Source organism: Ictidomys tridecemlineatus, chromosome 14, assembly GCF_052094955.1.
Source record: "Ictidomys tridecemlineatus isolate mIctTri1 chromosome 14, mIctTri1.hap1, whole genome shotgun sequence".
Taxonomy (NCBI): Eukaryota; Metazoa; Chordata; class Mammalia; order Rodentia; family Sciuridae; genus Ictidomys; species Ictidomys tridecemlineatus.
In genome coordinates, this window is record NC_135490.1 from 67,451,053 (window position 1) to 67,523,141 (window position 72,089).

The 72,089-nt window shown below is 44.0% G+C and overlaps 1 protein-coding gene and 1 long non-coding RNA gene across 2 annotated transcripts; one reads left to right on the forward strand and one right to left on the reverse strand.

The window, feature by feature from the left end:
- Positions 1-1,830: 1,830 nt before the first annotated feature.
- On the reverse strand, positions 1,831-31,450 carry LOC101962651 (succinate dehydrogenase assembly factor 1, mitochondrial). Its single transcript, XM_078031286.1, has 2 exons — positions 31,267-31,450; positions 1,831-4,340 (listed from the first exon to the last, which is right to left on the reverse strand). The coding sequence occupies exon 2, from the start codon at positions 3,024-3,026 to the stop codon at positions 2,526-2,528; it is 501 nt and encodes a 166-aa protein (XP_077887412.1). The 5' UTR covers positions 3,027-4,340; positions 31,267-31,450; the 3' UTR covers positions 1,831-2,525.
- Positions 31,451-55,023: 23,573 nt separating this feature from the next.
- LOC144370480 (uncharacterized) lies at positions 55,024-58,543 on the forward strand. The gene is made up of 2 exons (XR_013430458.1): positions 55,024-57,631; positions 58,072-58,543. It is a non-coding gene; the product is annotated as an uncharacterized LOC144370480 (long non-coding RNA).
- Positions 58,544-72,089: the final 13,546 nt, after the last annotated feature.

Here is a 72,089-nt window from a genome sequence, read left to right on the forward strand (position 1 = left end):
GGACAATGATGAAAACTGCAGGTACTGAACCCAAATGTCCTCTGAGTAATCGACTGACTAAGAGCTTTTAATGCACTGCAGATCCATGCTATGCATCCTGCCAACTCTGGAATGGAGGAGTCAAGGTTTCTAGTGCCTACAGTGCTGGGCAACCTCTGTACAAGACAGACAAGAGTTGGGTGATATTTTATGATACAGGAAGAACAGCACAGATCATCAGGATGAGCAGCACAATTCATGTGCTTCAGTATTTATGCACAGAGTTGGTCCATCATCGTTTTACTATTTTTTTAAATGTGTGTGTCATATGTGAAGAAATGACAGATGCGACAATCACAGGGATCTTTGGACAATGACAAGGAGTTGAAGGTGCTCATGGAATGGTTTCATTTTGCATTACTACTAGTCCACATCTGAACCACTCCCAATTCATCTACAATTACATTTTTCACTTTGGGACAGCTTCTCAATGTGTTAGGGATGATGTTCAGATAAAGTTGTACCCTACCTCTTTTTATTGGCATGAACCTTGGTTATAGGTTTATGACTCTATTTATCTCAACTGTCTTGTATCAAAGTTCCTCAGGCACATTCCCACTGTGCAAACATCACCACCACCTACCACGCACTACTTTTTATTGCTACTCTATTTCCTTCCTGTGACATGATGCTTCTCCCAGGAGGTGGTGTTCAACTGTACTTCGAGTTCTGGGGACTTGCACACAGGTCAAGCCTTCATTATCCACTAAAGAAATAATTGAATAATTCACATGGACTTTCTTCAGTGAATTTAACTGACCTCATCATGTTCTACTCAGGAGTAGGGACAATTACTATGAATTTACATACTGAGCCTAGACCTCGTATGAGTCTTAAAAAGAAATATCCACACACAAATTGGAAAATTTAAATTAAAATAATTTCTCTACAAGAAAAAAATGACTGGTTATCAATGAAGCCTCTGAAACCGAGAGACATGAATTATTTTTGCCAGGCACTAAACCAGGTAGAAAGGTCAGAATGCTAGACTGTTTTATGCACTGTAGAGACTGTACATTTGGAAGTCCCATCAGCAGTGTATGAGTGTGCCTTTCCTCCCCACATCCTTGCAAATAGTTATTGATTTTGTTCTTAATAGTTGTCATTCTGACTGGAGTCAGATGAAATCATAGAGTAGTTTTGATTTGCATTTTTCTAATTGGTAGAGATGTTGAACATTTTTCCATATATTTGTTGATTGTGTATAATTTTCTGAGAGGTGTCTTGGTTCATAGCAACCTTTTCTTTCTGTATGTCTATTTCTCCCTTTGGAATGGAAATACTTACTCTCTGCCACTGAATATTGGATATACTGCAGTTGATTTTGATTTCCACAAAGGCTGACAATAAAGAGTTTAATTTGAGTCCCAGAAGAGACTTTGGACTTGAAGTTTGGGGAAATGCTGGAACTGTTCAGATTTGTATCTCCAGTGTGTTCTGGAGATACACTGAATGTATTTTCCATGGTGAGATGTTCATAGCATTTTGGGGATCCTGCTCGGCATGTGAAATTTTAGAATTAGGAGTAATCTCAAAAGCTGAAGTGAGGTAATGCAGGAATGTTCAGAGGTGAAATTATTACATTATGAGACTGGTAACTTAATCTATGAACAAATCCATTGGGTGGATGAATAATTTGAAAGTACTGGGTAGTAAATGGAGAAGTTTGGGCATGTCTGGAAGAAGTAGGTCACTGGGGGCATGTCCATAGAGATTATATTTTGTCACATGGTCCTCTTTTTTTTCTGCTTCATAGCAGCCATGGGTTTAGAGTCTTCCTAAAAAATGCCCTTCTTTTTTTTTTTTCCTTAAGAACAGGGAAGTAAGCACATCCCCAATTTTATTCCTTTTGTGCCACAGTCCTGAGAGAGAAGGGGCACAAGAGTTAGAGTTGCCCCTTTAACAATCAAATACGGATTCTTAAGCTGATCAGCTGGGGCTGAGACCCCACCCCTTCTTTGTGGTTCCAGTTTGACACAGTGTATGGGGATGGGGTCAGTAAGCTTTTCAAAGGGAACTCTAGTCTTCTCATGGTTCATCAGGGTATCTTTCCAAAGTGCTTCTCAGCAAAAAGTCTGCTTTTCTCAGAGTTAAATACAGGAAAGGGCAGTCCCGTTGAGAGCCAGGGGTAGATGTGTTCTCAGAGGTGAAGGAGGAGAAGGGTCTCAGGCTCTTTGTCCATGACAGAGGGAAGGGGGCGTCTGGGCTCCCCATGACTCTGGGTAAGTAGATCTCCGAACAACACTGTTCAGCCTCCCAGGCCACCCCAAGGGGATGAGGGGACTGACCTGTCACCATGTTTTGGGCAAGGTTGGACATCTCTCACCGTCCATCACAGGGCTCTCTACGCCCACGTCGCCAGGAGAGCTGTTACCAAATCTGGAGCTAGTTTCTCAAGACCTCTCATCTTCCGTCAGATGGGTTCTCGAGCCCCTTCAAGGAGCCTGGCGGGCCCCTCTGCAGCACTGAGAGAGCTCTTCTGCCTGTCATCGTCCGTTGGGTGGGATCTCCGGTGCCCAGGTGTCGTTGAGAGGGCTCTTTGGACCATCATCATCTTCAGGCGGGGTTCCCAGGGCCGCCGCGCCACCAGGCTCCTCCTTTGGGCCCTGCGGGCGCACAAAAGCACCCAAGGCCTTGGCGTGGTCTGAGCAGAGCAGCTGCAGTTGGCGCTGTCCGCGGCGGTACTGGTACTGGTACTGGATGCGCAGCACATCAGCGCGCGGTAGGCTGGCGTTCTGCGGGAACTGGGCCCGCACCGGCGCATTGGCACCCGGCTTCCCGCGCTCAGCGCGCAGAAGCTCGTGGTAAAGACTGAGAACTTGCCTCTGCAGCTGGCTGGGCCGGCTCATGAGAGAGGCAGGGAGGCAGCAGCAGCAAAGGCCGGGTGGACAGCAGCCAAACAGCTGCCCAAGCCAAAGGCAAAAATGCCCTTCTTCCATGATGTTCAGACTCACCTCATGACCAGAGCAATGGAGCTGGCTTCCCATAGTTGAGACCTTTGAAACATGAGGTGTTCTGCATCACCTTGGGCCACAGCACAGCAGCCAGCCCAACACAGACTGAGATCTCTGAGAAATGTGGTCCTAGGCAACAGCAAGAATATTGGGTCCCCTAAAGATGATTCAGAAATAAAGACATATGTATTAAGTTTTAGAATAAAAGGGACTTCATCCCAATCAAAATGTCCTTATTTTGCCTGAAGCTAATATCAAAAAGTTAGGCACCATGACTGGTCCTGATTTCTGTTGGACTGTTCCTTCCACACACCATTCTATTGGTTTTCTAAAATTATAATATGCTGCAAATTATTGAGAAAACCTGAGTTGAGCAGTTCAGGAGTAATCGGTGTCAGTTTTGATTGGGTAATTGATAAATCCAGATGACTACCTCATGTCAAACAGAAGCCATACAGATATTATTAGGAGTCATGTGGTATAAACATCTAAATAACCAATAAGAAAGCAGCCCCAGAATAACACTCTGAAGAGATGAGAATCATTTGGTGGAAAAAGAAGCAATGCAGAGTCCTAAGGAGCTCTATACTCAGACTAGCAGTGGACATTGGGCCTTGCTCCCTTTCCTGGGGGCTTTCCTCTGACCAACCAGGCTTGTCCCCAAGCCCTTTCTCCATCATACTTTCCAGCCAGAATTCACAATAGGTGAACTCAATAGTGCGCCTTTGGTCTCCAGAGGAGTAATTGTCCCAGCCGAGCTCCTTTGGTCTTGTCACTAGTGTCCAGTCAGATCTCACCAGCTGACCTGAATGGTCAGTCTTCTTAGGAAGCATGGTTAGGGCCATGCCACCTGGCCCTTTTGGACCATCAAGCATGCCTGACCCACAATGCTTTGGCTCCATGGCAGGATCACCAAGCTGCTCCAGGAGCTGCCATCATATCTGTCCCCAGGTTGTTCCACCAGGATCACCATCCTCCCAGGCCTGGTTCAGCTGCCTCACAGGCCTTCTCCTGCAGGTGCTGCCCTCCTTTTGGGATCCTGCCGCTGGTGTCCTGGGGTACCTCCCTCATAAAGCCAGTGCTGTCCTACACCAACTCGCAGATGTTTGGACCACCCAGAACAGTAAGGGTCCCTTCCTGCTTGCTGCAGACCAGTACTCCCACCTTTACCAGTTGAGCAAGTCCATCAGGCTGTGCAGACCATTATATCCACCCAACCCCCTATCCTTCATTCAGAGGAAACAGAGCTGACAATCAAAGAGCAGCCTGAAGAATTAGTGGTCCACCAGGAGGAGGAGGAGATTTCCCGAAGGAAGAGACAGGCAGGAGGATCTGGAACTGGGTGCCCTGAGAATAGAAGAAGAAACATTAGTAAGGCCTCAGGAGACCCAGGGAGAACTCAGTTCTCTGGAACCCAATCCTGTGCCTGGGGAAGGAAACACTTTTCAAGAGAAGGCCCAGGACATTTCCAAGATCTTCCGTGTGGGGGACATGTCATCTGCATCTCCCACAGACCAGTTGCAGGAGGGCTGACCATGGCTCAGGCTGATGCAGAGGCAGCAGTGCTGCCAGAGCCAGACCCCAGCTGCTCCTCACTTTCAGACAAGGGGGCCAAAGAAAGGCTGGAGAAACACCATCTGCCCAGTTCTCCCAGCTCCCAGGGCTCAAGCAAGGTAATGCATGGACAGAAGCATTTCTGTGGTCCATCAGAGAGCTGTCCTCCAGCCAGAGCTTCTTCTTGGAGGTCCAAGAAGAAGAAGCCAATGTCTATGGCCCTGCCAATGTGGCTGCCCTGCTATCAAGATGGTCTGCCGCCACCTGCTAAGAGGCCTCTCCAGTGCCTAGAGAAAGACACAGGCACCCTGCTGACAGAGGTTCCAGGTGCAAAGAAGAAGAAGTTGTAGGTAAAATGAAGAACTTGGAGGGTAGAAAAGAAGCTATGGAGGACTCTACCACCAGACTGCCTGTTTATTCTTGTGCCCTACCTGCGGCCCATAGTGAGACTACTAACACAATGACACCACACACAGAACCCTCCCACACCCCAAATATCCAGCCAGCAATCACTGGCAATTGCAGCCTGGTGGATACCTAAACCTCTCTGTGCATCCTCGTTTCCCCCTCACTAAGTAATGATCAGTGGGGAATCCCTTGTTCTATTCCCCTGCTTCATCCCACTAACCCTGATCTCCCATGAGGCCCAGTCCCAATGAGGGAGTTACCCTACATTGTTTCATGTCCCTCCTCACCTGAGATGGGGTCTGGCACCTTCTATTTTCCACCTTCCCACACCTCATATCTTGTTCCCTTTCAACTCCAAGCCTACACACTGCAGAATGGAATCCCCATCACTCATGGGCCTTGATCCTCCTCCTCTGCTTCCTCCTCATCCATCTGTTCCATCTCCCATTGGTCCTCTTCTTGCCCCTCCTCCTGATCCTTCTCCATTTCCTCTTCCTCTTCCTCCTCCTCCTTTTACTCCTCTGTTGCTTCTCATCTTCCTCCTCCTCCTGCTCCTCCTCCCCTTCATTCCTTTCCAAGGCCCACACTAGTCCTTTCCAACTGCACCCCAATAGCCTTGGCCAGAACTTAACTGCTACAAGAGTCTCCCCCACCCACACAGCCAAGTCCTCTGCTCACCTGACTCACCATCCACTGTGCTGAGGCCATGGCCATGGACACTACTCCCTCTTCTCTGGCAGTAATATTTCCAGCTGCACCTGCCTCCAATGACAGCTCCTGCCCATGCCCCAGGTCCATGGCCCTAGGCAGCACAGGCAGCCCACTGGCTCCCCAACATCTCAGGTCTCCCTCCTCAATCCCCATTTGAACCAGTCCTTTGTCCCACTAACCACACCTCAGCCCTCATCTGGGAGCCCCCCTGGGTTCCATGGAGAACCTGCCTTCGAAATGCTGCCCTGCTTATAGCAATCCCAGTTAGGGTCCATGCACTGCCTCCCACGTAGTACACAGTGTTTCTGCCACCATCCTCCTAGCCTGCAGCACCAGAGGAACCTTTGGATACTACCCCGCCTCCCTAGGCTGTCTTAGCACAATCCCTCCTGCCTCCTACTAAAATTTTGGAACATAATATGGGCTGCTTCCTGGTTCTGGGAACATCCTCATAATGGCAGATGATTCCAGATCCCCAGCAGTTCTAGAGCCACCTCTCAGTCATGTAGGAGCCCTGGTGGGCAGTGGTAGCATAACACATTCATTTAAGGTAACCCACCCAGGAAGCTCAGCCCAGGCTATTAGCTTAAACTCATACCCTTCAACCCTGAATAGCAGCAATGGGCTGCTTGGTTCTTGTGGATACGATGTCAACCCAGATGCCCTTGTGCACATCACTCAACAGCTGGCCAGGCTTTCCTATAGTGCAGTGTAAGGGTTTAGAGTCTCCATGATAGGCTTGGAGTTTGTCACAGGTGGGCTAGATATGGGACATCATATCCAGACTTCCCATTTGCCACTCCCCTCTCAGGCCTGCAGTGGTCTTGAAACCTGCACTGCTGGGACTGGAGGGAAAGCTGGTTTTGAAGTGCCCATTCCAGACCTGGGGTCCAAGCTGCAGCCCAGTGTTAAACACTGTGGATCTAAAACACTCACTGTGGAGCATAGAGATCTGCATGTATGCCTGACCTGACACCATCACAAAACCCACACTCTGGTTTGATGTTATCCTGTTTGATCTGAGCTGGGCAATTTTCCTGGCCATCAACCTGGCTAAGAAGTTTATTGCTAGCTGAAGGGGCTTCCTATTCCCTCATGTATTTGCCTCCAAGGCCTTCCTTTTGCCCCCAAATGTGCTTAAATTCTTATTGTTTTTTTCTCACTCTGTTTATGCGTCTCCATTGCTTTCTGATTAGATCATGGTAATGTGTGGAGCCTGACATTATGCAAATTTGAGGTAACATATTTTGTGTGTCCAGTACATAGATCCAAAGGTGATCTTCCATTGAGGTTTACAGAATGCTTTTTATTTTTCATTTTGAGATGGGGACTCACTCTTTGAGATTCTGCCTCAGCCCCTGAATGACTGGGATTACAGGAATGCACCACCACACTGGATTGCCTAATAATTTTTAAGTCCCTTTCCCTTATTTCTTAAATTTGAACCACATTTTTTAGAGGAAAGCCTCATCTTCACCATGGTATGGAATGTATTCTCCCATCAAACAGCATGAGCCTGTGCTGTCTGAGAAACTGGGCTATACACTGTGTGTCCTGGGCTCACTAGGTCACTTCTGGTCATCATTACTGGGGGGTGAATATGGGAACATGTATAGATTTGGACTGGAAAATAACATAACTTTCCATCTCTGTTTAAGACAAGTGAGTGGCCAATGAGCCAGGAGGCCCTTGTGACCCTCAAGATCCTACCTCTGTGGTTAGGGCATTTATCATCCTTTGTGCTCTGTCTATCCCATCAGCAGCCAGCATAGCATCAGCATGTGGAAGAGAACCTGTTGCTACCCAGGAGCCCTTGCCTCTCCCCTTGAACCCTCCCATCTAGTGCCCCAGGACAGTGCTCAGACAAGCCATTGACCTTCCCTCTCCACAGCCTTTGTAGCACTACTCAGTGCTTAAAATCACCTACTACATCACTGCTCAAACTCTTTCCTCCTCTGTGGTTTCAGAACTCCAGGTTCATCTATCCAAATGTGATGGATGAATCCGTTCCCTTCAAGGCAGGTGTCCCTTCTAGAACATCTGGCTGGTTTAGAGAGCAAATACAAAGATAAGTCCCATCCTTCTGTAGCCTCTCAGAACAAAGCTGCCCCTTCTGCATATAGAGGATGTGCCCACCCTTTCCATACTTGTCTTTGCAGCTTCCTTTTTCCCCTGGGCTCCATCAATGGAATGTGAGAGAGGAAGGTGATTCTGGTACCAGGGGGTCAGCCCATATGAGAAGACAGAGAGCCTGATAATGACTTGTCTTCAGACACAAGGAAATGGTAACTGCAAAGTGGGAGAGGTCCTGGGTGTGTGGGAGAAAGAATGCTATGAAAACCATGGCTGCCTCTCCCTGAAATCTGAAAAGTTAGAACAGCAGAGCATCTCCACACCAGATATATACAGGTTGGCCCCAGGTAACTCCCCTATTTAAGGGATATTCAGTTCCTTAGGTGACCCAAAGCCTGAAACTCATGGACACAATACCATCAAACCCGGGATTTGCTGATAGTGCCAAAAAATGACTGGCACAGGAGGGTAGATGTGCTTTGATCCTGGGACAGGTGCCAGTGGTCCCCACACACAGAGCACCATCCCCCAACCCAGCAGGGCTGCTGATGTATCAGCTAGATTCGAGGGCCCCGCTGCCCCTTCTAGTCATACCAGCCCCTGATTTCGCCAACACAATTGTATCATCCCCACTTCAGCAATCCTGTGTACCAAGTGCCCACTGGGATACTGCCAGCCAAGTGGACCCACCCTTCTCCTTTTCACTGCAAAAGGAGCCTATATCCCTAGAGATACACAGTTTAGAGGCATAATTGGAGGGTCCTGGAGTCAAGGGGTCTCCTGGCCCTCCAGTTCTGACTACCATGTCCTGTGGGGAACTCCTAGCACACTGCTGTATAAGATCACCTCAGAACCACAATAGTCTGGTTCTTATAGTCTCAGCCCCAGACCCTGCCCTAAGACCCATTGCCCTCTTGCTATCAGATTGGCCTTGGCAACACCATCAGGTCTAGCCATCCCCATGATGACTGGCTTTTCCCGGTTACAGACACATAGGGAGGGAGATAGTCCAGCCCCCAGGCCAGCCACATCTGGTAGATGGCAGCCTGGGTGGAGTGGAAGGGAGGAGGAGAGAGTAAGCAGAGAGGCAGGGAGGGAAGCAGGAAGGAAAACAGACCCTGCATTTGTCTGACCCAAGACCTTGGAACTCAAGTTGCCCACTAGGTGCCAGCAGAGGACAGGGTTCCTGAGACCTCAAGTAATGACAGCAGTCTCTGCCTCCTGAGATCCCATGCCAGGTCCCAGGTGAGCAATCCTATGTACCAGGCAATGGTGTCAGGGAAGAGGACATCAAGGGAAGGAGAGTATGAGACTGGACATACCTGGGTACTGAGAGAGCCAGGATCAGGCTTGCATTTGGGACATGCTGGTGGGCTGAAAGAGCAGAGTCCTCTCATGCAACAGCCACAGGTTACACAATGCAGGTTACACTGGAGAGAGCTGCATCTACCATCAAGGAGGTAGCCCAGGCTGTCCTGCTCTAGGTGGAGTCCAGCACCCAGTAGCTCGCAGACAGAACTGAGACCTCTTGGTGGCCCATATGGGGATCGAACCCGTGACCTTGGCGTTATCAGCACCAAGCTCCACGATGTGCCCATACACTGCTCCCACAAAGATGCATTTATTACTTGGTCTCCAAAGGGGGGTTCTACTGACACCCACCCAGACAGTGGAGTTCACAGAGGTCAGAGAATGCCCCTCACATTACCCTTTTTTCCATCTGCCAACACCTGCCCCTTCCAATGTTGTGCTCACACCACAGGGTGCTGAGCTCTCCTTGGCAATGTATGCCAAGAACTGCCGACTGAAGGGGCAGAACTGAAGCCCAATAGGTTATGCCTCTTGGAGGTGCTGCACTGGGCCCAGGGTCTCCCTGTCTCTGCCACTCACTGACCATGTGCCTCAATTTACCCCTCTTTGGCACAAGTTGAAATTCCACCCTACATGTCTGGTGGTGACGTAAGTCTAGGACAAACAGTTCTGTGGCTGAAGCACATGCAAGTAGGACAAAAAGGCTCCTGTCCTCTCTTGCCTAGGAATGACATCCATCAGGCCATAGGCAGGCCAGCCAGATATGGAGGGCCACTTCTTGGGCTGGAATGGAGAGCCTTGTTCTCAGTTCATGTCATCATACATGAGGTCCTCAATGCCCTGGAAATCTGGGTTGGAATGCAAGTAGACCAGCCCTTCATTGTCAAGCCCTCACAGGTTATCCCAAGGTAGAAGAATCAAATTTGGACTCATTTCTAAAGCTGGTTACCACCTGGAATTTAGGCTTTGGAATAAAATGAAGTCTTGTGGTTACCATCTCCAAACACCTGGTTTTGCCCACTGAAGCTGGTTGTATCTGGAGTGTGCGAAGTGTTGTCTGGTATTAATGTCATCTATGAAGTAGAGGAACCCCATATGACTCTGAAACCAAATAAACTCTCCCCACCCAACATCTTAAACATAGACACTATGCAAATGCTTTCTGTTTTTTGTTTATTTGTTTGTTTTGTACCAGATATTGACTCAATAGGCCCTTCAACACTAAGCCACATCCCCAGTCTGTTTTTTATTTTTTATTTTATGACAGGTCTCTCTACATTGCTTATGGCATCTCAGTTGCTTAGGCTGGCATGTGATTCTCCAGCCTGAGTTTCTCAAGACACTAGTATTGCAGGCATGCTTCCTGCAAATTCTTAACAATGTTAGAAAAGTTGTGAGGTCAGTTGGAACCAGACTGTGGAAGATTAATGAGGCCTTACCAGGATTATCCCAATTAATCCTGGAAAGAAATCTGCCATTATTGAAACTATTGGACAGGTAAAGATAGTGGGGTTGGAGTAAGGCATCCTGAGCTTAGATAGGAAGCAAGATGCAGCCCTCCAAGTCCAGCCAAGGTCAGCAAACAGAGGTGGTACAGCTCACACTACATTCCACTGTAGATCTTTCAGACTTTCTGGGTAGCTGCCCTCTACCACCTCAGCCTCCTGCATGTAGCTGCAAGGTAGGTCATGGGGGTGCAAGTCTGGGAGATGTCTGTTGACAGGGACAAGGCTCCTCAATGTGCAGGTGCTAGGAGGACAAGGGGCACCCACTGAGTAGCCCACTATGGGAAAATTCCCCCACTCAATTCCATGATGTTCTAGTAGTTAGGGTCCAGCTCTCCAATAATGTCTCTGATGACTTTTGTAGCTGGGCAGGGACATAGCCTCTTGCCAAGGAGGTGCACAGATTTTGCAGTCTCCTGGAGGGTTGGACAGTAGCCAAGCAGTGCATGATGAGAGGGGAGTTGTGATTCTTCCCCTGTGCTGGCCCCAGTGGCTCTCCTTCTTGTCCCTCTAGTACTTAGGTCAATGAACATGGGAGACAGTGAGAACAATGTTGGGATTGAAAGGTGTCACCTGGTCATGGAGGTGGGGCTCCATGACCCAGGAGCTGGGGTCATGAGATGGGGCTCTCCAAAAGGGTCAGGTTCCATCTTCTAAGTCCATATTGTGGCTTTTGCCAAAGTTGCCATGAACTCAACCCCTGGAGTTGGGAGTCTGAAATAAAAGGAGCTTTCCTTCTGCTCAGGACCCCAGAATGAACACTGGGAAATGTAGAAACAGCCCACCATGCCCTTTGAGAGCCCTGCAGCTTGTCCAGGAGATGTACTAAAAGTTGCTTGCTGTGGCTATTATGCCAGGTGCATGGGTCAAGGAGAGGTTTTGTGTTGGGGACAGGAACAGAATTCAGGTGCTACTCTTTGGTTTCCTTTCCCCACCAAGCATCAATTTCCATTCCTAACTCTTCCTTCCATGCACAGGCTCATCTCCAGTGCTGGTTAGATCCTTTCCTACCTGCAGCTCTCAGCAGCAAGCGCTCATCTGTGCCTGTGGAGGTGAGAGGGCCCCTAAGCTTTGGGAGCCACAAAGGCCACTGCCTGGCTGAGTGGTAGTGTTCAGGCTTGTAGGCCTGGGTGGGATCCATAGCTTCCTTGGGAGGCAAGCTCTGGCTTCTGCCCTCCAGGATATTGGGCACCAAAGTGATGAGGGTGACTCTAAGGTCTGCAGAGGAGGAGGCCAGCTCCTTACCTGGGTGACCAGGTCCACCACTGGGCAGAAAAGATCACTGTGGCCAGGCTCCTGTACTCTGACCTCTCAGACTAATAGATGCCACCACAGCTATCCAACCCTCTAGGAGACTGCAAAGTCTGCTCACCTCCTCAGCAAGAGGGTATGTTCCTGCCCTGCTGCAAAGGTCATCAGGGACATTATTGGAGAACTGGATTCTAACTATTAGAGGGACATGGGATTGAGTGGGGGAATTTTCCCATAGCAAACAAGGAACCTACCCAGAGTGTGGTTCTGTGCCTGGCCCACAGCTGAATTCAGAGCTGTTTAAGCAGTGCCAACTCTGGTCAGCTCTCTCTACATCCCTACTCTGTGTGTTTTAATCATGGAAATAGCATGTAAACATAAATCACACCCTTATCATTATTTTAAGATGAATAAGCTCTGAGTTTGTATCCCATAATTGATATTCAAAGGAAAAAAAATATTAGGTAGGTTAAATTCAGTGGAATTTATCTGAGCAAGAGGGAAATACAAAAATTAAAAAACAGTGTGTGAAAACATGGCCTGCTCCTTTGGGCCAGGGCCACTTCCACCTAGTCCACCAAGGGTTGGCTCCTGAAATGCTTGCAGAAACTGGGACTAGGAACAGGGCCAATTGCCTGCTAAGGAAGATGGAGAGATTCTTTCCAACAAGGTTCTATGTGTATTGACCCAAATAATGTGTTTCCTCTGAACGATTTTTGTTATTCCGGAATTTCTGCACACCTCTTTCACATGCATATTTCATAAGCATTCATGGAGAAGATCATTGGAGGCCATTTGGCACACATCTTGGAGACTGAGTGAGTTCCTGGCTCTCTTGTCAAGAGACTGAGTAGTGACTCCAACCGACACTGTAACTAGTGTTTCTCAAAGGTCATCTTCCCTGACTGATCTGAGGACAGTTGGAATTTGTACACAGGTGGCAAACAAGATATTATTGTTCCATGTATACAATACATTTTTTAAATGTTCAATTTGCATTGCAGCAATCAGGGTTAAATCATTTGCATAAAATTAAACAAGATTTTTATAATGAATGTAAACCTTTATCTTAATGTTACTTAAAATAATTTAAAAGAGAAAAATGTGAACTTAAACCTTTTTATGCTTCTCTTACATTTACATTGGATTTCTATATTCCCAATTCTTTAAGAGAGCTATATCAAGAAAAATCTTTTTTTCAGAAAAATTGCCTTTTTCCATTTGTTAAGAATATTTATATAAGGGGGGAAGAACATGGCTGCCAGCGAAGAGGCAGCACATACAATGCCTCCGTGGTAAGGGGATCAGAGAGACTCATTAATACACCCACATGCGTCCTGCTGGGAAACTTCAAGCAAATTTCCTCTGAAAGGAGACCTTCCTGGAACTAGTAAGTTTAATAGGAGGTGTCAGATTGTCACAAAATACTAAATCTCGGCAACCCAGAGCGGGGCACAGTCCCGCCGGGGGCCGCCGAATGGCCGCTGCCTACACATTGCAGTGAGCATAGGAGCGGACACTAACCGCCTGGACCCCCGCGGGCGGGCTCTGTGAACCCAAGCCGACCGCTGCCCACACGCTGCAGCATTCGTGGGAACGGTCGTTGCCTGCCTGGGTCCCCGCGAGCTGGCTCTGTGAATCGCAGCCGGCGCAGGCCACACGCTGCATTGTTCTTGGGAACCATTGCTGCCTGCCTGGACCCCCGCGGGTGGGCCCTGTGAACCCAAGCCGACCGCCGCCCACACGCGGCAGCGAGTTTAGGAGCAGGAGCGGCCTGCCTGGGTCCCCGTGAGCTGGCTCTGTGAATCGCAGCCGGCACAGGCCACACGCTGCATAGTTCTTGGGAACCATTGCTGCCTGCCTGGACCCCCGCGGGTGGGCCCTGTGAACCCAAGCCGACCGCCGCCCACACGCTGCAGCGAGTTTAGGAGCAGGAGCTGCCTGCCTGGGTCCCCGCAGCCCGGCTTTGTGAACCGCCCACACGTAACATCGAACTTGGGAGCAGTTGCTGGCTGTCTGCCTGTCCCCCCCCCCCCCCCCGGGCTGGCTTGGTGAACCTCAACCAGCCGCTGCTCACACAGCGCAGTGAACTTGGGAGCCGGCGCTGCCTGCTTGGCTGCTTGGGCTCCCGCAGACCAGCTCTGTGAACCACCGCTGGCTACCGCCAAGCGACCGCTGCCTACACCCTTGCAGTGAGTGGGGGAGCAGGCGCTGCCTGCCCGGCCCGAGGGCCCGACTCTGTGAACCTCCTCTGGCGTTTTGGAGCTGCAGACGACCACCCTCCACCTGCCAACCCAGTGCTGCAAATGACCCCTGACCAGCTCTGCAAAAGGCCCCGCCCACACAGCAAACAGCAGGAATGGAGTCCCGCCCAATCTGGGAGGAAGTACCGCTGCACAGTGATTGACTCCCGCCTACTGAGAGGAGAAACTTGGCCCAGTGGGCATAGCTCCACCCACTGGAAGAGCAGTTAATCGAACTCTAGGACTGCATTTATAAATTTTTTTTTATTGTCTTTTTAAATGTTTTTTAATCCATCTTATTTTATTTTATTCTATTTTTTAAATCTCATTTTCCATTTCTACTATTATTATTTTTCTTTAAATCCCTTTTAATCTTCTATTTTTTTCTATCCTTCTTTTCTCCTGTCTTTACATCTCTTTTTAATTTTCTTATTCCCCCTTCCTTGAATTCTACCTGCTTACTCTTATTCTGTTTAGTGACTTCTACCCATCCCTTCTAATACCTTTCCTCCCAAGCTTCAAATATATTTATAGGAGTAAACAGTAACTCAGCAGTCAAACAGAACAAGAAACAATATGAACAGCATGAAAAAGCAAGGAAGAAAAGGAGTGCAAACAATGCAGGGCAGCCTAAATATTCAGGAGGATATAGAACCACCAGAAAAATGGTCATATAAAGAACTCATGGAACACCTGAGACAGATGGAACGGAACCTTAAAGAGGATACAAGACAGCAAATTCAAGCAGCGAAAGAACACATTGAGAATGTATTACATAAACAGATAAAGGAAGAAGTTAAGCATCTTTATCAGGAGATAGAGACTATAAAAAAGAATCAAACCATAATCTTAGAAATGAAGGAAACTATAAACCAAATTAAAAACTCAAATGAGAGTATCATTAATAGAGTGGAGCAAGTAGAAGCTAGAACATCAGATAATGAAGACAAAATATATCATCTGGAAAAGAGGCTAGCCATCTCAGATAGGCTGGTTAAAAATCATGAGAGAAGCATACAAGAGATATGTGATAATATAAAAAAACCAAATTTAAGAGTCATTGGGATAGAGGAAGGGATAGAGATTCAAACAAGAGGAATGAGTAATCTACTAGATGATATAATCACAGAAAACTTTCCAGAATTAAAAAAGGAAACAGATATTCAAATTGTAGATGCATACAGGACACCGAACATACAAAATCACAGTAGACCAATGCCAAGACACATTGTTATGAAGATATCCAATATACAGAACAAAGAGAAAATATTAAAAGCTACAAGAGAAAAGAGAAAGATTACATTCAGGGGTAAACCAATAAGGTTAACAACGGACTTCTCAACTCAGACGCTGAAAGCGAGAAGATCCTGGAATAACGTATTTCAAACACTGAAAGACAATGGATGCCAACCAAGAATTCTGTACCCAGCAAAATTCAGCTTCAGATATGACAACGAAATAAAAATCTTTCACGATAAACAAAAACTAAAAGAATTTGCAGCCAGAAAACCAGCGTTGCAAAGCATCTTGAGCAAAACACTTCACGAGGAAGAAACGGAAAACAATAACCAAAGCCAACAGTGGGAAGTACCTCAGTAAAGACAGACGGAGGGGGGAAAACTAATCATGGTGAAACAAACGCAATTAAAAAAAAAAAACGAGATAAATAATCAAATATGGCTGGAAGTACAAACCATATATCAATAGTAACTCTAAACATTAATGGTTTAAACACTCCAATAAAGTGACATAGGCTGGTAACATGGATCAAAAAAACAAATCCAACAATATGCTGTCTCCAGGAGACTCACCTGACTGGAAAAGACATACACAGGCTGAAGGTGAAAGGTTGGGAAAAAATATACCACGCACACGCTCCTCGCAAGCAAGCAGGGGTGGCCATCCTCATATCGAATAAAATCGACTTCAAGACTAAGTTAATCCAAAGGGATAAGGAAGGACATTATATACTGTTAAAAGGAACCATTAAACAACAAGACATAACAATTATCAATATTTATGCACCAAATAATGGCGCTTCGAAGTTTATAAAACAAATTCTCCTCAAGTTCAAGAATCAAATAGACCACGACACAATAATTATGGGTGACTTCAACACACCTCTCTCACCATTGGACAGATCCTCCAAGCAAAAGTTGAATAAAGAAACTACAGACCTCAATACCACAATCAATAACCTAGACTTAACTGACATATATAGAATATACCAACCATCATCGAATGGATATACTTTTTCCTCAGCAGCACATGGATCCTTCTCAAAAATAGACCATATATTATGCCATAGGGCAACCCTCAATAAATATAAAGGGGTAGAGATTATACCATGCATTTTATCTGATCATAATGGATTGAAACTGGAAATTAATGATAAAAGAAGGAAGGGAAAATCCAATAACACATGGAAAATGAACAATATGTTACTGAATGATCAAAGGGTTACAGAAGACATAAAGGAGGAAATCAAAAAATTCTTAGAGATAAATGAAAATGCAGACACAACCTATCGGAATCTATGGGACACAATGAAAGCAGTTTTAAGAGGGAAATTCATCGCCTGGAGGTCATTCCTCAAAAAAAGGAAAAACCAACAAATAAATGAGCTCACACTTCATCTCAAAGCCCTAGAAAAGGAAGAGCAAAACAATAGCAAATGCAGCAGAAAGCAAGAAATAATTAAAATCAGAGCGGAAATCAATGAAATTGAAAAAAAAAGAAACTATCGAAAAAATTAACAAAACTAAAAGTTGGTTCTTTGAAAAAATAAACAATATTGACAAACCTTTAGCCATGCTAACGAAGAGGAGAGAGAACTCAAATTACTAACATAAGGGATGAAAAAGGCAATATCACAACAGACGCCACAGAAATACAGAAGACAATTAGAAACTATTTTGAAAACCTATATTCCAATAAAATAGAAGATAGTGAAGACATCAATAAATTTCTTAAGACATATAATTTGCCCAGACTGAGTCAGGAGGACACACACGATTTGAACAGACCAATATCAATGGATGAAATTGAAGAAGTAATCAAAAGACTACCAACCAAGAAAAGCCCAGGACCGGATGGGTATACAGCGGAGTTTTACAAAACCTTTAAAGAAGAATTAATACCAATACTTTTCAAGTTATTCCAGGAAATAGAAAAAGAGGGAGTCCTTCCAAATTCATTCTATGAGGCCAACATCACATTGATTCCGAAACCAGACAAAGACACAGCAAAGAAAGAAAACTACAGACCAATATCTCTGATGAACCTAGATGCAAAAATCCTCAATAAAATTCTGGCGAATCGGATACAAAGACACATCAAAAAAATTGTGCACCATGATCAAGTAGGATTCATCCCTGGGATGCAGGGATGGTTCAATATATGGAAATCAATAAATGTAATTCACCATATCAATAGACTTAAAGATAAGAACCATATGATCATCTCGATAGACGCAGAAAAAGCATTCGACAAAGTACAGCATCCCTTTATGTTCAAAACATTAGAAAAACTAGGGATAACAGGAACTTACCTTGATATTGTAAAAGCTATTTATGCTAAGCCCCAGGCTAGCATCATTCTGAATGGAGAAAAATTGAAGGCATTCCCCTTAAAATCAGGAACAAGACAGGGATGCCCTCTATCACCACTTCTATTCAATATAGTTCTCGAAACACTGGCCAGAGCAATTAGACAAACGAAAGAAATTAAAGGCATAAAAATTGGAAAGGAAGAACTTAAATTATCACTATTTGCAGATGACATGATTCTATACCTAGAAGACCCAAAATGGTCTACAAAAAAACTACTAGAACTAATAAATGAATTCAGCAAAGTGGCAGGATATAAAATCAACACGCACAAATCAAAGGCATTTCTGTATATCAGCAACAAAACCTCTGAAATGGAAATAAGGAAAACCACTCCATTCACAATATCCTCAAAAAAAATAAAATACTTGGGAATCAACCTAACAAAAGAGGTGAAAGATTTATACAATGAAAACTACAGATCCCTAAAAAGAGAAGTAGAAGAAGATCTTAGAAGATGGAAAGATATACCCTGTTCATGGATAGGCAGAACTAACATCATCAAAATGGCGATATTACCAAAAGTCCTCTATAGGTTTAATGCAATGCCAATCAAAATTCCAATAGCATTGCTTGTAGAAATAGATAAAGCAATCATGAAACTCATATGGAAAAATAAAAGACCCAGAATAGCAAAAGCAATTCTAAGCAGGAAGTGTGAATCAGGTGGTATAGCAATACCAGATTTCAAACTATACTACAGAGCAATAGTAACAAAAACAGCATGATACTGGTACCAAAACAGGCGGGTAGGCCAATGGTACAGAATAGAGGATACAGAGACTAATCCACAAAGTTACAACTATCTTATATTCGATAAAGGGGCTAAAAGCATGCAATGGAGGAAGGATAGCATTTTCAACAAATGGTGTTGGGAAAACTGGAAATCCATATGCAACAAAATGAAACTGAATCCCCTCCTCTCACCATGCACAAAAATTAGCTCAAAATGGATCAAGGACCTTGATATCAAATCAGAGACTCTGCGTATGATAGAAGAAAAAGTTGGCTACGATCTACATATTGTGGGATCAGGCTCCAAATTCCTTAACAGGACACCCATAGCACAAGAGTTAATAGCAAGAATCAACAAATGGGACTTACTTAAACTAAAAAGTTTTTTCTCAGCAAGAGAAACAATAAGAGAAGTAAATCGGGAGCCTACATCATGGGAACAAATTTTTACCCCCCACACTTCAGATAGAGCCTTAATATCCAGAGTTTACAAAGAACTCAAAAAATTAGACAATAAGACAACAAATAACCCAATCAACAAATGGGCCAAGGACCTGAACAGACACTTCTCAGAGGAGGACATACAATCAATCAACAGATACATGAAAAAATGCTCACCATCTCTAGCAGTCAGAGAAATGCAAATCAAAACTACCCTAAGATACCATCTCACTCCAGTAAGATTGGCAGCCATTATGAAGTCAAATAATAACAAGTGCTGGCGAGGATGTGGGGAAAAGGGTACTCTTATACATTGCTGGTGGGACTGCAAATTGGTTCGGCCAATTTGGAAAGCAGTATGGAGATTCCTGGGAAAGCTAGGAATGGAACCACCATTTGACCCAGTTATTGCCCTTCTTGGTCTATTCCCTGAAGACCTTAAAAGAGCGTACTACAGGGATACTGCCACATCGATGTTCACAGCAGCACAATTCACAATAGCTAGACTGTGGAACCAACCCAGATGCCCTTCAATGGATGAATGGATTTTTAAAAAATGTGGCATTTATACACTATGGAGTATTACACAGCACTAAAAAATGACAAAATCATGGAATTTGCAGGGAAATGGATGGCATTAGAGCAGATTATGCTCAGTGAAGCTAGCCAATCCCTAAAAAACAAATACCAAATGTCTTCTTTGATATAATGAGAGCAACTAAGAATAGAGTAGGGAGGAAGAGCAGGAAGAAAAGATTGACATTAAACAGAGGCACGAGATGGGAGGGAAAGAGAGAGAAAAGTGGAATTGCATGGAAATGGAAAGAGACCCTCATTGTTATAAAAAACTACATAAAAGAGGTTGTGAGGGGAATTGGAAGAAAAATAAGGAGAGAAATGAATTACAGTAGATGGGATAGAAAGAGAAGATGGGGGGAGGGGGATAGTAGAGGATAGGAAAGGTAGCAGAATACATCAGTCACTAGTATGGCATTATGTAAAAATGTGAATGTGTAACCTATGTGATTCTGCAATCTGTATTTAGGGTAAAAATGGGAGTTCATAACTCACTTGAAACTATTGTTCGAAGTATGATATGTCAAGAGCTTTGTAATGTTGTGAACAACCAATAAAAAAAATAAAAAATAAAAAAATAAAATAAGAATATTTATATAAGAACAACAATATATGCCCTTTCTTGTACTGTGGAATATGTGCTGGAAAAATAGCAACAAAACTTTACTACCTAATGAAGGGTATTTGTAAATATTCTAAACATCTGTAAACACTCTGATAAAGCCTGGAGATGATGCAGACAGAACTTCCCGCCTATGTGTGATTTCCCCAGGAGGCTTGCTAAGAGAAAAAGAAGATGACGCTCCTCTAGGAAAGTGTGATTACCCCCACGGGCTGGTTAACATTAATTTGTTTTAAAATGTGATGTCATATGGAAAACTATTTTGATAGAATTTTAAAACTTAAAGGATATAGTTTTGTCTTCTGTAAAAATGATATGAAATTTTTCTGTGGTGGTCACTTTTTTGTCACTGTGACCAAAATACCTAACAAGAACATCTTAGAGGAGGAAAAGATATTTTCACAATATCAGAGGTTTCTGTCCATGATCAGCTGGCACCATTGTTCTGGGGCTGAGCAAAGGCAGAATTTCATGGCCAAAGCCCATGAAGGAGGAAAGCTATTCTGTCCCATGGCAGCAGGAATACAGAGGGACAGAGAAAGCTCCTGGGGACAAATTATAACCTATACGAGCGGGCTCCCATGACCTCCTTCCTGTTGACTCACATCACCTGCTGGCAGTTACCACCCAGTACCTAGTCCTCTCAAATAACCCTCTCAAAGCCATCAGGGTCTTTTAGGTCAACTGTGAGGTCACAGCACTTGTAATCTAATCACTTCACTGTGAGCATTCCTGCATTGTCTCCCATGAGCCTTGGGGGACAACTCATACCCAAAGCATAACATATTAATTGCCAAACAGGAAATAGTTTTTGCTTAGTATACAAGTAGGTTGATCATCACCAAAACATAGATGCTGTAATTCTGTCCATTCTGTGGCCTGGTGAAACCACTTTCCAGGACTTCTATGGGAGTTCCATCAGATCCATGCAGCACACCAACACGTTGGCTAATATCTACACCCAATTATGTCCCATCTCAAGTTCCACTTCCAAGGCAGTAGCATCAGGCACTACTACTTACAATGCAGCAGTTTTTTCTATACCTACTGGAGTCTTTGAAGCACAGCTGCATTTTAGATGATGCTTTGTTCAAAGCCCCACACTGCTTTTGTCTTAGAGATGGTGCTACATCTTCATACTTCCCTCCACCTTCAATTAATGCTAAAGCTACCAGCACTGGAGCCCTCCCAAGGCGCACAATGCCACAGACAGCAATGAAACAGCCAGATCTGATTTGAGGGTGATACAACATCAGTCAAAGCCAATCAAGCACATGCATGCCTTCTTTCTCCACAAGAAGAGTGTCTAGAGTGGCTTCACATACTCTTACTCTTGGTGTAACTTCAAATCTCTTAAATTCTTCTTCCAATTGACCTACATTTTCATTGAATAGATCCTGTGTAGGAAGGAATCTTACTTCATACACATGACATTAATTGGAGAAAAGATAGCCTCTTCAGGGGCTGGGGTTGTGCCTCAGCAGTAGAGCACTCCCCTAGTACATGCGAGGGCCTGGGTTCGATCCTTAGCATCACATAAAAATAAATTAAATAAAGACATTGTGTCCAATTACAACTAAAAAAAATATTTTTTGAAAAGATAGCCCCTTCAAAAAATGGGCCTGGGAAAACTGGAAATCCATATGTAAAAAAATGTAATTAAACCTTTATCTCTTACCCTGATCAAAACTCAACTCAAGTGCACCAAAGACTGAGGCAATGGAACACAGAGCCTGGATCTAACAGAAGAAAAAGTAGTCCCATGTTGGCTGAGGAACTGACTCCATTAAGAAGACACCTGATGCACAAGAAGTAAAATCAAGAATCAATAAATGGGATGGATTCAAACTGAAACTTTTCCTCAGTAAAGGAAACAATCAGTAACATGAAGATAGAGCCTACATAATGGGAGAAAATCTTTACCACATGCACCTCAGATAGAGCATTAATCTCCAGAATATATAAAAAACTCAACACCAAAAAAACAAAAACAAAAACAAAAACAAAAAACACCCAATGGCACAATCAATAAATGGCTAAGGAACAGAACGCAGCTGCCCTGTTCTGTTTTTATTAGAAAGAGGAGAGTAAAGGGAAGGAAGGGGGTATGGTTGGAATAAGGATAATAGAATGAGTCAGATATTTTTACCCTATGTGCTTATATAATTACATGACCAGCATGATTCTACATCATGTACAACAACACTTCATGGAAGAAGAATAGAATCAATCAACAACTATATGAAAAATGTTTAACATCTCTAGCAATTAGAAAAATGTATACCAAAATTAAAATTTCATCTTCCTCCAGTCAGAATGGCAATTATCAAGAACATAAGCAACTGTAAATGTTTGTGATGATGTGGGAACAAGGTACACTCAAACATTCCTGGTGACACTGCAGATTGGTGCAACCATTATGGAAAGCAGTATGGAGATTCCTCAGAAAACTTGGAATGGAACCAACATTTGACCCAGCTATCCCACTCCTTAATATACACCCAAAGGACTTAAAATCAGCATACTACAGTGATGCAGCTATATCAATGTTTATAGCAGCTCAATTCACATAGCTAAACTATGGAACCAACATTCTTTATCATTAATCTATTGAAGTGCCCTTCAATAGATTAATGGATAAAGAAAATGTGATATATTTTTAAAAAGGCATATAACTCAGCCATAAAAAAGAATGAAATTATGGCTTACGCTGATAAATGGATGGAGCTGGAGAACATCACACTAAGCAAAATAAGCCAATCCCAAAGAATCAAAGGCCAAAGGTTTCTCTGATATGCAGATGATAATCCATATTGGGGGGTACCTTGGATTAGACAGAGGGAAGTGAAGGGAGAGGAGAGGTTATGAGTATAGGAAAGATAATAGAATGAATCAAACATTATTACCCTATGTGCATATATGATTATAAGAGCAGTGTGATTCTACATCATGTTCAACCTGAGGAATGAGAAGTTATATTCCATTTATGTATCATGTGTCAAAATGCATTCTAGTCTCACATATAACTCATTGTAACAAATCAGAAAAAGAAAAACTGACTATATTATTTGATTCTCAGTCACAAAGGGGAAAAAAAGGAAGATAAGTAGCATACAATCCTAATCTTTTAACTCTTCCACATGAGCACTGCATTAAACAGAATAGGTATCGGACTTGGTTGAATGTGGCATATGTGCAAAAAGTGATATATTATATATCTTGACACACCATGTCCTTCAATCCTCAGATTGAGAAATGTGACCCTAGGAGGCTTCACAGCAGCTGAGGGGTTCCAGGACTTGGATGTGTCCCAGCTTATCCCTGAAGCCACAGTATCCTTGCTTGAGGCCAGGCCTGCTTGCCCAGAGGGCTGCAAATCTGGGTGCAGTGGGTGGTCCTGCCTGCATGAGGAGGTTGGGTGACTCTAAAGGCCATGTTTCCTCAGTCTTTCCACACCTAGTGATTCACTGACCATGGCCCTGATGAGTTAGGGATTGGACAGGTGGAGTGGTTGTCAGTCCCTGCAGAGTAAGAGATTAAACCTCTCCAGTGGCATCTCCATCAGGGACACAGTGGGCATCCCCCACTTAGTCACACACCCTGGTGCCAGTAGCACCTGCAGCCTCTGCATCTGGGTAAAGGAGATATGGAGCCTCAGCCTGGCAGCAGGAGGAGCAGCTATGGAGTGGTGATGGATTCCCTGGGAGAGTGTTCTGGGGCTGCTTAAATGAATTATGTAAATTGTCCCATCCTCTTGTCTCCACTTGTGAGCTCACACAGTAGCAGCCTCTGCAGAGCTACCCTCTGTCTGGTTTCTTCCTATGTCATCTGCCAAAAAAGTGAGCTGCGCACTTTAGTGTGGGAGGCCAACCTTATGGGTGACTGAGTTACACTCCCCAGCTGGGTGCTGAGGCGCTCAGTCACAGAAATGGGTGTGTCTTGCTACAGCCCTATGGGTGAAGCTATGCTCACCTGTTCCTTTGTAATATAACCCCTTGCCCTGTTTAGGATAGATTCTTCCATGGAAGTGCCTTGTGTGTGTCCCCTCCTCTTACTGTGCCTTGGGTGTAGCCTACTCAGGTGTCAGTCAACCTGCTGACAGTGGACATCATGAAGATAGACTCAGCCCCTGAAACCTGACCCCTTGCCTCATTTGAATAGCTTCTCCTCAATAAAAGGGGTCATCGCGTGCTCTCGCTCTCTCTCTTTATGCGGACCCTTAAGGTCAAAGGAGCCATCACAGCAACCCAAAGAAAAAGGTATTTGTGTCTCTTGTGTGGTTATTTTGTACAGCCCAGTTAGCCCAGTTTAATTAGAGTGACCCCTGAGCCTTTTAGTCTCCAGAACAGAAACCTGGCAATTGGCGCCCAACGTGGGGCGAAAGGTCTTTAAGCCGCTGGGACAAAAGCGACAAATGCTGGCTCCTAAGAGGACTCCAATTTAAATATTAAGGAAAGTTAGTAAAGTTGAAGTTTTCTCCAGAAGTTAAGAAGCTTAGGATTGCAGAGTATTGTGGGTAAAATTGTAGAAAGTAAGTTAATTAAACAAAAGGAAAATCTGTGACATTAAAATTTTTAATATTGGGGTATAATTGTAGAGACTCTAAATAAATATAGTTATTAAGATGATTGATGGGGTATGTTGTTAAGTTGAGTCCTCTCCATGGAAAGCGTGCTTTTGTGGATTTTTTTAAAAATTGTTTTTATAAATCTTTATAAAAGATTTTTTGAGGGCTAAGATTGTTGCTCAGCGGTAAAATGCTTGCCTAGCATGGGCGGAACCTGAGTTCGATCCTCAGCATTACATAAAAAAAAGCTTAAAAAAAAGATTTTTTGGCCTTTATGTTCTAGAAGTTTGCGCTAGGAGTGTGAGAAAAAGGGAGAGAAAATGTGATGTTTACCTGGAGAGAAATAAATTGCAATTTTTTATTGTTTTTGTCAATACTCAGAAAGTATGTATGGACCTTTTTACTACATGATTGTCCTATGAATCAAAATGGCTGTAACTCAGCCACTGGGGACAAGAGACTTTAGCTGCTGCTGCTTGCTGCTCGCTATGGGGTCCTAGCCCCTGCGGCCAACAGTGCTTTTAACCATTTAATTACTTGACCTAAATGCCAAACACAGACTAACTTAAGATTTGATGGTAATGATAGCGTTTGCTGCTAAAAAAAAAAAAAACCTTTGGAGCACCCACGTGCCACAGAAAAAGGTGCAAGATATACATGAGCTGCAATAGCAGGTCACAGAGACAGAACAAGCTGCTACTGCAGTAAGATCTTGGCCAGGTGGGGGAAAATGCAGACAAAATCAAACAAAATGCAATCAGCTAGGAAAACTTGGGGAACTTTTGCCCCCACAATGGGCAGCGGACTCCATGTTGTTTGCATCACCATGGTAACAACTGGGTGCCTGGCCAGAAGAGCAGGCTTCCTGGTCCCACCTCCCACACTTTCACAGGCTTCTGATTGGTTCTTCCACAGTCACTCAGACAGGACTTTTAGTCCTGGCTTCCAGCCACTAACTTGTGCTACTGTGTTTCAGATTTCTACCAGAGCTATTCAGAGCCTGCATTTTTAAGATTGCCTACCTGTAAATGCTAATGAAAGATATCTTTTTCACACAAAATTTAATTCCACAGGTTTCTATGTTGCAGTCCTAAATTTAAGTTAGTTCTGAGTTAAATAACCTGACTTTTCTCTATAGTTGTGTTACTAAATAATGTTCTATTGATGACAGATATCAAACATGCTTCTTTATATTTTACTTTTAATTTTGGAGGTTATGAGGATGCAATTGCTCGATACAGGAACAAAGCCGGCAATGTTCCTGTGATGACCAAAAAATCCTTATTCTCATTCCTAACTATAAAAAATAAATATGTATACTCAAGGATTTGATTTCAGTTACATCAAGTGACATCACATAGAAGAGTGCACTCCTAGTTAAAAATAAATTAAAATGGATCCAAATATTTTAAGACCACGTGGTTACATAAAGTTCATACAATTATAAGTTATGTTCTTATTCTTAATATATATATTTTTAGATATTTAGATAACCTATATTTGTTAATCTATAAAATAATTAGCACATGCCTAATTGATTAGTTAATATATATTTGCCTAATTGTTTTTCTTCAACAGAAAACCCATAATTTATGTTTTATATTTACATTTATCAGATACTCTGCCTTTTCAGTTACAGATATTTGAGATAAATGTGTTTACTATAAATTTGCTTTTGAGTGAAAATACAATCTTCAAGTAGTTTCTAATTCTCAAAGTTACTGTTCAAACTCATAAGATGATAAATAATTTTAATTATGTCTACAAAATATCTAAGGATTTTAACTATATTTTCATTGATATATCTTATCAAAGTACAATAATTTTTTATAGATTCTAAGGTTTTCAGAAATTGTTCCAAAGTACAACCAAAAAAATTTTTTGTAAAAGAAAAAAATTCTTCAACAAAGAAAAGCACACATGGATCCTAAAAAGAAGAAAGAAATCATCTTTGGGTAAAACAAGGTCTTTATATTCATATTTCAATGATAAAAGTATTTTTCCTAAGTAAAAAAAGATTTTTATATTATTATCTAAACAAATGATGTAAAAAGTTAGAATGATTAAAAAAGAGATTTATATATTCTAAATTGACTATACTTAATTTAAGGGTATTTCAGGCTATTTTCCTAATTTAACTATACTAATGTGAGCTAAAGATTTTGTCCATATTTTGACATGATAACCACCTATTAAAATGTAAGTTTATTTCTTTAAAGTAAGATCCTTATTGCCTAATAATTCTTACTGTTTAAGACAAATATTAGTTTTGGTAAATAAATTTACATTGTTGATTAAACATTAAGTATATTGAACTACTAACTTAAATCCCGATTTTAACAATTGTCCTTAGAGACTAAAATTGATTGATTCTAAGACACTGAGATACTAATTTTTACATATTTTGTTTGTTAGATAATTATAGAGTTTTTTAAAAAACATTTTATTAAGACTGATGTTCTCCAAATTAAAGTTATATATTAATTTTAAACAATAAAGGTTACAAACTTAAAAAAATTCATTGATATTATATAAGTTCTCTAACTAGATCTATTGTCCATAAAAATACAGTAAGTTTTATACATAGCTCCCTACACAGAAAATAACCTTCATCATATTTTTTAAAGGCAATTAAGAGATACCTATTTAAAGGATAATATTCTAAAATATAGAGATTTTGAGACCTTCTTTCAAAAAGATTGAGGATTTTTTCTAAATTGTTAGGATGGATCGACTAGTCTATATTAAAAATTTTAATAATCAATAAAAGGTAAATCTATTCTTAGTCATTTAAATACTTGTACTATTATCCATAACTTAAACTAATAATACTATGACTTATGCCAAGCCTTTACTCAATTTTATTAAATAAAGAAAAAGGGGAATACAGGATCCCAGAGAGACACTAGATTTTACAAAATACTTTAAAAGTTTTTTCTTAAATTGTAATATTGAGAGTCTTAATGTTACTGAACATGATTCAGTAAATTAAATCTGATATCAAAGGAGAGTTTAAACCAGTCATCATTATAATGACTGAGAAATCTGGCACAGGAAAGTAAATTTCCAGCTACAGAATTTATAGCCATGCAGCTTCATGAGCTTGTCAGGTAAATAAAAATTATAAAAAGACTTGTATGGACCCATTTCCCAGGTCCACCTTTAATGTGTCTTGCAGTGTGGACTGGGAAGTCCACCCATGAAAGATTAATTGTCCTGACTGTAATGGTCAGTTATACCTATATATTGATTCTATAGTAAGCAGACTGTCTGGAAGTATCTTTTCAGAAAAAGACAGTGTTGAAATAACGGATTGTTCCGCATCCCTATGGATGGAGGCTATGGACCAGATGTGAGTAACACCAATTAAGGGCCAGTTCTGTATGAGGGATCTCCTCTTTATCTGTCTCTCTCAGCTTTGTCACTATATTACTGTTTGTCTATGGCCTTTCTCCTTCCTTCCAAAACGCATCCCCACCAGCCCAGTGCTGTGAGCTTGGAGAAGAAACCTGAGTTTGCTGATCCTAGGGTAAATGCTGGCATGGAGGCCACAGGGGCATTATCTATCAAGGAGACAGAGAGCCCTCTTGGGGACGATGCCATGCACACTCCACATCACCCTGTTTGGCCCCGGAGAATGGCTGGTTAGCCAATGACGGGTAAGATTCCTCAAGGGAGGGACAACCTAAGACAGGCACAGTCGCAGAGGGGCCATCAGGAGAAAATTTGGGGGCCAACAGAGGTAAGGCAAAGAACCTCACCCCCCCCCACATACTGGTACAAAGGCCTAATTCTTCTCCCCTTCTGAGAGGTCTCCTGCCCCATGGCTGCTTTGCTCCCCACATCCAGCTCAGATCAGAACCCTAGTGACAGAGACCTAGTCAACAGTGATTGCCTGCTCACTACAGCAGGAGACAAATGCAGCTACAGGAATGGGCCATGTCTGGATGCTTTTCTCTTTCTTGGTTCTCATTTTTTTTCTATGCCTTTCCTTTTCCTTTCTTTTCTCATCAGGGTTCTCCTTTGACAATAAATTTAATAGAAGAGGAGAAAATGTTAGAATAGCCTTCAGTTGCAACTAACAGCTACAGGCATATAGAGTTTTCTCACAGTATGGTTACACTAGGCAGAAGATGATTGGCTTATGGATATTATCTTGCTTATGTAGATTGACAGGCATGCCCCACTCAAACCCTATAATAGTTGTGTACATTCCAAAAAGAAACTGAGCTACTGGACATTGACTTGAGGTTTGTCACCAGCCAGTTATCACAAGCTCCCGGGACTGAGGTAGCCAAATAGTGAAGCAACAAATTGACCACACCAGTGACAGAAACTTAGACAGCAGATAAAAACTCAAGCCAGCCAATTTTGCTGGACTTTAGTGACTAAGACTACATTTACCTTTATGGACAATTGTTGGAAAGATTATTAAAATAAATTTTCCAAGGGTATTTGTATTACTGACAGACCTAATTAACTCCTTAAATATGAGAGTGAAGAAAAAATTATAAATATCCTGTAGCCTATAAGAATACAACTTATTGCCTCATTAATTCTTGCCAGCTAATATTTCAGAACTATAATATGCTGAAGTTAATATTCAGGCTTTAAAACAGGTGTATGTCTATTAACCAGACCTAGACAAACTGCTGGTCTCATAATCCCTAAAGTGACTACTTTAAATATTATTCCTTGCTTATTCAATTTTGGCCTTTGTGGCTATGTCTTAAAACTTACATTGTATGGATTTTCTTAATGTTTGACTTAAATTACATTCAACTTCCTTCATGGTCAGATAAGTGCTGATGGAAGGATGAGAACTAAGTAATGATGTTCTAGAAGACAATGTAATGAATAATGTGAGTGAGCCCTTTGCTCTATGGTTTATGGAGAGGCCTAAATGCTATGGCAATGAAAATGTCTGTTACTATGGCCAAAAACAATGCGTCCCAATAAAATTGGGAAAAGATTAAAAATCTTCTGATGAGTGTTTGGCAAGGTAATAATAATCCAGATTATTGTGTTGACTGTTATGAAGATAATATGTTTTCTACTAATTCTTTTTGTGTTTCAATAGCAGATTGTGATGACCTTGGACCAAGAGCCAAGTGACTGAAAGAAAATTTCCCAGTTACATTCTTTTTTTATATTAAGAAAGGGGGAATATGTGGGAGGCCAACCTTATGGGTGACTGAGTTACACTCCCCAGCTGGGTGCTGAGGTGCTCAGTCACAGAAATGGGTGTGTCTTGCTACAGCCCCATGGGTGAAGCTATGCTCACCTGTTCCTTTGTAATATAACCCCTTGCCCTGTTTAGGATAGACTCTTCCATGGAAGTGCCTTGTGTGTGTCCCCTCCTCTTACTGTGCCCTTGGGTGTGGCCTACCCAGGTGTCAGTCAACCTGCTGACAGTGGACATCATGAAGATAGACTCAGCCCCTGAAACCTGACCCCTTGCCTCATTTGAATAGCTTCTCCTCAATAAAAGGGGTCATCACGTGCTCTCGCTCTCTCTCTTTATGCGGACCCTTAAGGTCAGAGGAGCCATCACAGCAACCCCAAAGAAAAAGGTATTTGTGTCTCTTGTGTGGTTATTTCGTGCAGCCCAGTTAGCCCAGTTTAATTAGAGTGACCCCTGAGCCTTTTAGTTGTGAGAACAGAAACCCAGCACTTTAGAACATTGTCACCTGTTTGTCTTACTCTGCATCCACCACCCAAATCTCACACTTCCCCTCTTCCTCTAAGTTTCCTCTATTCTCCTTCTTCCTATAAACTGGATTCTGGTGAAGGAGGTTCTCATTCCCCCGTCATCTCCCCACAATGGTGGGGCACATACTCATCCCAGACAAAACACTCCTGAACTATCAGTCCTCGCTGTGCCCTGTTATCCAGATGTTGACAGTGAGGAAGAAAAGGTGATGCTGCTGCACATCCTGAACCTGCAGAGAGTGGGTGCACTGCCCTCCCTCCACCTGGTAGATGACAGAAGAACTTTGTCTCCTGCCTCCAGGTTGTGCCTGTGAGAGTTCCACCCCTGAAGTCCATGCCCTGTCCTCCTGCCTTCTGCCATGTGCAGACACAGCAAGAATGCCCTCAGCAGTCCAAAGCTCAGCACCTGGATCTGGGACTCTATGGTATCCAGGGCTCTGAGAAAAGAATTTCTCTTTCTCTTAGATGACCATCCCCAGGTAATTTGTTGCAGAGGAGAAAAAGTCTAGGCAGAAATAAACACTAATTCCAAATAAGATCTCCTGGGCTTGTTGCCCAAGAGGACATCACCAATCATAGCCCAAGTCTAGATGTTTAGGTGACAATGGGAGAATGAGCTCATCTCCTGGCAAAGGTCAACTTTCCATGTAAGGCTAGAAAACGTGGTTACAAACACAGCACACCCCAAGTCATGGCATCAGATCTCTTGACACAAGGTCATTAAGATATGAAAAATATAAAGATCCTTCCACTCAGACTCCATCCCCAGGTTCAAAAGCAGCAGTGTCCTCCAGCTGTTATACAGACCTGCTTCTATAGTGTCCTACCTTCAGTGTGACTGTCTAGTGGGTCATCCAATTCACTGCTGAAAACAAAGATGCTCTTCGGGATCCAACCATACAAAACAGAGACATAAACACAGGGTGGCTACAGAGTGGCTCTGACATTGCTCCTACCTCTGAGTCCATGCTGTGTGGACAGCATCTTCTTGTTCTGACTTCCTGTTGCCAGGCCCTGACTGGGTTCTGGGCAATCGGAGGCCTTCCAACAAGACAGTGCAATCAGAACAAAGCCTCTTCCACTTGGAGTTTCAGGAATGTATGCCTCTAATTTGGAAGCTCTTCAGCGAGATCCACAGGATGTTCTAAAAGAACACAGAGTAAGTGTCAGTACATGGGTCTGGCTGAAGATTTTCTCAGGCAGCAGTGTATGGACACAGGGCTGGAGTGGTTGGAGGTGGTTGAAAAATAGCCAGAGATAGAGGTGCTGCTGGGACATGATCTATGGTGGACAAAGAAAGGTAAAGGCATGGATCAGTAGTGCATGAGAAGCAGAGCCTTGGCTTCTCCAGCTAAAGCCCTGCAACGTGGGATGGTGAATTTACCAATGGGTTAAAACATAATAAATGCACTGTACAATTTGATGGCAGCATCTTACCACTCCTCCTGCGGGGGTGAGGTTTTGGCTCAGAAGTAGAGCACTTGCCTAGCAGTATGAGGCCCTGGCTTCTATCCTCAGCACACAAAAATAAATAAAAATAAAAATATCATATCCAAATAAAAAGTAAATATTTAAAAAAGAAGAAAAAGTCAACATATAAATGACTTAACATTACATCTCAAAGCCCTAGAAAAAGAAGAACAAATCTACACCAAAGCAGTAGAAGATAAAAAATAATTGAAATTAGAGCTGAAATCAATGAAATTGAAACAAAAGAAACAATTGAAAAATTGACAAAACAAAATTGATTCTTTGAAAAAAATGAATAAAATTGACAGACCCTTAGCCATGCTAACAAAGAGAAGGAGAGAATAAACTTAAATTACTAACATACAGGATAAAAAAGCAGATATCACAACAGACACCACAGAAATACAGAAGATACTTACAAATTATTTTGAAAACTTGTAATCCAATAAAATAGAAAATATCAAACGCATTGAAAATTTCTAGAGTCGTATGATTTGCCCAAATTGAATCACGATGATATACACAATTTAAACAGATCAATTTCAAGTGACGAGATAGTAGAGAACATCAGAAGTCTACCATCCAAGAAAAACCTTGGACTGGATGGATACACAGCCGAGTTCTACAAGACCTTTAAGAAGAACTAGCACCAATACTCTCCAATTTATTTCAGAAAATAGAAGACAAGGCAGTACTTCCAAACTCATTCTATGAGGCCAATATTACCCTGATTCCAATACCAGGCAAAGACACATCAAAAAAATAGAAAACTTCAGACCAATATCTCTAATGAACATAGATGCAAAAATTCTCAAATAAAATTCTGGCAAATCAATTACAAAAACATATCCAAAAAAATCATGCACCATAATCTAGTGGGATTCATCCTAGGGATGATAGGTTGGTTCACCACACAGAAATCAATAAATGTAATTCATCACATATGATGGAGCAAAACCACTTGTTTTAAGGTTGGGAAGTAAAAAAGGGAGAGACGAGGGGTCTGGATTCCCACATTCCTTCAAGGGCATCAAACCAAAATGGAGTGGTTTGTGCTTAATTTCCATGCAACCACAGCAAAACAAAATTGTGTCTGTGACTTCCCAAAACAGGCTAGGGTTATCTGGCAAGGTAAGGAAGTCTCCTCTACTTTAACCTTTACAAGAAAAATAATTAGGGCCTGGAGATGTGGCTCAAGTGGTAGCGTGCTTGCCTGGCATGTGTGGGGCACTGGGTTCAATCCTCAGAACCACATAAAAATAAAATAAAGAGATTGTGTCCACCTAAATAAATAAATAAGAAAAATAACTAAAATTAAAAAAATCTAATTTTTGTTACTCATTTTTGCTTTCTTCAGCCTTTTTCTGCCTAAAAAGTCAAACTTCTCTGCTTAATTCATTGGAACACTCTTTCTATTTTATAGAATGAGGTATTGAGAATCACAAATAAAAAACAAAAATATCTTTAAATTTATCATAATTTTTTAAAAAACCAAAGGAAATTGCTGAACTTCAACTCTTTTGACCTGCAAAAATGGTGATTTCTTATGATCCAGGTGAATGTATTGTATGTTTTGTAGTATATACTTAATATTCTGGTTTTGATTAAATTTTTTTTCAAGGTACATATTACATGTAAGAGATTGGAGCAGAGGAAAAATGTTACTAAGACAAAAACTGGTGAAGTTTAGCCTATATATTTTAAAATCTAGAAGAGTCTCAAGCTCACAGGAGTATAACATTCATCCAGGGCTTCCCCCCACCTCCTAATGCTCAGGCCAGGATATCAAAGACTGTAATTTTTACCAAACACGTTAAGCAGGAGTTTTCTGACTACTCTCTAAAAACAACTTTAAGCAGAAAAGTACCCTAATTATGAACATGTCTGTAAGGTAAGGTAGGTAGACATCATAGGAGAGTCATTTTCTCTCTCTGATGCTCCAAGAAGTTCCCAGGATATACGAAGCTGTTATCTACTCCAGGTCTTCCCAGAAACAATCAGGGAAGGGGCGACCTTTTAAAAAAAGTATTACGTTAAAAAAAATCAACTTCAAATTATTGATAAGAATTTCCTTGGCAGTTGAGTCATATTCTTTATTTCCTCCAACTTGAGTTATATTGTTTTTTTCAAAAGTGATCCAGAAACTATATCACTAGCCTAAGAAAGTTCAGATAACTTCTAATTCATCCTAGTACCAAGCTTTCTGTAAAAAGCACCAGCTTGTCTTAAGACTAGTTATTTCAGAACTTAATACATTGTCTTTTTTCCTACTGTCCTTCATCTTCTTGGTGTTTACTTCACAGTGTTAGTCAGATTTCTGTTACTGTAATGAAATACCTGAGATAATAACTTTAAAAAAGGGTTTATTTTGGTTCAAGTTCTAGAGATATTAGTCCATGACCAATTTTTTTCTCATTGTTTTGGGCCTTTGGCAAGACAAATACACATGGTGTAAGCCTGTGGCAGTGTTGCAAGCTGCTCAGCTCAGGGCAGCTGGGAAGCAAATAAAAAGCAGAAGAGACCAGTGTTCTACATTCTCTTTGGAGGTCATGTCTCCAGTGACCTACCACTTCCTACTAAGCCCTACTTCGGAATGACTTCACCATCTTCTAACAGCACCAAGCTAAAGATCAAGCCTTTAATTCAAGGATCTTAAAAGAACATTTGACATGGAAAGCGTAGCACTCACCTTCATTTCACAACCAGCATCAGCACAGCTGTATCCTGGGCATAACAAAATCAACCCACTACACTCTCCAAATGAGCTCCTGCCTGGAACATGGCTTCCTTTCTAGGAAGTCAGTATAGAAGTTGAAAATCAACCTGTTCATCTCACTGAGACATGCTTTCAGTAAGGCCAGATGTCTTTTGGGTAAGAAGACCTTGAGCAGAGGACTTGGATCTGAGGAATCAGACAAAAGATTATTCTTAATAAAAGTTAATCAGGAGATTAACACTGTTGCTTTTCAATGTGTGACCATAGATTAAAAAATGATGATAAAATAAGATAAAAATTGGAACTTTTTTTGTATCTATATGACACACTGGAAGTTTAAGAAAACATTTGAAAGCAGGGGGGAAAGAGGAAGAAAGAAAAATTTCAAGGGCAAAAAACAGTAAATTAAACATAAAACGTAAAGATCCCAAATACAGATAGTAAGCAGGTAATGAAGCTACCATTTGCTCTGTTGATCCTGGTCCAAGAATAATAGAGAGAAATCTTGCAGACCTCTCACTCAAACACACATACTATAGTCAGTCTCGAATCGCAAGCCCACCAAAACTATCTTTCAAAAACAGGATGAAGCAAGGTGTTATAGCACACACCTATCATCCCAGAGACTTGGGAGACTGAGGCAGGAGGATCACAAGTTCAAAGGTAGCCTCAGCAACTTATTGAGGCCCTAAGCAACTTAGTGAGACCATCTCAAAAGCAAAAGTAAAAAGAGGTGGGGTTATAGCTCAGTAGTTAAGTGCCCCTGGGTTCAATCCCCAGTACCCCTAAACAAACAAAAAGCCCAGATGAAATAAAGACATTTTTAAAAAAGACATAACAAAACCCAGGAGGATAACTAAATGACCCACACTATGAGATATATATATATATATATATATATATATATATATATATATATATATATATATATATATAGAGAGAGAGAGAGAGAGAGAGAGAGAGAGAGAGAAAGAATATAGGGGTTGGGGTTGTGGCTCAGTGGTAGAGCACTCACCAAGCATGCAGGAGGCACTGGGTTTGACTCTCAGCACCACAACAAAATAAAATAAAGGTATTTGCCCACCTAGAACTAAGTGTGTGTGTGTGTGTGTGTGTGTGTGTGTGTGTGTGTAAATACAAGTGACAATAAATGTTGGCGAGGAAATGGGGGAAAGGGTACACTCATACATTGCTGATGGGACTGCAAATTGATGCAACTACACTGGACCAATTGAAGATTCCTTAAAAAAATAGGAATGGAAACACATTTGACCCAGTTATCCCACTCCTTAGTATATATCCACAGGATAAAATCAGTCTACCTCAGTGACATAGCCACATCAATGTTCACAGAAGCTCAATTCACAATAGCTAAGCTATGGAACCAACCTAGGTATCCATCAACAGATGAATGGATAAAGAAAATGTGTTATATATACACAATGGAATATTACTCAGCACAAAGAAGAATGACTTTAAAACATTTGCTGGTAAATGAATGGATGTGGAGACTATCATACTAACTGAAATAAGCCAAACCCAAAAAACCAGACGTTGAATATTCTAACATGTGGATGCTAACACACAATGTTGTAGGTGGGGTTGGGCCATGAAAGTTCAGTGGATTAGACAAAGGAGAATGAAAGACAGGGAGAGGGGATAGGAATAGGAAAGACAGTGGAATGAATCTGACATAACTTTCCTTGTACATATGTGAATATACCCCAGTGAATCTCAGCATCATGTACATCCACAAGACTGGGATTAAAATGCAATATATTCTGTGTTTGTACAAATACATCAAATAGGTTCTACTGCCATGTATAGCTAAAAATAACAAATGAATTTTTTTTTAGGAAGAGAGAAGAAAGAAAGAAAGAAAGAAAGAAAGAAAGAAAGAAAGAAAGAAAGAAAGAAAGAAAGAAGGAAGGAAAGAAAACCCAAATTCCTTTTCCTAGCATGTTAATGGAGTTGTGGTTGAATGTGAAGATTTTCTCAATCTGCCATATTTCACTTTTGGTTCAGCTCCTGTGACTATACCTTTACCAGAGATTTCCCCAGCAGACTTTCCCTTTCATCTCAACCCTCAGAACTAAGTCCCACTCCCAAGCTCAAACTGACCCAAACAAGGAGAATCGACTGTCGTGCTGATTTGGGGGTGGAGTGAATGTTTGAGACCCACCACAGCAGTCCCTTCTGAGGTTTGGATGTGGTTGTCCTCCTAGGTCCATGTGTTGGTATCCTCAGGGGGGCAGGATTGAGAAGGGGTGGATCCTGTAAGAGGTGAGGCCAAGAGGGAGGCCTGAGGTCATTAGGAGAGTGACCTCAGAAGCACACTCTGAGCACAGAAAAACCCTGGTTTCTGTCTGATGATGGGATTTTTTTCTTCACCTTCTCACATCAAATCACAGGATGTGGCAGAGCCAAGAGGGCCCTGACAAAAGCCATGCCTTTGAGCTTCCAAAATAAAACTCTTTTTTTTTTAAGAAGTTAGACTGCCTCAGGTATTCCATTATAGCCATGCAAAAGTGACTATGTAGTCACCTTCAAAAACCTTAATTGGGGCTTAGAGAGTCAAACTCCAAACCATTACTCAAATGAGGAAGTAACCTCTTAAAGACAATGGTCATATCTCTTAATGGTTTCCATCTTTAGCAACGGCTGTGGGTGTTTGACTGAGGGATAATCTATTTCATAAATACAAGATATGGAGAACATACTTATGCATAAATGGTGAAGTGATAAAGGCAAAATGAAACTGAGATAAGAATAGCAATAGTGGGGAAAGGAAAGTTAAAGTCTGTGTTTATACTGTCTGATTTGCAATGGGCTAACCAGGAAGAGTGACCCTTTCTTTTTGTGTGAAGAGGCATATTAAATGTCAAGAAGCTAAAAGACAGGATGAAGGTAGCTCTCAAGTTAAGACTAAATCAAATTACTTCAAGGCCTGTTCTCTTAAGGTCATGTTGATATAACAATGGCCAAATTGCACTAGGCTAAAAAGTTTGGGCTGTTCTCTTTACTGTGGTCTTGTATTTATACCTGAGACATTCATTTGGAAATCCCAGTTCTATTCTGCAAGACAGTAAAAGAGCTTCTAAAAAATTGAATCAAGCGATGTTTGAGAATGAAATTAAAATTGGACACAATCATAACGTTGGCTTAATATGTGATATTAGAGAGAATATCAATTCACTAAATAGAATAAGTCATAAACATTGTATTTGAAGAGGAAAGAATTGGAGACAATGAGCCCCCCTGCCATCCCAACCCCCTTCTAGTGTTCAATCCAGGGGCTTTTGCATGCTAGGCAAGCACTGTACTACTGAGCTGCATCCCCAGCTACAGAACGTATTTTTCCCCCTTTCCTTTACAGTGTTTTGTTGAGAGTATTGAAAGTACTTTTACAATTTTATCCCTTTATTTTGTATTTTGGAAACATTTAAAAATCGACACAAAATAATTCTACATATATATTACATATAGTGAGATGTTTCAATACATGTACTTGGTTTATCAATTTTTGTGTTGTGAACATTCATTTAATGTATTCTTTATAAAAATATTATTTTTTAGTTGTAGTTGGACACAATACCTTTATTTCATTTATTTTTATGTGATACTGAGGATGGAACCCAAGACCTTGCACTAGCTAGGTGAGTGCTCTACTGCTAAGCCACAACCCCAGCCCCATGAAATGTACTCTTAAATGCATATGTTGGCATAGATTTGGAGTTTAAGTATCTGAATTTATCTAAAACTGTTATTTGAACTTGGCGTTCATGCAGAATGCCAGAAAGTCACCAGCCACTTGGAATAGCCAAAGATACTGAGCCACAAATTTTTGAAAAATTAAGATATATAAAATCATGGACTTCTTTTAAAGAAAATTGAACAATTGATTGCTTTAAAAATTATTTTTTATTTTTTAGTTGTAGTTGGACACAATACCTTTATTTTATTCATTTATTTTTATGTGGTGCTGAGGATCGAACCCAGGGCCTCACCTGTGCTAGGCAAGTGCTCCACCACTGAGCCAAAACTCCAGCCTTGCTTTAAAATTACACAAAAATAAATAGTGCAAGTACTTTAGTGCTTTTTGTCTGTTTTGTCCTGTATGATACATTGATGAGACAATTGACTTTCCTGTACATGCCACAATTTTAAAAGTGGGGGTGGGGGTCTCTTCACCCTGGAGCCTTCCTTTGACCAACCGCCTTGGCCCAAGTCCTTTCTGCGTCACAGGTTCCATCCACACGTCACAAAGGCTAAACTCCAGTTCAGCCTTTGGTCCAAGGAGGAGCTGGCTTCTCAGCCAAGCTGCTCTGTGCTGACCAGCGTTGGACTAGTGTGGACTTGTGCCTGGTGACGAGCCCCCGTGCCCTCCATGGGCAGTCTTCTCACCAAGTGCGGTCGCAGGCTGCGCCGCAGGGCCCTGGTGGCCCACCAAACTCCCCTGCGCCTCGCCCGCGGGGCTCCCTCTCCTCACAGGGCCCACCCGGCTGCACCTGCCGCTCCCCCCAGCCCTGCCAGCAGGCGCTTCCTCCAGGATCCCCGACCTCCACCTCGGGGGCCTCCTGCTGCTGGCAGGGACAGAGGCCCGCTCCTCTGTCGGGGGATCCTGCTGCCCGCGTCCTGGGGGCCGTTCCCCAAAAAGCCGGTGCTATCGAAGAACAACTCCCGGATGTTCGGCCCCTGGACAGCAGTAAGGGTCCCCCCTCCTGGGCGCTGGCCACTCCTCCTGCCTCCAGTTCCTCAGCTCCTCCACCAAGCTGAGGGGCCCATGACAGCTGCTCGCTGCCCTCTTGGTGCGGCTAAGGAAGCTGAGCTCAGGGCCCAGGAACATCCAGAAAACACCAAGATCCATCAGGAGGAGGAGCAGGAGGAGGAGAAGGAGGAGGAGGAGGAGGAGGAGGAGGAGGAGAAGCTGAAGGAGGAGAAAGAAGAGAAGCTGGAGGAGGAGAAGGACAAGGAGGAAGAGGAGAAGGAGGAGGAGGAGGAGGAGGAGGAGGAGGAGAAGCTGAAGGAGGAGGAGAAGGACGAGGAGGAGGAGGAGGAAAAGCTGAAGGAGGAGGAGAAGGACGAGGAGGAGAAGAAGACAGAGGAGGTCACTCGGGGAGACCTCAGTGCCCTGGAGGCCAGTTCTAGGCCCCCAGAGGGAAATAGTGTTCTCGAGAGGCCCCCCGTGTCGCCCAAGAAGTGGATCTGCCTGTCTGCCTCCCCATCCATCCAGGGAGAGCAGGGCCTGAAGCCCACCTGTGCTCTATCCCAGGGTTGGCCCTCACTAACTGCTGCTTCCAGGAGGCCGCATAAAAGAAAGCTGCTCATGCCAGTGGCCCTGCCATCACTGATTGCCTGGCATCAGGATGGGCTGCCCCCACCTGCAAAGCGGCCACTTTTATGTTCAAAAGGCACCCTGAGGAGGGTTCAGAGTGCCAGAAGTAACCACGTGAAGCCTGAGACACAGGTCGCCCAGGGCGGAAGAGAGGCTCTGGAGGACTGCACCACCACTGTCCATTCATCCTCCCCACCTGCAGGCCCTACCTGGAATGCAGGCCCCCTCCCCCCACCCACTGACCCCTCCCCCATCCCAATGGAATTCCAGCCTGCTGGGCCCCTGAACCTACCCATCCCTCCACCTTCCCCCTCATCTAATATTCTACTGCCTCTTCCCAGGAAACCTCCTTCTCCCTTCAGCCCCAGTCCCCATGTTGGAATTACCCCTAATGTGTTTCACCTTCCCACACCTCCTACCCAGGTCCCTTTCCCCTCCAATCCTACCTCTTCCAGAATGGAATCCCCAACCCCCATGTGCATAGATCCTCCTCCTCCTCCTCCTCCTTCTCCTTTTCCTCTTCCTCCCCCTCCCCCTCCTTCTCCTTGTCCTCCTCCTCCTCCTCTTCCATTTCCTTCTCCTCTTCCTTCATTTTTTTCTCCTGCTCCTCCTCCCCCTCCTCCTCCTCCCCCTCCTCCTTCTCCTCGTCCTACTCCCTCTCTTCCTCCTCATTCCCCTTCTCCTTTTCCTCCTCCTCCTCCTCCTCCTCCTCCTCCTCCTCCTCCTCCTCCTTTTCCCTCTCCCCCTTCTCCATTTCCACTTCCTCCTGTTCCTATTCCTCTTCCTCCTCCTCCCTTTCCTGCTCCTCCTCCTAGTGTTCCCTCTCCTTTGGCTGCTCCTCCTGCTGCTCCTCTTCCTCCTCCTCCTCATTCCTTCCCAAGACCCACTCCTGTCCCTTCCACCCCAAACCCCAATACCCAGGGCCAGCACTCCACTAGGAGTGTCCCTCCCACCCTAATAGCCATGTCATCGGCTCACCTCTCCCAGAATCCCGCTGTGCTGCCTGAGGACATGGCCATGGACACCACTCCCCCTTCCATGGCGGTCATTTTGTCCTCTCGTGCATCCAGTGACAGCAATGTCCATGGCCATAGGCAGCCCAGGCAGCCAGCAAAGGGACCAGTCCTCCCCAGCCCTGCTGCTCCTCTTCCTCCTCCTCCTCATTCCTTCCCAAGACCCACTCCTGTCCCTTCCACCCCAAACCCCAATACCCAGGGCCAGCACTCCACTAGGAGTGTCCCTCCCACCCTAATAGCCATGTCATCGGCTCACCTCTCCCAGAATCCCGCTGTGCTGCCTGAGGACATGGCCATGGACACCACTCCCCCTTCCATGGCGGTCATTTTGTCCTCTCGTGCATCCAGTGACAGCAATGTCCATGGCCATAGGCAGCCCAGGCAGCCAGCAAAGGGACCAGTCCTCCCCAGCCCTGCTGCTCCTCTTCCTCCTCCTCCTCATTTCTTCCCAAGACCCACTCCTGTCCCTTCCACCCCAAACCCCAATACCCAGGGCCAGCACTCCAATAGGAGTGTCCCTCCCACCCTAATAGCCATGTCATCGGCTCACCTCTCCCAGAATCCCGCTGTGCTGCCTGAGGACACGGCCATGGACACCACTCCCCCTTCCATGGCGGTCATTTTGTCCTCTCGTGCATCCAGTGACAGCAATGTCCATGGCCATAGGCAGCACAGGCAGCCATCAAAGGGACCAGTCCTCCCCAGCCCCCCAACCCTTCAGTTCTCCCAACCCAACCCCAATCTCTCCCATTCCATTGTCCCACCACCCACCCCTCAGCCTGCTTCTAGGAACCCTGCTGGACAGCAAAGAGCCTCTCTTCCCAATGCCCCCACCGTTACCACGCTGCCAGTGCACGACCACTCACCGGCCTCCACCCTGGCACAGAGGGCATCAGCACCACCAACCTCCCAGGCTGCCAGTGAAGAGCCCATGGATACGACCCCTCCTTCGAAGGCTTTCAAGTTCTAGTCACCTCCTGCCTGCCAAGTTCTTACACTGACTCAATTTGGTAAGCAGGGCAGACACGTCCACAGCTATTTCTATATTGTAGGCCTGGTGCCACATATTTGCGATTTGTTGGCTTTTCACATAATTGCTGAAGACATAATCACCAATGAAGCAGTGCATATGTGTACGTGCACACACACACTCACACACACACACTCACACACACACATACACAGAAATGCCACAGTCTTTGTCTCTAAGTTTCAGAAGTAGGCAAACTTGAAAATTTTCTGAAACTATAAAGGAGACTAAAGAGATGTGATAAGTGTATGAACTGTGGGAGCCTGGACTTAAATCAAGCATGGAGGATGACAACAGGACAACTAAGAAATTGGGCTATAGACTAGAGGAAAGTGTTGTGTCAATGTTAGTTTCCTGAATGTAGGAATTTTCCAGGGTTATGGGAGAGAATGTGCTGTCCTGGACAAGTCACAGCAGAGTAAAGGCATTAAGTGCACAGGGGTAGGAGACACAAATACTTCTCAAACTGTTCAGAAAGGTTGAATTAGGGAAAGAGGCAAGATAAAGTACATGTGGCAAAATGTGAAAAGTCTGTGACTCCTCCTAGACATTCCAAAGAACTCTCATGGAGAGACAGGAAATAAAGTTTGTCCAGGCAGTTTCAGTGGTCTTCCCTCCCCCACTAGGAAGAAAAGTTTGGCATTCATTTGCAAACACACTTCAATATTTCACATGTATAGATGAATCTTTCAACTATTATAATATAGACCTGTCTCCCTCATTAATGATGTGTTAAAAATCTGTAAAAGCTGTTTGCTCAACAAGATGAGTTCAACAAGATTGATTAGATCAAAAAGAATTCCCATATGGAATTCTCTTAACAGTATTTCTAAAGTTTGAAAATCCTACAGAGTAAAAAATATCTAAAATTACTATAAAGAGTAAATAACAATGGATTGGAACTGATGTAACAATGACTGCAGGTTGTGTTTACATAGAAAAACACAAGTGGGCTTTACAGGAGGAAATGTGAGCAGGCCAGAAACAGGGCAGCAATGAAGTTACGTAAGTTGTCAAGAGTTTGATAGCACCATGACGTTGATCATAAAACTGTTCCATGATGTGTGTCCTCATGAGAACCCTGAGGTGCCCGTTTCCATGACTCTGTACACTATGCTTTGCTTTGCTTCACGTTCTCTATATTGAGGAAGCTGGAGTAGAGCAGCTTTCTATTTCTCAAAAAGATTAAATTTAATCTCAATTAAAGGAAGACCTTTCTAACATATGGGACATGAGTAGTCACATTGGGTCTGGCCTTGTGATCCTCAGGTGGCGTACTTGTCATCAAATATAGCAGTTGACCTTGTGGGGAGGATCAGTCTTCAGGGTCAGTACCAAACAGCAGAGAACTCAGCCCATCACAGGTTGAAAGCAGAGCACTGCAGCACCAAGGGAATGAGGTTCTTGACTCAGATAACCATTGGTGAATTAGGCTAAGGCTTGCTGAATATTTGTTGGTACTTGCCCTCAACTAGCTTTGAACTATGAATAGATATATCTGAGCAGCTGGCTCCGACAGAGGGCAAGATGGAAGCACCCAATAGAGAATACTATGAACCAATGTTCTATTCCCTGGAAGTGTCTTTCTTACTCTGAATTTTCTACTCCTTCCCATTTGCAGGCCCCAAGTCTTTGGCCATAGGACTGAAGTCACCACCAGGACTGGCCCATCAGGAAACTCAAACTTCCCCAAAGAAACAGAGCATTCAAGGAGGAGAGGTGTCCCATATGGAGACCACCCAAGTGGAGGAAGGGGAAAAGAAAATCAGACACACTGGCGTGAGAACTGGTCCACACTGTTTATTTTTTGCATTAGCTTCAACCAAAGGAGGAACGGTAGTTTTATTGTCCCAGTGAGACCCTCGATATCATTCATTGTCTTCTGAAGAGACTACTGGTCACTGCGGAATAGAAGAAAAGATACTCATGCTCCAATTCCATTCCACTGTAAAGTGCACAAAAAGAGTACTACCACATGAAAAATTCATGTGTCAGGAAAAAGAATTCTTGAAAGAATGATCACAATTTTTATTAGATGTTTTGGCCATGAGTCATTTATTCCCTTTATGATTTTTTTTTTATTTCTGGGGAACTAAAGCAGAACTTGCAAATGAGAAAAGTTAACATTCTTCACTTTTAATAAAATATGGGTGTGTTTTATAAACTAATTCATAGATCTTACATCTTATTAGCTTCATCTCTTTAATTCCAGTCTGACAACAAGAATAACTGCTCCATAAACTTAAGATAATACTACTAAACTGAATAAAAAACAGATTAATAATAAGATTTCATCAGTTCATCTGTCAAATCAATACTTAGGAATTAATTGTGGATTGTAAATTTCATTTTAGTTTATTTAGTACTATATATTTGGGTGCTTCCCTATGATTTTGACCTAAATATATAAGGAAATCATATTTTTAGATTGCTATAATAAAATCTGTCAAAGTTATGTTTATTTTTATGGTAATGTCTTTCTCTTCCATTTCAAAGTGTGAGGGAAAAGAAATTTATCTGTTCAAATTCTATTTTATGTTTTGTATTAACAATTACCAAAAGTCTTTCTTGAATATATCATTTCTGGAAGAGGATGATTATGATAAAATGTGAGGATACAACTAGAGTAGTAGTTACAACACTAACTCCATATGCAATGTGAAGGTCAAGAGTAATTACTCATTCATAAGTATTGATTGAGTATATTCTCTGCATGGTACTACTTATAAATTGGTGATGAGCAAAATAAATATGGCCATTACTTTCAAGTAATTTCAGACTAATGGGAGGGTAATGCTTCTAGGAAACAAAAGTCTGAAAGAATTGCAGTGTTTAAGCACTCTATCATAATTCCCTTGGTGACAGGGACAGAGACTGGAGACAATAAAGATCTTTTTTGTCTTAGTTTGGAGGAAGTAACTAATTGTCATATATAAAAGTGTGGTTATGTTAGGATTCATCAGAGGACAATAAGGTAATAAAGGATATAGAAATACTGTGGTTTTCCTAACTAATGGGGTGATTTCCATCAGGAAGGATAGAAACTATGTAAAGTTTGAGGTGTAACCTAAAAACTTAAGCTGCAGTTATAAAGAATGCTCTGGGAGAGCAGTAAATTGAATGTAACTAAAAGAGATCACTTTAAGGAAAAATACTAGACAATACAAGAAAAGAAAATGCTACAAGGGAGAAAGGAATATAAACAGACATACAAATATCTGAAAACTTCCAAAAGATCACAAATCATGCCTGTGGACCTTGGGAACCTAAAACTTAGAAAGAATTCAGAAAGAACTTGTTAACACAATTATGGGATGTTAAGAGCATAAAACGAAAGTAGTTCTCACTGTATATATGTTATAGTCTCTTAAGTTAACTCCTCCTAAGTGGAGTAATCATTCACTGCATTGTCTATGTTGAGTTTGTGTGTATAAATACAATCCAAACAAAGTGACATAACACATTCAATTAGTGTAACCCACCCAGGAAGCTCAGCCCAGGCTGTGGGCTTGAACTCACCAACCCTTCAACCCTGAATAGCAGCAATGGGCTGCTTGGTCTTGTGGATATGATGTCAACCCAGATGCCCTTGTGCACATCACTCAACAGCTGGCTAGGCTTTCCTATAGTGCAGTGCAGGGGTTTAGAGTCTCCAGGACAGGCTTGGACTTTGTCACAGGTGGGCTGGATATGGGGCATCATGTCCAGACTTCCCATTTGCCAGCTTCCCTCTCAGGCATGAAGTGGTCTTGAAACCTGCACTGCTGGGCCTGGAGGGAAAGCTGGTTTTGAAGTGCTCATTCAAGTCCTGGGGTCCACACTGAAGCCCAGGGTTAAACACTGTGCATCTAAAACACTCACTGTGGAGCATAGAGGAGATCTGCATGTATGCCTGACCTGACACCATCACGAAACCCACACTCTGGTTTGGTGGTAACCTGCTTGATCTGAGCTGGGCAATTTTCCTGACCTTCAACCTGGCTAAGATATTCATTGCTAGCTAAAGGGGCTTCCTAAAAACTCACGTGTTTGCCTCCATGGCCTTGCTCTTGCCCCACAAATGTATGTAAATTTTATTGTTTCTAGTTTTTCTGACTCTTTTTATGCATCTATCTTGCTTTCTGATTGGATGTCAAAGAAAGATGTGACATATGTTCATGGTAATGTGTGGAGCTAGACATTATGCAAATTTGGAATAACAACATGTTTTGTGTGTGCAGAAGATTGAGCCAAAGGTGCTCTTCCATTGGGCTTTACAAAACTCTTACTTTTTATTCTAAGACATTTTATTTTATTCTATACTTTTGGGATACTACCCTAGAACTCAACAACTTCTTGCCTCAGCCCCTGAATTACTGGGATTATAGGAATGCACCACCACACCTGGATTGACTAATAATTTTTAAGTCCCTTTCCCTTATTTCTTAAATTTGAACCACATATTTTAAGGAAAGCCTCATCTTCACCTCGGTATGGAATGTAATCTCCCATCGAACAGCATGGTCCAGTGCTGCCTGAGAATCTGGGCTAAGCACTGTGTGTCCTGGGCTCACTAGGTCACTTCTGGTCATCATTACTGGGGGGTGGATATGGGAACATGTATAGATTGGGACCTGGAAGATAATGTAGCTTTCCATCTCTGTTTAAGACAAGCGAGTGGCCAATGAACCAGGAGGCCCTTGTGACTCTCAAGATCCTACCTCTGTGGTTAGGTCACTTATCATCCTTTGTGCTCTGTCTATCCCTCCAGTTGCCAGCATAGCACCAGCCCGTGGAGGAGAACCAGTTGCTACCCAGGAGCCCTGCCTTTCACCTTGAACCCTCCCATCAAGTGCCCCAGGACAGTGTCCAGACAAGCCATTGACCTTGCCTCTCCACAGCCTTTGTAGCACTACTCAGTGGTGAAAACCACCTACTACAGCACTGGTCAATCTCTTTCCTCCTCTGTGGCTCCAGAACTCCAGGTTCACAGGCAGGTTTCTATCCAAATGTGACAGATGAATCCCTTCCCTTCAAGGCAATGGAATGTGTGAGAGGAAGGTGATTCTGGTACCAGGGGGTCAGCCCATATGAGAAGACAGAGAGCCTGATAGTGACTTGTCTTCAGACACAAGGAAATGGTAACTGAAACAGTGGGGGAGGTCCTGGGTGTGTGGGAGAAAGAATGCTATGAAACCATGGCTGCCTCTCCCTGAAATCTGAAAAGTTAGAACAGCAGAGCATCTCCATGCCCAGATAAATAAAGGTTGACACCAGGTACTTCCCCTATTTAAGGGATACTGGGCTCCTTAGGTGACCCAAAGCCTGAAACTAAGGGACATACAATCCAATTCATGAACCATCACACATGGAACTCCCTGACAGTGCCAAAAAATGACTAGCATAGGAGGGTAGAGGTGCTTTGATCCTCAGACAAGGGCCAGTGGTCCCCCCAAACAGGCCACTATCCCCCAACCCAGCAGGACTGACAATGTATCAGCTAGATTCGAGGAGCCCACTGCCCCTTCTAGCCACACCAGCCCATGATTTCCCAAACACATTCGTACCATCCCCACTACAGCAATCCTATGTACCAAGTGCCCACTGGGATCCTGCCAGCTAAGTGGACCCACCCTTCCTTTCACTGTGACAGGAGCCTGCATCCTTGGAGATACACAGCTTAAAGGCGTAATTGCCATTATTGAATCTCTTGGACAGATGAAGATAGTGGGGTTGGAGGTTTGCTAGGAAACAACCTGCAGCCCTCCAAGTCCAGACAAGACCAGCAAAGAGACGGACTGCAGCTCACAATACAATCCCTTGTAGATCTTTCAGGCTTTCAGGGTAGCCTGCCCTCCACCACTTTAGCCTCCTAAGGTAGGGCATGGGGGTGCAGGTCTGGGAGATGTCTTTGGAGGGACCAGCCTCCTCCATGTGCAGGTTCTCACTAGGCCACCCCTCTCTGCCCTGCCACCAATAGCCAGGCAGTTCATCACAGGGGAGTTGCGATTCTTCCCCTGTCTGGTCCCACTGGTTCTCTTCCTTGTCCCTCCATATCTGATCAGGCTTTGGGCACTAGATGGGGTCACCAGCCTCTTGACCCTGAGACATCTACCTCCTAGTCCAGGTGAGTTCAGTTTGCACCCCCTGGAGGGCAGATTACTTGGCCAGTGAGGACAGTGTTTGGGTAAGAGGGTGTCACCTGGTCATGCAGGTGACTAGCATACATGGGATGGGGCTCTCCAACAGGGTCATGTTCCATCTTCTACATCCGGCTTGTGGCTTTTGCCAAAGTTGCCATGAATTTAGGCACTGGAGTTGGGTTTTCAAAATAAAAGGAGCTTTCTGTCTGCTCAGGACCCCAGAATGAACAAGGGGAAATGTAGAAATAGCTCACCATGCCCTTTGAGAGCCCTGCATTTTTTCCAGGAGATGTACTCAAAGCTGCTTGCTGTGGCCATTATGCCAGGTGCATGGGGCATGGAGAGGTATGGGGTTGGGGACAGGAACAGAATTCAGGTGCTACCCAGTGGGTGTCCCTTCCCCACCAAGCACCAGTTTCCAATCCTGATGCCTCTTCCTTCCATGCACAGGCTCATCTCCAGTGCTGGTTAGATCCTTTCCTACCTGCAGTTCTCAGCAGCAAGTGCTCATCTGTGCCAGTGGAGGTGAGAGGGCCCCTAGGCTTTGGGAGCCACAAAGGCCACTGCCTGGCTGAGTGGTAGTGTTCAGGCCTGTAGGCCTGGAGGGGTCCACAGCTTCCTTGGGAGGCAAGTTCTAGCTTCTTCCCTCCAGGATCCTTGGGCACCGAAGCCATGAGAGTGACTCTAAGGTCTGCAGAGGAGGAGGCCAGCTCCTTACCTGGGTGACCAGGTCCACCACTGGGCAGAAAAGATCACTGTGGCCAGGCTCTTGTACTCTGACTTCTCACACTAAGAGATGCCACCGCAGCTGTCCAACCCTCCAGGAGATTGCAAAGTCTGCACACTTCCTTGGCAAGAGGGTATGTCCCTGCCCTGCTGCAAAGGTCATCAGGGACATTATTGGAGAGCTGGATCCTAACTACTAGAGGGGCATGGGACTGAGTGGGGAAATTTTCCCAAACCAGGAACCTACCCAGAGCGTGGGTACCCAGCCCACAGATGAATTCAGAGTTTAAGCACAGCCAACCCTGGTCAGCAGTCCCTGAACCTCTAGTTGTATGTTTTAATGATGAAAATAGAATATAAACATTAATAACACCCTCATCCTTAAGATGAATAAGCTCTTACTTGATATTCAAAGGAAAAAATAACTCTAGAGAAGTTCAATTCCATAGAATTTATCTGAGCAAGCAGAAATACAAAAATCAACAACTGGAATGAGTGGATTCTCTGAAAGCCCTCACAATCACAAAATGTCCATGAAACTAATGTGTGCAGTGCCATGTGGCAGTTTTTACGAACTGAAGTGAGGCACAAAATCCTTTCCTTGCTTACAACAATATTACGACTCTGCACTGGCCAAGTTCAGCTGCTGTACTTGCCTGAGCCAAGGCTATTCAAGAAACGAGGCTGTCAGTCAGTCAAACTACTAAATTGTCTTGCAGTTTTCAAAAGGACTCAGTTTGAGTTCCTACATAGGTTTGCCACTGATGTCTGCCTCGACAGCTGGACCCTTGGAGACTCAACTGCTGCACAGTCTGAACAGCCAAGCCTGAGGCTTGCTTGCAGTGGCTCTGGGCCCCACTGCAAACCTACTGGAGGACCTGCCAGAGAGCGCACCAAATGCATAAACTGTGGCTCCATCTAGACACTGCTTGGTGGTAGGAGGGAACTGGCCCCTACCTGTGCAAAGCCTGCAGCCTCTACACTAATATGAATGACCTCAGTCTGCCCCTCATCAAGCAGCAGAAGCACGTGCCTTCATCTTGGTGGCTAGGACTATCCCATGACAACTGGCACACCACCATCATGACCTTATGGTGCAGAAACTCTGACGGCAAACCTGCGTGCAATGCCTGTGGACTCTATCAGAAACTCCATGCAGTGCCTCAACCTCTTCCTACAAAAAAACAGGGAATTCAAACTAGAAAACCAAAACCTAAAAACAATGAAGTCAAAGACTTGTTCTCCTAACAGCAATAATTTGGTTCTGTGACTCCAACTTCTCTATCTTCTAACTCAGAGGATTACAGCAGAACTACTTCCCCTCCAACAGTTCCAATAGCCTCAGGGACAGGAGCCCCTGTGAGGTCTGCTGCAGGAGAGGGCACCAACCCTGAATATAGCAAGCTCCATTATTCAGGTCAAATGGGCTCCACATAGGCTTCAGTCTGGCCTTGCCAGCTGAAGTCACGTCCTCAGTGGGACAGGATTCCTATTGTGCTCTGGCCCTGGCCTCAGCCCTTGTGACAACGAGGTGGGGAAGGATCTACCCAAGAAGGCCTTGCACCTCTTGTGTCTGAATTTGTCCAGCAGCCCAGACTGTGGGGACCGTGTAGACAGTGCATCCCACCCATGTGTGATTTCCCCAGGAGGCTTGCTAAAGAGAAAAAGATGATGAAGCTCCTCTAGGAAAGGGCCAGCGTGTGAAAACATGGCCTGCTCCATTGGGCCAGGGACACTTCCAGCCAGTCTGCCACAGGTTGGCTCCTAAACTGCTTGCAGAAACTGGGACTAGGAACAGGGCCAATTGCCTGCTAAGGAAAATGCAGAGATTCTTTCCAACAAAGTTCTATGTGAATTGCCCCAAATCATGTGTTTCTTCTGATCAATTATTTTGATCAATCAATATTGGTTATTCCAGAATTTCTGCACACCTCTTCCACATGCATATTTCACAAGCATTCGTGGAGAAGATCATTGGAGGCTGTTTGGCACAGTCTTGAAGACTCAGTGAGTTCCTGGCTCTCTTGTCAAAATATTGTTCAGTTTGCAAGACTGAGTAGTGACTCCAACAGACTCTGCGACTGATGTTTCTCAAAGGTCATCTTACCTGACTAGTCTGAGGTCAGCTGGAATTTGTGCATAGGTAGCAAGCAAGATATTATTCTTCCATGCATATATTTTTTTAAAAATAAGTGAAATTTCCATTGCAGCAATCAGAGTTAAATCATTTGCAGAAGGTGGGACAACATTTTTATAATGAACGTAAAAATTTACCTCAATGTTACTTTAAATAATTTAAAAGAATAATATGAACTTAAACCTTCTTATTCTTCTTTACATTTATTTTGCATTTCTATATTCCTGATTGCTTAAGAGAACTATTTCAAGAAAAATCTTTTTTCAGAAAATTTTGCTTTTGTCCATTTGTTAAGAATTTTTAAACAAGAATTCCAACATATGCCCTTTCTTTTACTGTGGATTATGTACTGGAAAAATAGCAACAGAACTTTACCACCTAGTGAACAACACTTGTAAATATTGTAAGCATCTATGAATGCTCTGATGAAGTCTGTATAGTCTGCTAACCCACAGGCTGGTTAACATTAATTTTTTTAAAAATGCAGTGTCATATGGAAACCTATTTTGATAGAATTTTTAAAATAAAAGGATATTGTTTTTTTCTGTAGAAAATGATATAAATTTTTTTATTGTGGTCCCTTTTTTTTATTTATTTATTTATTTATTTATTTATTTGTTACTGTGACCCAAATCCCTAACAAGAACATCCATTGTAGAAGGAGAAAAGATATTTTCACAATATCAGAGGTTTCAGTCCATGATCAGTTGGCACCATTGCTTTGGGCCAGAGCAGAGGCAGAATATCATGGTGAAAGCCCATGACAGAGGAAAACTACCCTGTCCCATGGCAGCAGGAATGCAGAGAGACAGAGCAAGCTCCCAGGGAGAAAATGTAACCCACAAGGGCGGGCGCCCACGACCTCCTTCCTGCTGACTCACATCACCTGCTGGCAGTTACCACCAAATACCTAGTCCTCTCAAATCATCCACTCAAAATCATCAAGATTTGGAGGTCTGGGGTTATGGCTCAGTGGTAGTGCACTTGCCTGGCATGTGTGAGGCACTGGGTTCGAATCTCAACACCACATATAATAAAAATAAATATCTATCAACAATTTAAAAAATTAATAAATAAAATTAATAAATAAAAGTATTTAAAATCTCAGGATTTGTTAGGTCAACTGTTAGGCCAGAGCACTCACAATCTAATCACTTCACTGTGAGCATTTCTGCATTGTCACCCGTGAGCTTTGGGGGACAACTCACACCCAAAGCATAACACATTTTAATTACCAAACAGAAAGTAGTTTTTGCTCAGTGTCTACGTAGGTTGATCATCACCAGATCATTGATGATGTAATTCTGTCTACCTTGTGGCCTGGTGAAACTCCTTTCCAGTATTCCCATGGAAGTTCCATCAGACCCATCCAGCACACCAACACACTAGCTAATATCTACACCCAATTAGGTCCCATCACACGTCCCATTTCCAAGGCAGCAGCATCAGGCACCACGACTTACGGAACGCAGGAGTTGTTCCTGTGCCCCCTGGAACCTTTGAAGCACAGCTGCATTTTTGGATGATGCTTCTCTAAATACAAGAGTTGTTTGCTGTTCAAAGCCCCACACTGTTTTTGTCTTAGGGACTGTGGTGCATCTTCATGCCACAGTGCCCCTTCAACTAATGCTAGAGCAACCCACACTGGAGCCTCCCAAGGCCTTCAGGGCCACAGACAGCAATGAAACAACCAGGTGCTGCATGAAAGGTAATTTTCCAAAGACTTAAGAGCCAAAAAAACCTGTTGGAGGGTGGTGCAACATCAGTAAAAGGCCAATTGAGCACATGGTTGCCTTCTTTCTCCACAAGAGGAGTGTCTAGAGTGGCTTCACATACTCTTACCCTTGGTGTAACTCCAAACCTCTTAAATTCTTCTGCCAATTTGTCTGCATTTGCATTGGCTAGATCCTGTGTAGGAAGGAATCTTCTTTCATACACGTGACATTCATTGGAGAAAAGATAGTTTCTTCAACAAATGATGCTGAGAAAACTGGAAATCCATATGTAGAAAAATAAAATGAAACCCCTATCTCTCACCCTGGTTGAAATTCAACTCAAAGTACATCGAAGACTTAGGCACTAGAACAGAGACCCTGGGTCTAGTAGAAGAAAAAGTAGTCCCATGTTGGCCGAGGAACTGACTTCCTTAACAAGACTCCTAATGCACAAGAAGTAAAATCCAGAATCAATAAATGGGATATATTCAAACTAAACTGTCTCCTCAGTAAAGAAAACAATCCATAATGTGAAGATAGAGCCTACAGAATGGGATGAAATCTTTACCACATGCACCTCAGATAGAGAATTTCCAGAATATATAAAGAACTCGAAAAACTCAACACCAAAAAAAAAAAAATAAATAACTCAATTAATAAATGGGCTAAGGAACAGAACAGACACTTAACTAAGAAGATATACAATCAACCAACAAATATATGAAAAAATGTTTAACACCTCTAGTGGTTATAAAAATGCAAGTCAAAACTACTCTAATATTTTATCTCACTCCATTCAGAATGACAATTATCAAGAATACAAGCAGTATTAAATGTTGATGAGGCTGTGGGAGAAAAGGTACAATCATACATTGCCCGTGGCCTTGCAGATTGGTGCAAACATTATAGAAAGTGGTATTGAGATTCCTCAGAAAACTGGGAATGAAACCACCATTTGACCCAGCTATCCCACTCTTAGGTTTATACTCAAAGCACTTAATATCAGCAGACTACAGTAATGTAATCACATCAAAGTTTATCAATATTTATCAATTCACAATAGATAAACTATTTAACAAACCTAGGTTCCCTTCAACAGATGAATGGATAAGAACATGAGGCATGTGCACACAATGAAATATTACTCAGCTTTAAAGAAGAATGAAATTATGGCTTATGATTTCATGACCACGATGATTCTACATCACATACAAACCAAAGAATGAGAGGCTATACTCCATGTATGAGTCATGTGTCAAAATGCATTCCATTCTCATGCGTAACTAATTAGAAAAAAATTAGAAAAAGTAAAACAAAGAAAAAAACTGACTCTATTTATATTATTTGATTCTCAGTCACAAAAGGGGAAAAAAGGAAGATAAGTAACCACAATCCTGATCTTCCACATGAGTACTGCATTGAAATGAATAGGTATTGGACTTGGTTGAATGTGGCACATGTGCAAAAAGTGATATATATCTTGACACACCACGTCCTTCAATCCTCAGATTGAGAAATGTGTCCCAAGTCCTAGGAGGCTTCACAGCAGCTGAGGGATTCCAGGACTGGGATGTGTCCCACTCGTCCTTGAAGCCATACTGTCCCTGCTTGAGGCCAGGACTGCTTGCCCACAGGGCTGCAAATCTGGGTGCAGTGGGTGGTCCTGCCTGCATGAGGAGCCTGGGAGACTCTGAAGGCCAGGTTTTCCCAGTCCTTCCACACCTAGTGATTCACTGACCAGGGCCCTGATGAGTTGGGGTTGGACAGGCAGAGTGGTTGTCAGTCCCTGCAGAGTAAGAGATTGAACCTCTCTAGTGGCATCTCCATCAGGGACATAGTGGGCAGCCCCCCACCCCAGTCACACACCCTGGCGCCAGCAGCACCTGCAGCCTCTGCGTCTGGATAAAGGAGACACGGAGCCTCATCCTGGCAGCAGGAGGAGCAGCTATGGAGTGGTGATGGATTCCCTGGGAGAGTGTTCTGGGGCTGCTTCAATGAAATACGTGGATTGTCCCATGGGACAATTGTCCAATGGGTTAAAACATAATAAACGCACTGTACAATTCAAAGGCAGCATCTCCATCTCGCCACTCCTCCTGCCCATTGTGGAGTCCTGTCAAGTCCCCACTGTTCTTTCTCAATATTTTATGATCATTTGGCTTCCTTGTATCTCCATGTGCTTCTAGAGGGCTTTAAAATTCTTTTTTTTTTTGTAGTTTGCTGATTTATTTTTAAATTAAGTAATTAATTTTAATTAGGTGTATATGACAGCAGAATGCATTGTGATTTATCGTACACAATTGCAGCACAACTTTTCATTTTTCTGGTTGTACACGATGCACCATTTGTGCATTCATACATGGACCTAGGGTAATGATGTCCATCTCATCCCACCATCTTTCCAGCCTCCATTTCCCCCTTCCCACTCCTCCCTCCCTTTGCCCCATCAAAGTTCCTCCATCCCCCCTTCTCCAATTATGGATCAGCATCCACTTATCAGAGAGAACATTCAGCCTTTGATTTGAAATAGCTGCAGAGTCCTGCGCTTTCCTTGGCGGCTTGGCGGCCGAGTGGCCGACCAGCCAGCAGGGGGCGCACTGTCCGCCGCGCTCCCTCCCAGCGCCCGCTTCCGCTAACGGAAGCCTGGACGGCTGGAGGCTGCGGGATGGCGGTGCCGCTCAGGTCCCGCTCTGGTCGCTACCTGCGCTGCCCGGGCACGGCATCCACTGGCCCGGCCTCACGCTCCGCCCGTCGCCGGCAGGTGTGCAAAGCCGGACCGGCCGAGGCGGCCATTTCCGCGGCCTGAGACCCGCGGCCCGCGGCAGCTGAACCAGAACTTCGGGCGCCTCTTTCCCGCTAGGACGCTGCCTGCCCCGCGCGCCAGGGCGGCCGGCGGGCAGGTGTCCTCCGGGAGGAGCCTCTGGGACCCGCGGCGGGCGGGGATGGCGCGCAGCAACCCGAGTCTCTCTTACCTCTGTCCCTGTGGTGCCCGCTGATGGGGACTGGTTGCCGCCTGGGGCGCCCTGGAGCTGGGGAGGGGCGGCGGTTGAGCGCCTGAGGGAACCCGCACCCACCTGTCCGCCGGCGCGGGGTGGGGGCCAGGTGAGTGGTCAGTGAGCATGCGTGGGCTTCAGGTGGTGCAGAGGGAACACCGCGGGCTGTGCCAGTTGTGCCTCCAGGCAGGAGCACCAGAGGATGAACCACAGGCCTTGCTTGGCTGCCTCCTAGCTTTCCCTGAGGATGACCGCTCACTCTGAAAGCTCCTTTTTCCACTGCTTCCTTTTGTACCTGGGCAAACACTTTGTCATGAGCCATGCTCTGTGATTTGTGTTTCTAAGTTTGATTATTCACTTTCTATAGATCAATTATGAATCTCTCCAATTAGGACTGTAATGTTTTTCTCAAAACTCAGTTTTTGTTTTTGACCTACAAGCAACCAAAAACTTAGCCTTTAATGCATGCCTTTTTCTTCATGAAATCAGCTAAGAAATATGTATGGAACACCCACTGTGTGCATTGTGCTGGGCACTGTACTGGACACCCTCCATGCATATTTGATTAAGGCATAGGCTTTTGCATCACATGTCCTTTCAGTTTGGTGGAAAAGAGAAGAGAATCAATTGCTCATTATCTTTCTTGCTTGGCATGATCTCAGCCAATACTCTCAAATTTCACTTTTGTTCAAGGATTCTGATTCTTGCAAGAACATTTTAATTTCTTTGGGGAGTTCATTTAGTATCTGAAATTTTGTGTGTATTTCATGCTGCCTTTCTATAATATGCCTTTACTGGCTTTTTAAAGTGCACATATGTAACTTTTCTGGAGACAAAAATGAGGCCTTTACCTATAATGGGGGTCCTGTTTGGTTTTTAACACAGTATGCAGTGTGGTTACTGCTGAAGCTGAAAACCTGGTATTCTTTCTCGGTAGTGGTAATGTTTTTCTGGCAATTGCCATACTAGGCCTTTCACATTCTTGGAGTATATTGGAACTTTATGAATACAGAAATGTTTAACAGGCTTCTGACTTTATCCCATGTAACACTTGAATTGAGAGTCTCTTGTTTTCTTTGTATATACTCATACCCCAAATTCACAACTTAATTTTGAAGTTTATCTTTCATTTGATGAACTTTTCCCCCTCACAAAGATTCCAAGTTTTTCTCAACTCATGAAGCCGATGATACATAAACAACTGTAAAGAGAACCACAAACTGAGATGTGTTTCTTTGCTATCTTCATCTAGACACAGTTATGTCTGTCTCCTATCCTACCCCACCTTGGCCTTATGATAAAAATTCATAACCCAGCAGAATTACAAAGTGTTAAGTCCACAAATAATTGCCAAGTCCTGTTCAAAGTCATTCTTTCTCACCTGCCTTTACCTGTGCTTTGATTTTGAATAGCTTGTGCTGTTTTGGAGCCTTCATTTCTTAAAAGTTAAAATGGACTGGTAGAGAATAAATACAGCACAGGAGGAGTGATTTCAGTGACTTAGTCACAAACCAACACAAAATATTTTAATGAGTGAATGGGATTCAATTGTCATTTTGTAAATGATCATCTTTCTTCCTTTTCTGGTAGGGTTTTTAGACCCTGAGGAGGAATTGGAGCTGATCCACATTATGGGAATGGAAACCACCGAACCTGAGCCAGACAGTGCAGTGCAGCCTGCCTCTTGCTCTGATGACCTTTCATGCCAAATGAGACTCTGAGAAGATCACTCCATTGAAGACTGTCCTAAGAAAAAGCAGGATCAGAAGAGACTGGGAACTCAAAGAGGTCTTGAGACCAATGTTAAACACTTTGCTAGAATCTGGATCAGTTCATGGGGATTTTAGATCTAGAGACGAGAGTGGTGATGAGAGCAGTTTAGTTTCCATGAACCTATGGAAATGAAACCTCTGGAAATTAATCCATCATGTCCAACAGAAGAAAATGATGTATCTGTCCTGATTCCTGTGGGGGACCAACTACCAGAAGCCCATCTTTCCACTGATGTTCCAGAAAAAAACGGTTCCAATCCAAATCACAGCTTTCCACCAGAAACCACGGGTGAGACAGTGGTCCATTCGACCGCAGGGCACTTCCAGACTGAACTTTTTAAAAAATTTATTTATTTGTTCTAATTCTAATTAGAACAATTCTAATTAGTCATACATGAGAGCAGAATTCATTTTGATTCATAGTACACAAATGGAGCACAACTTTTTATTTCTCTGGTTGTACACAAAGTAGAGTCACATCATTCGTGTCTTCCTATATGTATCTAGGGTAATGATGTCCATCTCATTCCACCATCTTTCCTACCCCCATGGCCCTCCCTTTCCATCCCTCCCCTTTGCCCTATCCAAAGTTCATCCATTCCTCCCTTGCCCCCTCCCCCATTATGGATCAGTATCTACTTATCAGAAAAAATATTCACATTCAGTTTCAAGTGATATTCCTACTAGCCCCGACTGCATATACATTGTAATGGATTGATTATATTCCAGGGATTTTTCAAGACAACAGATTTGGACATTTGGACATCAGTGATCAATTGAGTACTGAGCTCTTCCAGGACAAAAGTGAGGAGGCTTCCCTTGACCTAGTGTTTGAGCTGGTAAGTCAGCTACAGTGTCACACTCACAAAGAGAATGGAATTGAAATTTGCATGGAGTTTCTGCAAGGCACTTGTATTTATGGCAGGAATTATTATTCATGCTTAGAGCACTGTATATTATTTTTCCTATTTCAAGAAAATTTACCATTTGTCAAAGAAACCAACTTCCCATTTAAAATTGTCTGTTAACTATGAAAGCTGTATACTTGAGTCATTTGCATATCTCTTCATACTGTAGTGGTCTTTCCTTTGTTATTGACTGATACAGTACCCTGATTACAAGGTTATTTTGTACTTGTCTTAATACACTAGTATAATAACAACTGCTTAAAAATAAAATAAAATAAAAGTACCATGTGAAATTGATGATTACTGTAATCAAGCTAATTAACATATCCACCCACTCACGTGTGTGTGTGTGTCTGTGTGTGTTTGTGTTTGTGTGTGTGTGTAGTGAGAACACTTTCAAGCAGAACAATTAAAAAATTTTTTTAGTTGTAGTTGGACACAATACCTTTCTTTTATTTATTTTTGTGTGGTGCTAAGGATTGAGCCCAGGACCTCACATGTGCCAAGCAAGTGCTCTGCAACTGAGCCATAACCCCAGCTCACAGAGCAGCAAATTTAAGCATACAACAGAGTGTTATTCACTGTGGGGACCCAGTTGTAGGACAGATGTCCAGAATTGGCTCATGCTGCATCACTGAAGTTTTGTAATCTTTGGGTAAACCCCGAGCTCCTGGGAACCACCATCCTGCTCTCTGCTTTTACAGAGCAACTGGTTTTGATTCCACACTTCATTGAGGTCATAGAGCACGACCTTCTACATTTGCTTTTTTCACTTAGAATAATGTCTCCTAAAGCTCATTAGGGTTTCAAATAACAAGATTTCCTGCATTTTGAAGGCAGAATATTGTTCTGGGTGTCAAATGGTTGACATGTTTTTGTATGTGGACATAATCTTAAAACACCAGTTAAGAAAATTAACGAGATTTTTTTCAGAAGTGATTTATGAAACATTACTTTTATTTGTTTTAGTACCAGGAATTGAACTCATGGGGGGTTAACACTGAGCCATATCCCAGCGCTTTTTGTTTGTTTGTTTGTTTGTTTGTTTTCAAAGTTTGAGACAGAGTCTTGTAAACTTGTTTAAGGCCTTGCTAAATTGCTGAGACTGGATTTGAACTTGCAATTCTCCTGCTTCAACCTCCCAAGCTCTGGAAAGTAGTATAGAAATCCCTCAGAAATCTTGCAATGAAACAAGCATTTGAACTAGTTATCCCACTCTTTGGCATATACCCAAAGTACTTAAAATTGGCATACCATAAGGATGCACCCACATCAATATTTTTTGCACCTTAATTCACAATAGCTAAGCTCTGGAACCAACCTAGGTGACATTCAACAGATGAATGGAAAAAAAATACACACACATACACATACATACACACAAACATACACACACACAGCAATATTACTCAGCCATAAAGGATGAAATTATGACATTTGCTGGTAAGCAGATGGAACTGGAGATGGAGACTATCATGCTAAATGAAATAAACCAATCCCAAAAAACAAAGATTGAATGTTCTCTGATATGTGGTTGCCAATGCACAACAAAGGGGTGGGGAGGGAAGAATAGACGTTCATTGCATAAGACAAACGGGAATGAAGGGAAGGGAAAAGGGATGAGAAAAGGAAAGATAGTAGAATGAACCAGATGTAACTTTCCTATGTTCACGTATGGATTCATGGCCAGTGTAAATCCTCATCATGTACAGTCAAAATATGGGGAGTTATACTCCATGTACCTATAATGTGTCAAAATGCATTCCACTGGCATGTATAACTAAAAAGAACATAAAACATTTAAAATCCATCTGCCAGAGGCTTTACCGGGGCCTATTCTGGATCACAGGGTGGGCAGTACATGGAACAGTGGTGTCAGAATGGCCCAATGAGCGCAGGAGGAATTGTGTGGTCCATGACAGGAGGGTGGGTCTGTGCACATAGTCAGTTGCCTGCCTGCTGGACCCCATTTTGCACTGTTGCAGTGGTCAAGCAGAGTCTTCTGGGCAACCAAGACACCTGCAGGGACCGAAGGAGGGGGTGACAGAAGCAGCATTGGGTGGTGGGGTGGGACATGGTTTCCACAGATAATCTTACTTCCAATAGTCCCAAAGGTGTGGACAAGTGTCCCAGCAAGGATGCAGGGTGGTGGCAGCTGCCACATCTAAGCCCTGTCAAGGTTCCACAGGATGATAGCAGCTGGCTACCTGGTTGTGTGACAGGGTGTTGGCCGCTGTAAGTCCAGCATGTGGACCACTGTACCCGACAGGAGAAGATGGGGAGCGTGTTGTGGCAGTGACAAACAGACACCTGTCCCTTTGTTTTCCACCTTTCCAGAGGGAATGGGGTGTGTGCCCTCTGATCCTTAGCCTGCCTTCTCCATTTCCTGATCCCAAGGTGGAAGCAATATGGGTCTTTGCAGTGCAGGGTCCAGCAGAGGTCACAGCTGGGTGTGGTCACAGTGATGCAATAGGCAGCAGGGACAGCAGACTACCATGCACCATGGGGCACCTAGAAGAGCATGTCCCTACACTGGTCCACAGTGGAAGCAGCCAATGTGAGTGTCAAAGTCAGAATTGTGCCTTTTCCAGTGTTTCTTAATTAGAAAACACAAGGATGTTGGACTTGCTTTATGTTTGGATATGGAGTGACCAGGAGAGAACAGCAAACACAAAACCATCAATTGCAAAATGAAACACACCTATCCCACTCCTCGAGTTATGCCTGAATGACTTAATGTGACACAGCCACATTAATGTTTATAGCAGCTCAACTCACAATAGCTAAACTAGGGAAGAAACCTAGGTGCCCTTTAGCAGATTAAATGGAAAAGAAAATGTGGTATATATACACAATGGACTATTACTCAGTCATAAAAAAGAACAAAGTTATGACATTGGCAAAATAAGCTAATCCCAAAGAACCAGAGGCTGAATGTTTTCTCTGATTTGTGGATGCTAATTCACAAAAACGGGGGAGGGTGCCTAAGGAAGAATAGAAGGGCTTTGGATTAGACAAAGGGAGGGGAGGTGGCATGGGAGTAGGAGGGATAGTAGAGTGAATCAGACATTATGAGCTTATGTGCATATATGATTACATGACCAGTGTAATTCTACAACACGTACAGCTGGAAGAATGAGAAGTTATACTCCATTTATGTATGATGTATCCAAATACCATCTACTGTCATATAAAACTAATCGACTCTGGATGGGTACAGTCATGTCCAATAGAACCGTGGAGAGATTTTTGGAGCCAGGTGGAATGACTGCCTAAGTAACCCAGAGGAAAGCAGCCTGAGAATGACCCTCTGCAGGGTGAGAATAACTGTGCGGTGGGTGTGGGAGAAGAAGCAGCGCAGAGTCAGGAGGAGCCTGAGCTCAGACCAAGTGGGGGTGGGGGTCTCTTCACCCTGGAGCCTTCCTGTGACCAACCGCCTTGGCCCAAGTCCTTTCTGCGTCACAGGTTCCATCCACACGTCACAAAGGCTAAACTCCAGTTCAGCCTTTGGTCCAAGGAGGAGCTGGCTTCTCAGCCAAGCTGCTCTGTGCTGACCAGCGTTGGACTAGTGTGGACTTGTGCCTGGTGACGAGCCCCCGTGCCCTCCATGGGCAGTCTTCTCACCAAGTGCGGTCGCAGGCTGCGCCGCAGGGCCCTGGTGGCCCACCAAACTCCCCTGCGCCTCGCCCGGGGGGCTCCCTCTCCTCACAGGGCCCACCCGGCTGCACCTGCCGCTCCCCCCAGCCCTGCCAGCAGGCGCTTCCTCCAGGATCCCCGACCTCCACCTCGGGGGCCTCCTGCTGCTGGCAGGGACAGAGGCCCGCTCCTCTGTCGGGGGATCCTGCTGCCCGCGTCCTGGGGGCCGTTCCCCAAAAAGCCGGTGCTATCGCGGAACAACTCCCGGATGTTCGGCCCCTGGACAGCAGTAAGGGTCCCCCCTCCTGGGCGCTGGCCACTCCTCCTGCCTCCAGTTCCTCAGCTCCTCCACCAAGCTGAGGGGCCCATGACAGCTGCTCGCTGCCCTCCTGGTGCGGCTAAGGAAGCTGAGCTCAGGGCCCAGGAACATCCAGAAAACACCAAGATCCATCAGGAGGAGGAGCAGGAGGAGGAGGAGGAGCAGGAGGAGGAGGAGGAGGAGGAGAAGGAGGAGGAGGAGGAGGAGGAGGAGGAGGAGGAGGAGGAGAAGCTGAAGGAGGAGAAAGAAGAGAAGCTGGAGGAGGAGAAGGACAAGGAGGAAGAGGAGAAGGAGGAGGAGGAGGAGGAGAAGGAGGAGGAGGAGGAGGAGGAAGAGAAGCTGAAGGAGGAGGAGAAGGACGAGGAGGAGGAGGAGGAGAAGCTGAAGGAGGAGGAGAAGGGTGAGGAGGAGAAGAAGACGGAGGAGGTCACTCGGGGAGACCTCAGTGTCCTGGAGGCCAGTTCTAGGCCCCCAGAGGGAAATAGTGTTCTCGAGAGGCCCCCCGTGTCGCCCAAGAAGTGGATCTGCCTGTCTGCCTCCCCATCCATCCAGGGAGAGCAGGGCCTGAAGCCCACCTGTGTTCTATCCCAGGGTTGGCCCTCACTAACTGCTGCTTCCAGGAGGCCGCATAAAAGAAAGCTGCTCATGCCAGTGGCCCTGCCATCACTGATTGCCTGGCATCAGGATGGGCTGCCCCCACCTGCAAAGCGGCCACTTTTATGTTCAAAAGGCACCCTGAGGAGGGTTCAGAGTGCCAGAAGTAAGCACGTGAAGCCTGAGACACAGGTCGCCCAGGGCGGAAGAGAGGCTCTGGAGGACTGCACCACCACTGTCCATTCATCCTCCCCACCTGCAGGCCCTACCTGGAATGCAGGCCCCCTCCCCCCACCCACTGACCCCTCCCCCATCCCAATGGAATTCCAGCCTGCTGGGCCCCTGAACCTACCCATCCCTCCACCTTCCCCCTCATCTAATATTCCACTGACTCTTCCCAGGAAACCTCCTTCTCCCTTCAGCCCCAGTCCCCATGTTGGAATTACCCCTAATGTGTTTCACCTTCCCACACCTCCTACCCAAGTCCCTTTCCCCTCCAATCCTACCTCTTCCAGAATGGAATCCCCAACCCCCATGTGCATAGATCCTCCTCCTCCTCCTCCTTCTCCTTTTCCTCTTCCTCCCCCTCCCCCTCCTTCTCCTTGTCCTCCTCCTCCTCCTCTTCCATTTCCTTCTCCTCTTCCTTCACTTTTTTCTCCTGCTCCACCTCCCCCTCCTCCTCCTCCCCCTCCTCCTTCTCCTCGTCCTACTCCCTCTCTTCCTCCTCATTCCCCTTCTCCTTTTCCTCCTCCTCCTCCTCCTCCTCCTCCTCCTCCTCCTCCTCCTCCTTTTCCCTCTCCCCCTTCTCCATTTCCACTTCCTCCTGTTCCTATTCCTCTTCCTCCTCCTCCCCTTCCTGCTCCTCCTCCTAGTGTTCCCTCTCCTTTGGCTGCTCCTCCTGCTGCTCCTCTTCCTCCTCCTCCTCATTCCTTCCCAAGACCCACTCCTGTCCCTTCCACCCCAAACCCCAATACCCAGGGCCAGCACTCCACTAGGAGTGTCCCTCCCACCCTAATAGCCATGTCATCGGCTCACCTCTCCCAGAATCCCACTGTGCTGCCTGAGGACACGGCCATGGACACCACTCCCCCTTCCATGGCGGTCATTTTGTCCTCTCGTGCATCCAGTGACAGCAATGTCCATGGCCATAGGCAGCACAGGCAGCCAGCAAAGGGACCAGTCCTCCCCAGCCCCCCAACCCTTCAGTTCTCCCAACCCAACCCCAATCTGTCCCATTCCATTGTCCCACCACCCACCCCTCAGCCTGCTTCTAGGAACCCTGCTGGACAGCAAAGAGCCTCTCTTCCCAATGCCCCCACGGTTACCACGCTGCCAGTGCAGGACCACTCACCGGCCTCCACCCTGGCACAGAGGGCATCAGCACCACCAACCTCCCAGGCTGCCAGTGAAGAGCCCATGGATACGACCCCTCCTTCGAAGGCTGTCAAGTTCTAGTCACCTCCTGCCTGCCAAGTTCTTACACTGACTCAATTTGGTAAGCAGGGCAGACACGTCCACAGCTATTTCTATATTGTAGGCCTGGTGCCACATATTTGCGATTTGTTGGCTTTTCACATAATTGCTGAAGACATAATCACCAATGAAGCAGTGCATATGTGTACGTGCACACACACACACACACACACACACTCACACACACACATACACAGAAATGCCACAGTCTTTGTCTCTAAGTTTCAGAAGTAGGTAGGCACACTTGAAAATTTTCTGAAACTATAAAGGAGACTAAAGAGATGTGATAAGTGTATGAACTGTGGGAGCCTGGACTTAAATCAAGCATGGAGGATGACAACAGGACAACTAAGAAATTGGGCTATAGACTAGAGGAAAGTGTTGTGTCAATGTTAGTTTCCTGAATGTAGGAATTTTCCAGGGTTATGGGAGAGAATGTGCTGTCCTGGACAAGTCACAGCAGAGTAAAGGCATTAAGTGCACAGGGGTAGGAGACACAAATACTTCTCAAACTGTTCAGAAAGGTTGAATTAGGGAAAGAGGCAAGATAAAGTACATGTGGCAAAATGTGAAAAGTCTGTGACTCCTCCTAGACATTCCAAAGAACTCTCATGGAGAGACAGGAAATAAAGTTTGTCCAGGCAGTTTCAGTGGTCTTCCCTCCCCCACTAGGAAGAAAAGTTTGGCATTCATTTGCAAACACACTTCAATATTTCACATGTATAGATGAATCTTTCAACTATTATAATATAGACCTGTCTCCCTCATTAATGATGTGTTAAAAATCTGTAAAAGCTGTTTGCTCAACAAGATGAGTTCAACAAGATTGATTAGATCAATTAGGAAAGAATTCCCATATGGAATTCTCTTAACAGTATTTCTAAAGTTTGAAAATCCTACAGAGTAAAAAATATCTAAAATTACTATAAAGAGTAAATAACAATGGATTGAAACTGATGTAACAATGACTGCAGATTGTGTTTACATAGAAAAACACAATTGGGCTTTACAGGAGGAAATGTGAGCAGGCCAGAAACAGGGCAGCAATGAAGTTACGTAAGTTGTCAAGAGTTTGATAGCACCATGACGTTGATCATAAAACTGTTCCATGATGTGTGTCCTCATGAGAACCCTGAGGTGCCCGTTTCCATGACTCTGTACACTATGCTTTGCGTTGCTTCACGTTCTCTATATTGAAGAAGCTGGAGTAGAGCAGTTTTCTATTTCTCAAAAAGATTAAATTTAATCTCAATTAAAGGAAGACCTTTCTAACATATGGGACTTGAGTAGTCACATTGGGTCTGGCCTTGTGATCCTCAGGTGGCGTATTTGTCATCAAATATAGCAGTTGACCTTGTGGGGAGGATCAGTCTTCAGGGTCAGTACCAAGCAGCAGAGAACTCAGCCCATCACAGGTTGAAAGCAGAGCACTGCAGCACCAAGGGAATGAGGTTCTTGACTCAGCTAACCATTGGTGAATTAGGCTAAGGCTTGTTGAATATTTGTTGGTACTTGCCCTCAACTAGCTTTGAACTATGAATAGATATATCTGAGCAGCTGGCTCCGACAGAGGGCAAGATGGAAGCACCCAATAGAGAATACTATGAACCAATGTTCTATTCCCTGGAAGTGTCTTTCTTACTCTGAATTTTCTACTCCTTCCCATTTGCAGGCCCCAAGTCTTTGGCCATAGGACTGAAGTCACCACCAGGACTGGCCCATCAGGAAACTCAAACTTCCCCAAAGAAACAGAGCATTCAAGGAGGAGAGGTGTTCCATATGGAGACCACCCAAGTGGAGGAAGGGGAAAAGAAAATCAGACACACTGGCGTGAGAACTGGTCCACACTGTTTATTTTTTGCATTAGCTTCAACCAAAGGAGGAACGGTAGTTTTATTGTCCCAGTGAGACCCTCGATATCATTCATTGTCTTCTGAAGAGACTACTGGTCACTGCAGAATAGAAGAAAAGATACTCATGCTCCAATTCCATTCCACTGTAAAGTGCACAAAAAGAGTACTACCACATGAAAAATTCATGTGTCAGGAAAAAGAATTCTTGAAAGAATGATCACAATTTTTATTAGATGTTTTGGCCATGAGTCATTTATTCCCTTTATGATTTTTTTTTTATTTCTGGGGAACTAAAGCAGAACTTGCAAATGAGAAAAGTTAACATTCTTCACTTTTAATAAAATATGGGTGTGTTTTATAAACTAATTCATAGATCTTACATCTTGTTAGCTTCATCTCTTTAATTCCAGTCTGACAACAAGAATAACTGCTCCATAAACCTAAGATAATACTACTACACTGAATAAAAAACAGATTAATAATAAGATTTCATCAGTTCATCTGTCAAATCAATACTTAGGAATTAATTGTGGATTGTAAATTTCATTTTAGTTTATTTAGTACTATATATTTGGGTGCTTCCCTATGATTTTGACCTAAATATATAAGGAAATCATATTTTTAGATTGCTATAATAAAATCTGTCAAAGTTATGTTTATTTTTATGGTAATGTCTCTCTCTTCCATTTCAAAGTGTGAGGGAAAAGAAATTTATCTGTTCAAATTCTATTTTATGTTTTGTATTAACAATTACCAAAAGTCTTTCTTGAATATATCATTTCTGGAAGAGGATGATTATGATAAAATGTGAGGATACAACTAGAGTAGTAGTTACAACACTAACTCCATATGCAATGTGAAGGTCAAGAGTAATTACTCATTCATAAGTATTGATTGAGTATATTCTCTGCATGGTACTACTTATAAATTGGTGATGAGCAAAATAAATATGGCCATTACTTTCAAGTAATTTCAGACTAATGGGAGGGTAATGCTTCTAGGAAACAAAAGTCTGAAAGAATTGCAGTGTTTAAGCACTCTATCATAATTCCCTTGGTGACAGGGACAGAGACTGGAGACAATAAAGATCTTTTTTGTCTTAGTTTGGAGGAAGTAACTAATTGTCATATATAAAAGTGTGGTTATGTTAGGATTCATCAGAGGACAATAAGGTAATAAAGGATATAGAAATACTGTGGTTTTCCTAACTAATGGGGTGATTTCCATCAGGAAGGATAGAAACTATGTAAAGTTTGAGGTGTAACCTAAAAACTTAAGCTGCAGTTATAAAGAATGCTCTGGGAGAGCAGTAAATTGAATGTAACTAAAAGAGATCACTTTAAGGAAAAATACTAGACAATACAAGAAAAGAAAATGCTACAAGGGAGAAAGGAATATAAACAGACATACAAATATCTGAAAACTTCCAAAAGATCACAAATCATGCCTGTGGACCTTGGGAACCTAAAACTTAGAAAGAATTCAGAAAGAACTTGTTAACACAATTATGGGATGTTAAGAGCGTATAACGAAAGTAGTTCTCACTGTATATATGTTATAGTCTCTTAAGTTAACTCCTCCTAAGTGGAGTAACACTGCATTGTCTATGTTGAGTTTGTGTGTATAAATACAATCCAAACAAAGTGACATAACACATTCAATTAGTGTAACCCACCCAGGAAGCTCAGCCCAGGCTGTGGGCTTGAACTCACCAACCCTTCAACCCTGACTAGCAGCAATGGGCTGCTTGGTCTTGTGGATATGATGTCAACCCAGATGCCCTTGTGCACATCACTCAACAGCTGGCTAGGCTTTCCTATAGTGCAGTGCAGGGGTTTAGAGTCTCCAGGACAGGCTTGGACTTTGTCACAGGTGGGCTGGATATGGGGCATCATATCCAGACTTCCCATTTGCCAGCTTCCCTCTCAGGCATGAAGTGGTCTTGAAACCTGCACTGCTGGGCCTGGAGGGAAAGCTGGTTTTGAAGTGCTCATTCAAGTCCTGGGGTCCACACTGAAGCCCAGGGTTAACCACTGTGCATCTAAAACACTCACTGTGGAGCATAGAGGAGATCTGCATGTATGCCTGACCTGACACCATCACGAAACCCACACTCTGGTTTGGTGGTAACCTGCTTGATCTGAGCTGGGCAATTTTCCTGACCTTCAACCTGGCTAAGATATTCATTGCTAGCTAAAGGGGCTTCCTAAAAACTCACGTGTTTGCCTCCATGGCCTTGCTCTTGCCCCACAAATGTATGTAAATTTTATTGTTTCTAGTTTTTCTGACTCTTTTTATGCATCTATCTTGCTTTCTGATTGGATGTCAAAGAAAGATGTGACATATGTTCATGGTAATGTGTGGAGCTAGACATTATGCAAATTTGGAATAACAACATGTTTTGTGTGTGCAGAAGATTGAGCCAAAGGTGCTCTTCCATTGGGCTTTACAAAACTCTTTTACTTTTTATTCTAAGACAGGGTCTCACTACTTTTGGGATACTAGCCTAGAACTCAACAACTTCTTGCCTCAGCCCCTGAATTACTGGGATTATAGGAATGCACCACCACACCTGGATTGACTAATAATTTTTAAGTCCCTTTCCCTTATTTCTTAAATTTGAACCACATATTTTAGAGGAAAGCCTCATCTTCACCACGGTATGGAATGTAATCTCCCATCGAGCAGCATGGTCCAGTGCTGCCTGAGAATCTGGGCTAAGCACTTTGTTTCCTGGGCTCACTAGGTCACTTCTGGTCATCATTACTGGGGGGTGGATATGGGAACATGTATAGATTGGGACCTGGAAGATAATGTAGCTTTTCATCTCTGTTTAAGACAAGCGAGTGGCCAATGAGCCAGGAGGCCCTTGTGACTCTCAAGATCCTACCTCTGCGGTTAGGTCACTTATCATCCTTTGTGCTCTTGTCTATCCCTCCAGTTGCCAGCATAGCACCAGCCCGTGGAGGAGAACCAGTTGCTACCCAGGAGCCCTGCCTTTCACCTTGAACCCTCCCATCAAGTGCCCCAGGACAGTGTTCAGACAAGCCATTGACCTTCCCTCTCCACAGCCTTTGTAGCACTACTCAGTGGTGAAAATCACCTACTACAGCACTGGTCAATCTCTTTCCTCCTCTGTGGCTCCAGAACTCCAGGTTCACAGGCAGGTTTCTATCCAAATGTGACAGATGAATCCCTTCCCTTCAAGGCAATGGAATGTGTGAGAGGAAGGTGATTCTGGTACCAGGGGGTCAGCCCATATGAGAAGACAGAGAGCCTGATAGTGACTTGTCTTCAGACACAAGGAAATGGTAACTGAAACCGTGGGAGAGGTCCTGGGTGTGTGGGAGAAAGAATGCTATGAAACCATGGCTGCCTCTCCCTGAAATCTGAAAAGTTAGAACAGCAGAGCATCTCCATGCCCAGATAAATAAAGGTTGACCCCAGGTACTTCCCCTATTTAAGGGATACTGGGCTCCTTAGGTGACCCAAAGCCTGAAACCAAGGGACATACAATCCAATTCATGAACCATCACACATGGAACTCCCTGACAGTGCCAAAAAATGACTAGCATAGGAGGGTAGAGGTGCTTTGATCCTCAGACAAGGGCCAGTGGTCCCCCCAAACAGGCCACTATCCCCCAACCCAGCAGGACTGACAATGTATCAGCTAGATTCGAGGAGCCCACTGCCCCTTCTAGCCACACCAGCCCATGATTTCCCAAACACATTCGTACCATCCCCACTACAGCAATCCTATGTACCAAGTGCCCACTGGGATCCTGCCAGCTAAGTGGACCCACCCTTCCTTTCACTGTGACAGGAGCCTGCATCCTTGGAGATACACAGCTCAAAGGCGTAATTGCCATTATTGAATCTCTCGGACAGATGAAGATAGTGGGGTTGGAGGTTTGCTAGGAAACAACCTGCAGCCCTCCAAGTCCAGACAAGACCAGCAAAGAGACGGACTGCAGCTCACAATACAATCCCTTGTAGATCTTTCAGGCTTTCAGGGTAGCCTGCCCTCCACCACTTCAGCCTCCTATGGTAGGGCATGGGGGTGCAGGTCTGGGAGATGTCTTTGGAGGGACCAGCCTCCTCCATGTGCAGGTTCTCACTAGGCCACCCCTCTCTGCCCTGCCACCAATAGCCAGGCAGTTCATGACAGGGGAGTTGCGATTCTGGTTCTCTTCCTTGTCCCTCCATATCTGATCAGGCTTTGGGCACTAGATGGGGTCACCAGCCTCTTGACCCTGAGACATCTACCTCCTAGTCCAGGTGAGTTCAGTTTGCACCCCCCTGGAGGGCAGATTACTTGGCCAGTGAGGACAGTGTTTGGGTAAGAGGGTGTCACCTGGTCATGCACGTGACTAGCATACATGGGATGGGGCTCTCCAACAGGGTCATGTTCCATCTTCTACATCCGGCTTGTGGCTTTTGCCAAAGTTGCCATGAATTTAGGCACTGGAGTTGGGTTTTCAAAATAAAAGGAGCTTTCTGTCTGCTCAGGACCCCAGAATGAACAAGGGGAAATGTAGAAATAGCTCACCATGCCCTTTGAGAGCCCTGCATTTTGTCCAGGAGATGTTCTATAAGCTGCTTGCTGTGGCCATTATGCCAGGTGCATGGGGCATGGAGAGGTATGGGGTTGGGGACAGGAACAGAATTCAGGTGCTACCCAGTGGGTGTCCCTTCCCCACCAAGCACCAGTTTCCAATCCTGATGCCTCTTCCTTCCATGCACAGGCTCATCTCCAGGGCTGGTTAGATCCTTTCCTACCTGCAGTTCTCAGCAGCAAGTGCTCATCTGTGCCTGTGGAGGTGAGAGGGCCCCTAGGCTTTGGGAGCCACAAAGGCCACTGCCTGGCTGAGTGGTAGTGTTCAGGCCTGTAGGCCTGGAGGGGTCCACAGCTTCCTTGGGAGGCAAGTTCTGGCTTCTGCCCTCCAGGATCCTTGGGCACCGAAGCGATGAGAGTGACTCTAAAGTCTGCAGAGGAGGAGGCCAGCTCCTTACCTGGGTGACCAGGTCCACCACTGGGCAGAAAAGATCACTGTGGCCAGGCTCTTGTACTCTGACTTCTCAGACTAAGAGATGCCACCGCAGCTGTCCAACCCTCCAGGAGATTGCAAAGTCTGCACACTTCCTTGGCAAGAGGGTATGTCCCTGCCCTGCTGCAAAGGTCATCAGGGACATTATTGGAGAGCTGGATCCTAACTACTAGAGGGGCATGGGCCTGAGTGGGGAAATTTTCCCAAACCAGGAACCTACCCAGAGCGTGGGTACCCAGCCCACAGATGAATTCAGAGTTTAAGCACAGCCAACCCTGGTCAGCAGTCCCTGAACCTCTAGTTGTATGTTTTAATGATGAAAATAGAATATAAACATTAATAACACCCTCATCCTTAAGATGAATAAGCTCTAACTTGATATTCAAAGGAAAAAATAACTTTAGAGAAGTTCAATTCCATAGAATTTATCTGAGCAAGCAGAAATACAAAAATCAACAACTGGAATGACTGGATTCTCTGAAAGCCCTCACAATCACAAAATGTCCATGGCACTAATGTGTGCAGTGCCATGTGGCAGTATTTACGAACTAAAAAGTGAGGCACAAAATCCTTTCCTTGCTTACAACAATAGTACTACTCTGCATTGGCCAAGTTCAGCTGCTGTACTTGCCTGAGCCAAGGCTATTCAAGAAACGAGGCTGTCAGTCAGTCAAACTACTAAATTGTATTGCAGTTTTCAAAAGGACTCAGTTTGAGTTCCTACATAGGTTTGCCACTGATGTCTGCCTCGACAGCTGGACCCTTGGAGACTCTACTGCTGCACAGTCTGAACAGCCAAGCCTGAGCCTTGCTTGCAGTGCCTCTGGGCCCCACTGCAAACCTACTGGAGGACCTGCCAGAGAGCGCACCAAATGCATAAACTGTGGCTCCATCTAGACACTACTTGGTGGTAGGA

Bases quoted from the DNA above. Each gene is read 5' to 3' on its own strand.
- LOC101962651 (XM_078031286.1), bottom strand. From the start codon at position 3,026: ATGGGAAGCCAGCTCCATTGCTCTGGTCATGAGGTGAGTCTGAACATC.